The sequence below is a fragment of the Anopheles nili genome, chromosome 2 (assembly GCF_943737925.1).
Source record: "Anopheles nili chromosome 2, idAnoNiliSN_F5_01, whole genome shotgun sequence".
Taxonomy (NCBI): domain Eukaryota; kingdom Metazoa; phylum Arthropoda; class Insecta; order Diptera; family Culicidae; genus Anopheles; species Anopheles nili.
In genome coordinates, this window is record NC_071291.1 from 65664906 (window position 1) to 65732002 (window position 67097).

Below are 67097 nucleotides of genomic sequence, written 5' to 3' on the forward strand. Positions count from 1 at the left end.
AAATTTAAGGGGAAAATATCGTTTTGCAAAGTAGGCCAAAGGAGTCGTGATATTCGTGCTTTAAAAAATATTTTAAAAATAGAATAGAAAAATCTATGTTTTCGAGGTGACCGCCTGATTATCCTTAAATCGGTTGTTATCGTCATTTTCCCCGACCTACTTACGAGCATGGAAAACCCCACATCAACAAGCATTAGTTTCCTCGAACTGGAGCACCACCTCGATGGTCTGGCGCTAATTATCGTCCTTCCAACAAACCACCACACACCCCCTTCTATTCGCGCATTACCTGGCTGAAGTAATTAACAATTCTTTCTATTATTCTTTCAGAAGCGCGAATCGAACGGCCGGGTGGATAGCTTCAACCGATCGCCGTTCAGAAAAATCCCCTCAGTGAAGCACCAAAGATGACGTCATAGCGGATGGATGCAACCGTTTTTCGTGGGAGTGTACGCAATTAAAAATTAGGACACATTGGCGCACGTCATCGTGGGATCGGTGTTGCACCTGCGCCCAAAGCCCCCAACCATGCACCCGAAGCAGAGCATTCGCGCGCTCGCAGGACGCTGTGTGATGTGCGAAAACGCGTGAGAACAACGTCCCGGCAAAACAGAAGGAAGTCCTGATGATGCCTGACTGTGCCACCCCGATGATGACGCTTGTGATGTGGCTTCGATTGAAGTGATCGCGCAGGCAGGGCAGGCGGATTTTCCGCGAGTGATATGCGCGCGTTTTCCCCGTGTTTTTTTTTGTGACGGATCATGAGAGCATGTGCTGCGGCCTCGTGGACGCGGACACGCCGGTTTGCTTGGCGCGTTAAATCGTGAACCGAATCCGGTCGGTTCCACCCGATCGGTGGATCTGAGAGTCAAACCCGAAGGGCGCCACACAACCAAGAGAGTGAGAGAGAGAGAGAGAGAGAGAGAGAGAGTGATACGAGAAGCCGTTGGGGCCAGTGCACCGATTTCGGACGTCCGAGAGAGCCACGATTACACGACGGTTTTGCTCCCCCCCTTTAAGAAAAAGGGACGTTTGGGGGGAAAGGAGGACAGGGCAAATTATCATCCCCATGTGGCGAGGGTTTCTTTTCCCCCCTCCTCCTCCTCCTCCTCTTCATACATCAACACCCAACTCTGACACTTGTGTTCGCTTCTCGTTGTAGGGTGTGAATGAAATCGCGCGCGCGAAAAAAAAAGCAACCCCCCTTACTGAACTAAACGCTATCTATCAAACCACTTCTCACACACACACACATACGCACACACACACTCGTGAACTTCGAAGCGCGGAACGCGGAATAAAATTACCAACCACCGACCGGCACCGGTCCATTCGAATTCGGTCCCGCAAACGCGCGTGTTCACGATCCGGCCAGATTGAACTCTGCGAGACGTTTGCTCAGTCGTTTCCCAACACCGACACGAGACAGATCTCTCCCGGGAAACGGAACACAACCCCGTGGTTGCTGTGGAACACGCGTCACGATTAAAGGGTCGACCAACGTGCACCGGTCGCGCCAGTACTACTCGAGCTCGCGAAGCGATAGGGCGCGAAAAACGCACAGCAACAAAACCCCCGTTCCGGAATCCGGGACGGTTGCTTTATCGGGCAAATATTTGCGGCTTCATAGTTTGGTGCGGTCTGTTGGGGTGACTTTTCCACTCGCCTTCGGTGTGTGGTTGGAAAGATTGTTCGAGAACGACGGTGGTTTGGTGGCAGCTGATTCATTTGTAGTTTGGTAGCTGAAATATTCGCCCGGCCAGAAGCGATCTGCCAGGCGTTTAGTGGGGCGTTTGTGTTGTGCGTGAAATTAGAGTGCAAATTAGCAGAGTCGTGCCGCGTGTGGCACTAAGACGTTAGAGGTTGGATAGGCCGTGTTTCGAATCAGACGGGTTACTGGTTTTTTTGTGCGTTCGAACCACGCGGTTTGGATGCGTGCAGTGAGTGTACGCGTTCCTCATAAGTCGCACGAGTGCCGTCATAGTGAGATAAACGAACGACGAAGAGCGTTTAGCGTGAAGAAAACGTGTTCCCCGCGCTTTAGTTTCGTGCGTGCAGTGGAGCGGAAAAACCGAACAACAAACCCACAAAAATGAAGGATATCCACAGCAAGGGAAATCTACTGCACAAGGACACCATCTACAAGGATGTGGTCGTTATTGGTAAGTTTGGCGGTGGTCCGTTGCAGGGTGCCATTAAAGCTTTGTGGGGCTGAAATGATCGAAATTATCACGTCCACCGGCAGCGATCGTTGGTGATCTTTCGCGTCGAAGCTTAACTTGTTTAGTGCAGCCATCGTGACGAAGCACATCCGTTGGTGATGAAACCAAATCGCTATTTTGGTGCTTCCTTTTTTGCATGCGCTCCTTTGACGGAGAAGAGTTCGATCGGTTTATACTTTTTCTGTTAGTCATTGCAGTGACTGCGCGATTCGAGAACCGTTTATCGCGTTCTTTATGGATCAATATTTGCCTATTAATTATTTGTACGGTTGCGTTCGTAGTACTTAGCCAAGCGCCAGTTTAGTGTTAGGCGTCTCCACAACTCGTTTACGGTGTGAACGTGCTACGAAACGGAAAATGATAATTAATTTTTATAACATCAAATGAAGCTCCTTTCTCTGGCGGTTTGCTAGCGATCGAACTGCGTATAGTTTGCTTAGTGCACGCATATGTTCTATTATCTTATGGGGATGAAAGATTTAAGCAAAACATTTATTACGGCTCTGACTAGTAAGTTCTACGTTTTAAATCCATCGATCTTAAATACATAATCCTTCGATCAGTTGAACAAAAAAATCCATCGCGATAAGCTGATCGATCCAGATAAGCGCGAGATTATTTCTAGGAAAAATATCATCACAGAAAATTGGGCCCAAGGTCTTCTGCGGTACTTAGAATGTTTTCCGTAACAAACAACCAAAGGGCAACTAATACGATCGTCTTCATCTTGATCTTTTGTAGTCCATGAAAGTGGTACTGCTCTTTTTGTTTCACGGAAGCTTAGCTCTAATCTTCCTTGAGCGAGATTTTATTCCTTTATCAGATATTGTACTACAAAGTTTCGAGCGCAATTGCGCAATAAACTACTTTTCTGCTCCACCAAGCTGACGAGGTTCATTGGAACGACAGCCGCGAGGTGTCGGTATCAGCGCTTGATCAGCAATCAGATTCCAAATCGCTTGACCGCTTAATTTCCACTTTAGATCGGTTGAGCCGGACGAGCTAACTTGGCGCTTATCTGTTCGCTCATTGTGCTGCGCTAATAAGTGCAGGCTTAAGCATGTTATATTTTGTAAATTGAGCCGTTAATACAAGCATAATCCATTTGACGCGACTGTCCCGGACGGCTGGTTGAGCTGTAATTGTTGCGTTCGAACCGCAAGATGTTCTATTTTTGAAACACTCACGTGTTGAACAGCTAAATCAGCCGTGCAGCCGTTTTGAAGTTCAACGGTTTTGCCGCAAAGACAGCATGTTTACATCAACACCACCGAGCGTGGTCAATGAGCGTAACGTAAATTGTGCACCCGGTTCCGGAATCCGTGTCTCGTACGCGGCTCAGAATTTCCCGCGATCATCCCAGAAGGTGTGGTTCTTTTGCCAAGCTCGTTTCTAACGAGACCTGAATGCCTGCTAAGGAGACCTGAAAAATAAACACCCATTAAATGGGAACACAGTATCCGTTTGTTTCGTACCCTTGCGGCACCTTGACCCTCGTGCAGTTTGGCGGGTCTTTGGAACACATTTTTTACCATGATCAATCATCTTTGGTTTGGTTAACGATCGAGTGTCCGCTTGATAAGATTGTAAAACCGTGCCACACTGGTTGCGCGAAACCACTCGAGGAACTCGATTAGATCATCCATCAGGATATCGATGGGCTTGCAATTTGTAAGACACAATCTTCTAATCGGGTCGCGTTGTTCCTTTACAATTAGCCCTTATTTTTCGCTAACTCATCCTCTCGATGATAAGCGCCATCTATCTGGAAGGGAGTGGAGCGTTACGGCGATTGTAAATGAACAGCCGCTCCCAGGAAGGCTGTTATTGCGTTCCAAATGGTGATTTGACTAACAAAAAGAAAAAAAAGGACGGTGTGAAAATGTGAAACCGTATCTGATATATAAATCTTTTTCGCGTGTGTTTGAACACCGCAGCGCGTCGGCACGGCCTTGACCACGTGTTTCACTGAAATGATAGTACCCGCAGTGTATGCAAAGTGTTTATCACTGTCATGTGTGCTCCTCGTGAGCGGGCACGATTTAAACGCGTAAGAAGGAAAAAAACACGTTTCAAACAAACTCATTGTGAGAATCAGTCCTTTTCAAACGCCAGATGATCATAACGACATCCGCCAGAAGATCATAAAACAGCCAACGATCTGCTTCTTCTCCTTCATACCCAGCTCAAAATAAGGACACACAAATCGTTCTTCCCAAGTCTCGCGAGACAACAGACGATCCGGTGCGTACCGGTATGCGCAACTGATAAATAGCTCGCGTGCGCCTGTCAACCAAACGCGAGTTATCATCCATCGTCACGTACCCTGTATTTTTTACAATATCTACCATAATGGAAAGGCCTGAGACGAATAAGCAACCGCTTACCTGATCAGCGACATAAAAACTAATCACCTGTACCCTTGCACCTGAATGAACATATGCATCCGCCAACCCGTACTGGAATTCCCCTGGAATCCGAATAAACATATGCACCCGCCAAAACTTCAGGTATTCCAGACCACCATAAATCAACCAACAAAACAACATGTCCTCAGCCATCCATCCCGTTCCCACACATTGTAATATAGAAACATTTTAGCATATAAAAAGACAAAAATGTAAAAATAAAGACACTCTCAGTTTAGCTCATAACTACAACGTTACTCTGTCCGAGGAATCCGAACTCTCAAAAACCCTTACACCAAGTGGAAGTGTTAACTGGCGCCCGAATAGGGACCTGAAATCAAAGTGAGGTGATTTGAAAATATAAACCCTGCACAAACGACGAAGGACCATCACCTAACAAGATCACCGGATACTGCAATTCGCGAACATTTCTTCCGAAAGAAGCCGAGGACCCGTAGTAGGACCACCATCCAAAAAGGACCACCCGAAGCATCAAGCAGCCTCGAAGAACGACAGAGCATGAGCTTCATCAGTTTTACATTGATTTTACTGTGAGTCACCTTATTTTTTTTTAAGCTAGATTAGTGAACGATAAAAAAGTGAAGAAAACAATTCAAGAAATTTCCCAGGGATTTAAAAAAAATTAGAATCTTAAACCTGATAGTAATCACACGAATCAATTCAAAAAAGTGCATTCCAAGGTGTATGACTAAAAATTTTGATAGGAAAAAGTAAAGACAGGAAGCATATTTTAAAAACAGGATGGTCACAGAAAACACCATGTCTTATGAGGAGTATATCCAAGTGGGTAAAATCCCAGATTTTGTCAAAGAGTTACCAGTTTTTGATGGTAAAGCTAGTGAATTAATGAGATGGGTGATGGAAGTAGAACACATACTACAAATGTACGCTAAACTTCCGAGGGATTCCGCAGCCTACCACGTGATCGAAGGTACAATAAGGCGGAAAATTAAGGGCGAAGCAGCTGACGTATTAAACTCTAACTGTGTTACAAGTGGTTGGTCACTTATTAAATCAACCCTACTCCTCTACTATAAGGATAAAAGGGAATTGAAAACGCTGGATCACGAACTCAGCGCGATCAGCAAGAAACAGGGTGAAAGTCTGAGCAGTTATTTCAGTAGAGTAAACGATCTACAGAATGCTATAATCACTCAAGCTCAAACCGATCCGAAATACGCTGCTAATTTCGAAGCCTATTCAACATACTTCCGAGAGAAAGCTTTGGATTGCTTTATAAGAGGTTTGGATAATCCTCTCTGTTTTTTGCTAAAAAATAATAATCCGTCAAATTTAAACGCGGCTTATAATTATTGTTTAGAATACTGCAATATGAATTTGAGGTCAGCACCATTCAAATCTGAACCTCGTTTTAACCACATTCCCAAACCTCGAGACCTTTATACACCACCTTCTAGGAGGACTGGTTATTATAGCCAAAACTACCCAGAACCACCCTTGCCGCCTAGAAATTTTTCGAATCAAGGCCAAAATTTCCATCCAAGGAATAATTTTCCCCCTCAGTATAGTCACACTAGGAATCATACAAATCGAGAATATATTGGTCCAGCCAATCAATATGGCCAAAATATGAATATAGCAAATAATTATAACATTAGAAAAAATCCAGCTGAGCAAAATAATAACGGCTATCCAGTGCCTATGGAAGTAGATCCATCCATACGATCGAAATCCCTTAATTATGCAAATAGAAGTCAGGAACGTAAGGGAACAGGACAACAAAGGCAAACATATGCAGTAGATGCTCCGTTAGACTATGTTGCAGGAGCACCACCATTAAACGAAACAGAAATTAATGGAAATTTAAGACCAACTTATGAACCAACTAATAGCATGTACCAAGAAGAGAATCATTTTTTAGATTGGGCCGCAAAATGGTGAAGCCATTCCTCCCATACATCTTTTTGCGGACAACACAGGGAGAATTTCCATTTTTAATAGATAGTGGGTCTAATGTTAATCTAATATCGCCCAAACTCGCACATGCCTACATGCACTCAAAACCATACGAGCATTCTTCTTGTAGTATAAAAAGTGCCACAGGCAAATTTAACGCTACTTCGGCCATTGACATTGCATTTTTTTACCCTAGATCTAGCATAAAATTTCAATTTATTATGCACGATTTTCATTCATTCTTCTTTGGAATTCTTGGTACGTCAATTTTAAAAACGCTTGAAGCTCAATTATGCTTTAAAAATAATATCCTTACAATTATCACCGACAGTGGATTGCCATTTACCATCCCTTTACACTCCTATCAAGCTGTGAGAGAAAATCATCTTGTGGATTTTCGGGTAGATCATCTTGATTCACCACAACAGGATATGCTAAAAGAAGTATTGAGCAAAAATAATAATGTTTTCCACAAACCAGACTTGGCTTTGTCATGTACAACTAACGTAGAGTGTACAATAAATACTACTGACGATATTCCCGTACATCAGAAAGTGTACCCGTATCCCGCAGCGTATACAGCCGAAGTAAACGATCAAATAAAAAACCTCTTGGATTCAGGTATAATTAGACCATCCAGATCGGCTTGGACTTCTCCTGTCTGGATAGTACCAAAAAAGAATGATGCTTCAGGACAAAAAAAATTTAGAATGGTGATCGACTATAGGAAACTAAATGAGAAAACAATAAGTGATCGGTACCCAATGCCAGAAATATCCTATGTATTGGATCAATTGAAAGGGCAACAATTTTTCTCATCTTTGGATCTTGCATCAGGATTCCATCAAATTAAGATGAAACCTGCTGATATCGAAAAAACAGCGTTCTCGATAAATAATGGAAAATACGAGTTCATCCGTATGCCATTTGGACTAAAAAATGCTCCAGCAATTTTCCAACGAGCTTTAGACGATGTCCTTAGAGAATTTATAGGAAAAATTTGCTATATTTATATGGACGATGTTATTGTATTTGGGAAATCCGTGAAAGAGCATCTGCACAATTTAAGCATTATTCTCGATACGCTAAATAAAGCAAATCTGAAAGTCCAGTTAGATAAATCAGAATTTCTACATAAGGAAATTGAATTTCTTGGACATATAGTCTCGAGTGAGGGTATAAAACCGAACAACAACAAAATAGAATCGATAAGAACGTTTCCTGTTCCAAAAACAATAAAACAACTTCGATCGTTCTTAGGACTGATGGGGTACTATAGAAGATTCATTCGAGATTTTGCTAAAATAGCGAAACCATTAACCAGCTCTCTAAGAGGCGAAAAGAATTGCACCTCGAATAGAAAGATAACTTTATCATTGGCACAGGTTGAATGTTTTGAAAAAATGAAAACAATTTTATCATCGTCAGATATTTTAATCTACCCAGATTATAGTCAACCCTTCATTTTAACAACAGATGCTTCTGATTTTGCCATTGGAGCTGTTCTCTCGCAAGGAGAGTTAGGGAAGGACAAACCCATTCATTTCGGTTCGCGTTCACTTACTAAAACAGAAGAATCTTATTCAGTACCAGAGAAAGAAATGCTTGCAATAATTTGGGCATTAAAAATCTTCCGTAATTATCTATATGGTGCTAAATTCAAAATCCTAACAGACCATCAACCCCTCACGTTTACACTGTCTCAAAAAAATACTAACGCCAAATTAAAACGATGGAAAGCATATTTGGAAGAACACGACTACGAAATTATTTATAAGCCAGGGAAAACTAACGTAGTAGCAGATGCTTTGAGTCGCATGGTTTATTCTATGACCGCCACTCAGCACTCTGCAAACGAAAGCGATAATTTTTACATTCCATCAACCGAAGCCCCTTTAAATGCATTCAGACATCAAGTTATTTTAAACGAAGGATGCGATAAAATTTCTACTACTCAACCATTCCCAAACATCATTCGAAAGCATATCACGATCTCTAACACTAATGATCAAAGCTTACTGAATGTTTTGAAAACACATTTTGATTTTTCAAAATTGAATGGAATATCCACCAGTGAACATTTGATGGGAAAAATACAGGAGGTATATAAACAAAATTTTGGAAGACAAAATATGCTAAAAATTCGTTTTACACAAAAATTACTGCAAGATGTAGAAAACCAGAACGATCAGCAAGATATAATAAGTAAAGAACATAGTAGGGCACATAGAGGATACGAAGAAAACAGAACTCAAATCCTCAAGCAATATTATTTTCCAAGAATGTCAGCACAAATTAAATATTTCATACGCAATTGCCGCACATGCAACGAATGCAAGTATGACAGAAACCCAATAAACCCACCAATGCAAAAAACCCCTTTACCAAAAACACCTTTTGATATATTGCATATCGACATCCTTTTCTTGGAAAACCATTACTTTTTAACTTGTGTCGATAAATTTTCAAAATATGCACAAGCAGTAAAAATAGGCTCTAGAGCCATTGTTGATGTATTACCTGCTTTACAAGATGTAATACTAAAACATAGACCTCCAGACATTATTGTTATAGACGGAGAAAAATCATTTAATTCACGGGAAATCACAGATTTTTTTAATAGCTATGGAATTACTCCTTATTTGACAGCTACTGGAAGGAGTGAAATGAATGGTGTAGTTGAAAGGTTCCATTCAACTTTACTAGAAATATATCGTATAACAAAAACTGAACATCCTTACAAATCCGTTTTAGATTTGGTAACGACGGCAATTCATAAATACAACCATTCCATACATTCCTGTACTAACTTTAGTCCTATCGAAATCATAACACCTACCGAAAGCACTCCTAAAATCTTACAAAAAGTTCAAACTAAATTAAAAATAAAGCAGGACAAGGATATAAAGTACCACAACAAAACACGAAAACCCAAAACTATAACTGTAAATTCCCAGGCGTATATGAAAACAAAACGAAGGCTTAAGCAAGCCAAACCGTATAGGAAGGTAGAGATAGAGAAGGTTAATAGAACCACTGTTTTAACTAAAGAAGGAAAAAGGATCCACAAGAGTGATTTAAAAATAAAATCTTCATAAATTTATTCTCGCATACTAAGTAAAAGCGAAATAGATTTATTAATTAGTGATATAAGAAAACAAAATCTTCCTGTCGAAACAATTTCGGATGCGTTATCATACACGAGCACAAAAATAGCCACTAAAAAAGACGAAATGTTATTCATAATCTGCTGTCCAAAAACAACAAACGATGTATATAAGAAAATAGAATTGCACGGTATAACAAATAGGAATAAGAAAATTCATGTACCCAAACAATTTTACCTATCCCTAAACTCCCAACTCTTCATCATACCAAACGGCAACAAGTATATCTATGATTTAAAAGAATTGCAAGAAGATAACGGCGAATGTATCCCAGCCCTTCTACAAGGACAGCAAGCAGCATGTGATTTTGTAGCAACCCGAACAAGAAATCCAGACCGATACCATTAAACCGCCGACGATGATGGTAGTTTTTCGGACGGAGCCTTAAAATTTAAGGAGGGGCGAGTTATCATCCATCGTCACGTACCCTGTATTTTTTACAATATCTACCATAATGGAAAGGCCTGAGACGAATAAGCAACCGCTTACCTGATCAGCGACATAAAAACTAATCACCTGTACCCTTGCACCTGAATGAACATATGCATCCGCCAACCCGTACTGGAATTCCCCTGGAATCCGAATAAACATATGCACCCGCCAAAACTTCAGGTATTCCAGACCACCATAAATCAACCAACAAAACAACATGTCCTCAGCCATCCATCCCGTTCCCACACATTGTAATATAGAAACATTTTAGCATATAAAAAGACAAAAATGTAAAAATAAAGACACTCTCAGTTTAGCTCATAACTACAACGTTACTCTGTCCGAGGAATCCGAACTCTCAAAAACCCTTACACCAAGTGGAAGTGTTAACTCGCGCACGACAGAAAACGTGCGCGCGCGGGCGCGCACACACGCTCGAGACAAGCGCCAGGCAATAAACGATTCGCGTCCGTGCGTCCTTATCGCGTGACGTCCGATGCTATTTCCGTCAAACGATCAGCTGTTCACGGGGGGCTCGTTGTGTTAGAGCGCACACTTCACGCCAACGGACGATGACTAAACGCCGACGGACGCGGACGGTTGATAAGACGCGATTCGATCCCCGGCTATCTAGACGACCCCAGCAAAGCCAATGTGCCCGCGTGATAAGCTTAACGGGCGCGTTTCGCTTTCACACAGCACGGTGCGTGTGCGACTGTCCCATCCACGGTTTAATGGCTCAAGTGCTGATTTTTATTTTATTATTTATTCTTTGCTTCTCAAGGATCACCCCCATTGTGCTGGGGAGATGACCTCACGAGGCGGGATGATCGTGCATAATTTTCAATCTCGTTATTTTTGCATTCAAAAAAGTAAACCTCCCGCTGCTTGCATAATGGATGTTGCGAGATATCTGGAAAGTTCCGCAACCAAGCCTCGATAAGGAGGTGTACCGGCTGAAGGTGATTGTCCCACAACAGCCCAGTGGGTCTAGTTTGTTCTGGAACAATATTTAAATTCAACCCTCGCACGCCCATTGCCTTGGCAGTGATCTTCAAAGATGGGGTTTGGTGTGCGGTTGTGTGTCAAAAGAATAAATTACTGAGCGAACCCAGCGGTTAGGAAGGAGGGCCACGTCTTTGAACCATCGTGGCGCCTTCACTCGTCCATCGGTTGGGGTCTTTCGGACATATCGTAAAGGAGTCCACAATTAATATTAATCAAGCAAACGTTCGTGCCGGGCGCTATCGGAGAACGGTTCGCGGATTCGAAGTGCATTGTCTAACCTCCTGACCCGCTGGGTTGATTGTTATTTCACTGGAGCGCATCGTTGGACCGTGGTCCTGTTGCCAATGGGCAATAAACGAGCCGGGAATATTTAAATCGATGCACAAGTACTGCTGCCTTGCCCGTTTTGACTAACCCACTTTTGTCCTTTCATCCGTTCGCAGGTAATGGACCAAGCGGTATATCGCTATCGTACATGCTGGCGGGCCACTGGCCTTACTGGTCACCGGAACGGGCCCAGAAACATCCGGACGAGTTGTTGCGGGCACGGTTGAATTACTACGACTCCCAGAAGAGCCTAGTCGAGCATGATCTGTTCAGTCTGGCCGATGGACTGGAAGGCCGAAGCACAAATCCCGTTTCACTGCTGGTAAGTACTTGTTGGAGGCTCTTTTTCTTTCAGACCTTTTTTTGTAAAACAACTAAAATCTCATTCTCCTTTTCTAGCTGGATAGTCTGCAGCATCCGTGTGCGGATTTGGGAATGGATCTTCCATCGATGGTTGACTACCGATATCACCCAGAGAAAGAGGTAAGCAAGACGCCATCGTCCGTATCATCAACTACGTATCAGACTTGCTCCACAAGCTTGGATCCGCCGGAAAGCGGTAGCGAAGAAGTGCAGCTGAAATTGATTTCCAGTACATCCTGGAAACTCACGTCACAGCACACATGACTTACATGATGGTTGATTGTGTTGCGCTATCACAAATCGAAGCGTTTGTTTATCGCCGCGCAATGCGATCACGCGGATAAATATTTGCTCATCGTTTTTCGATGAATTGCGGAAAAATAAAAGCACCTTTTTGTATACCCCACGGCCGACTGGGGGGTGTAATTGAAATCGAAACCCCTCCCGGGTGTTGTGGGATTTTCCCCCAGGGGGAGCGAACTTGTCTGACGTCCAACTATCTGACATCGAACCCGTAATCATTATTCAAATATTAGTGCTCGGGTGGTAGATAAAACGGAGCTTCTATGCATCTGTCACTAGCGTTTGTCGTTCAAACGTGTTCAAACGAGCATGTGCAAGCGAGAGTGCGTCAGGGTTTAATTGCCGGCAAACAATTATATCTCTGTATAGAACTCTGAAGTAGCTAAGAAATATGGGTTTGTTGAAATGCACCGTCATGTTGCAGAAGCCGTTTTGTTCGGATCACGTCACATATAGAAAATGTTTCAAGTAACTTCCTACCGCTTTAATATATTTCACAACGTTACGATGCCTTATCATTTCGCTGAAAATTTTCTTTTTATCTTCACATGTCAGAAGAGATAGTATTTAATCCGCGTTAATTGATTCCCACTAAATGTGACGCATTTCTGTATCCACTAAGCGTCTCAAAGTGAATCCGAGGATTTGCAGGACATTTTAATTATTCACATGTTAAGCTCGCATCCTTGCTGTGTGTCCTGCTACTTTGTCGGTACCCTTATCACGGTGCACATGCTGATGAACAATTTTCACGCTCGATTAGCTATGCAAGCGCTTGTTCCGGCATGCGAATCGATATCGAAAATGAGGTTTACGAGCAGAGCGCGGGAATCTTGGCCGGGAAATTAATTGAACGTTTCCAATAATCCGCCACACTGGGTCGAGTGAACGCTAGCGCACACTTTCGCATGGAACCATTTTCAGTAAATTTGTTGCCATTTGTCACATGGCAAGTTTTTGTTAGGTTTTCTTTTATCCCCACTTCTTTCAGGTGCTGATGTTGGCACCATTTTTCCAACTGCCTCAAGCAACACGTGCCGGTCGGTACGTTTTGTAAACGATGCATAAAATTTATTTTCAAATATCCGTTAACATCGCCCCAGGGGCGTGTGTCTAGCTGCATGTAATTTGCTCTCCCCTGCGTCAGGCGAAATGTTTCTGCACTCAATTGACGAGCTAATCGATTCGTGTTAGTGATTTGTAGCTAACGTCTTGTTCTACGACACCTTCAACCAACTCCGGATGTCGATTAACGAAGAGGCAACCAAATAACGCTCCGTTGAATGTTTATCCTTTTTTTTTATTGCAGATCGACCATCTCGTTCTGGGACGCGGACCGCCCGGTGGTTCTTGGCACCGTATGGATCCAAACCTGCGCACCCTGTCACTCGCCGCCTGGATGTCCCTTCCCGGACTCCCGTACGCCGAATGGGAAGCACGCCACCCACCGGTGGAAGCCGATGTGGCCGTACAGTCGACTCAAACGACCACCGAGCTGCTGGCGCACGATTGTAGCAGGTGTAACGAGTTGATGAAACGCGCCAAGCGCACAGGACAGAAAGTGCCCTTAACCAGATGTGGCAAATGTAGCCGCAACGGAACACACCCTGATGGGAACAATAACAGTGCCGGAGTGGTCAACTTCGTGGACCACGAGCCGGCCAGTGGTGGCAATGTGGTGGCCGTTTTGGACGAACGCAGCGGGAAGGTGAACGTGAAACTTCTGTGTCCCCCACGGAGGAACCTTTCGCTAAAGCGGCAGGTTTCGAAGGAGGTTGAAACGCGTGCACTAATATCGCGGGTCGCGCAGTACTATGAGAATTACGTTACGGAGATGGGCCTGGAGCGGTACTTCATGAACGAGACGATCGTCACGACGGTTGCACCGCTGGAAGGGAAATGTGGAACGATGCTGTCGGAGCGTTTTCCAAACGGTCGCTGGATCGTAGCTGGGTAAGTGAATGACTTTTTAAATTATGTACGCTTCACATCAATGCAAATAATTATCAGCCGGAAATATATCGTCTAAAAGGTATGCTAACTTGTCTTCTTGGTTTATGTTATATATTTTCATTTTAGATTCAACCGAATGACGAACAAACGCTTCACGATCGTATGCCAAAATCTCGTGCTAGCAAACGGGGCTTCCGATTTGGCGAACCGGCTGGGCGTAAAGGGTGAAGGATTGCAGATGCCGTGGGTGAAGTACGAACTACCCCATCTGGAGCGAGCGTTGGAAAAATACGACGATCATGCCCGCACGCAAATGAAACCGGTGCTGATCGTTGGAGCTGGGTTAAGTGCGGCCGATGCCGTAACCATTTGTCGCTCATCCGGCATACCGGTGGTTCACGTGTACCGAAATCGGACGGCCGGTTTGGATAAGATGCTGCCCGGAAATGTCTATCCGGAGTACCATGAGGTGCACAAGATGATGAAGGACTCGAACCGAAAGCACGAGCTGTACACTCCTCTTCCCGAGCACACGATCGTTGATCTGTGCAGTGGACCTGATTCGCATCGTGTTACGGTGCAGCATCTTAAGACGGGCGAACGGCGTGAGCTGGATGTGTCCTACTGCGCAATTCTAATCGGATCCCGACCCGATCTTCGTTTCATCTCGTCAGTAACGAGTGCAAAGAGTTCGAATGTCATCAGCAGCATTGACACACCATCCGGACTGCCTGTCGTTCTATCGTGCGCCGAATCCGAGACTGAAGAAGAAGGGGTCCTGAATGGTTACTTCACTCGCCAACAGCCGCAACCATTGACCATGTGGATGTTCACCGAGCAGCTGCTCTCGTCGTGCCTCGGCCGGAAGATGTACTGGCTGAAGAACATGTGTGCCAAATGCAAACACATCAACCTCACCGATAAACCTCGCCACAAGCAACAACCGTACAACGCCCTCTGTGCCGCACTCGGTGGCCACTGTCAGCACCAGCAGGACGTCGAGAAAGCCGGACTAAATCTAAGCGCGGCGTCCGGTATGGGCCTTGGGGAGGATCCGACGAAACCGATCGACTGCAAGAACAATCCGATCGATGTGGATAAGTACACGAACGCGGTGCAGCGGACGTCGCATGCCGGTTTGTACGCGATGGGACCGCTGGTAGGGGACAATTTTGTGCGATTCATACCCGGCGGAGCCCTCAGTATTACGGCCGCTTTGCATAAGCGCACCGAAAACGATTGATTGCATCATTCGCGCCGGTAGCTGCGTGATTAGTCACTTGTTTAATCGACGTGGGTAATTAAATTCACTCGAAATTGTTAACGGGCCCACGTTGTTGGGTTTTTGGCTTGGTCTTTCTGTCTGATCCTGGTTTGGTTGTTATGCACTGGCGCTATCAAGGCGCTGCGCGTATCATATTTTGATGGGTCGACGAAAACAAAAGCTTTTATGTTTGCCATTCCGCCCACGTGTTGCATGAACCTGTTTCGGGAAGGTTTTGTTCGACGGGGCGAATGGTTGCGATAACGGGTCCTGTTTGTTTTTGAATGATCTACCCACTCCCCCGAGCAATTTGTTTTAATCGATAGTGGAAAAGCCATTCGAAATCAACGTAAACAGGTGTCCATTCTTTCACCATAAGCCTGCATTGAAAAGCTGTCGTATCAGCGCGTTTTTCAGTTTGTCAAGTGACGTAAATGCTTCAGCATTGTGATCGATTATGATTGAACGAAGCATGATTAGCAAATTTGTTTTTTTTTTTAATTTCTTTAGCTCTTTTGTATAAAACAAAAAAGAACATTGTTTACTTTAGCGGAGAAACAGAAAAACTGTTCCTTTTTGCAGAACTTACAAGTTCTGATTCGGGAAAGTCAAGCGACGAAGCTTTTTCCACGATATCCGGTCATTGTGTCAAATGTGAATATATGTTTGAATGGAAACTCTTGAACACGCCTGTTTCTTTACCCGGGAATAAACGATTCCCTTACATTCCCAGCAAAACCTACGTCCTACAATCATTACCTTACGATTGCACTTAGGTCCACTTCCATGAGCTCTAGTGAAGTTGTGCGGTAATTTATAGCCAAACAATAGCAGGAATACAGAGAAATGTGCTCACGGGGAAGACACGTTCGTTCGTTCGTTTGTCATGTGCTCTGCAAACCATAGTCTCTACATTCAACCCCGCTTTAATGGTGGCTTCGTTCGAAGCCGCACGTCCTTTAGTACACTGTCCGTCTGTGATTTAGTTTCGCTTTACTTAAATAGGGTATATGATTTAAATAATTTATTCTCCTACTCGTACACTGCGCACCCAAGCACTCGCCCAAACACGATAGTGGCTGCGGAAGTGATGCCTTCAGCTGGTCCTTCATTTAAAAATGATATTCTCTTTCATACCATACATAACATTGCAGCTTTCTAACCTCATCGATAGGGAATTGTGTGGTGATTTCGATTGATTTCAGCGTAGGGATGACGTTTTAGAAATGCTTGTAAAATTATCGATTTCATCCGTGTCGCGTCTACTGCCACAGTTTTTTTTTCTTTCTTTATTTTTTCACCAAAACACGGAACCCAAGCCTGCCTTAGTCCTCGTAGTGGAACTGATCGATAGGATCCATTTATCCATCCACTTAGCTAGATAGTATGTAAGAGAACCCTAGAAGGGACATTAGAGTACACGATGGCATCTCTTCGTTACGTACCTCACGTATGGATAGGGCAGAAGTAATACACACCATGTTTAATGCGTTTTAAAACATATAAACATCCTACGGTACGACGTGCAATGAGACGAAGATATTTTTATTAATACTTAGGCTGTAAGGAAAACATTGAAAATTGTCTCTCACCCTATTGGCGACCGCACGGCGCCGCGTAGATTGTAACGATAGCAGGATATTATTTTGTATGCAATAGGCACACACCCGGACATCACACAAGCCCACATGGACTTCGAATATCGTGACGAATGTTACTATTGTAATCGAATTCTAAAACCATTCGCATCCTAGATACACATTTAGGCGGTACACATTGCCTGTTTGGCGGTTGCATACACACCGGCAGGTGAATTATGAACAAACCTAGTAGCAAGAGGCAACAACCTAGAGACTGATCTTTGTACATGTTAGAACTAGTCTAGGAATCACGTTAGAGTTGCGCGCACAAGCGCGCCCCGCAAGGATGATCCTTTTGTAGATTTTCTTCTCCAGACGTTTGCTCCCTTCGGAGCTTTTTTTCTTCTTAGGTCTTCTATGATCGTTTAAAAAACATCTTTCTCTGCGTCAATATTATCGTCTTGTATGCGCATGTAGCGTACTATACAGGCGTATATGCTGCGATCCGAAGGGGACTTAATACGTAACGTCAATGAGTGTTTAACCATTATACACAGGGTAGACTTAAAGTCGAATGCATACGTTAAACTACAGCAACAAAACTTGTACTAATAATTACTATTATCTTATCGATACGCACCACTACTATTTACCTACCGTTTCGCAACCATCCCTGTACATAGACCGTTGCGTCCATCTATTGCAGTGTGGTTCAGGTTTCGAGGATGTTTAGTTTTTGCAAGACGTCCCGTTTGATCGTATAATAAATCTTGCATAGACAGGAGTAAAATGACTCAACAACACAAACCAATGTAAACCGAACGGAAACCGCAAATCAAATTGTAAATCAAAAACATTACGTCGTTACGTGAACTGTTACGTTTTACTCTTCTTTTATGGAAAGTTGAAAATATAATATAAAACACAAAGAGAAAAAAAAACACGTGTTTGTTGGCTCAGAATGTAGTCATGAATTACGATCCGAAATAGAATTACGCATTTATATTATCATCGTATCAGGGACTCTGTCCTCTTTTGGTCTTTTATCATCAAAGATTATCACTTGAAAACGTTTGTAATACATTGTTTTATAAGAATCAAACTAACGTTCTCCACTGGTAACTTTTAAATTGAAAAAATGAGAAGTCTAGCTCTCTCTTTCGATAAGTTTTTCTCTCTTACTATCATTTATAGCATATCTCTCACCTAGATGGCGCTGCATCGGGTTTTAGAGTGAGATAAGTATATTGCATATGTTTTGCTCTCTCTCTCACAGATCACTATGAGCGCTAAGCTTGAAACGGAATGGAATGAAATTTTCTTATATTTAAGTATTTTACAGTATTAATTAATTATTTAGGATCAGGATCAGGATTATTTTCAGCTATCATATGAATAAGTAAATTATATAAAAACATTTTCTTCTCTAAGACAGTTTCACACGCCATTTAATAAGGGGAATAAATGGTGCGATCATGTGCAGTTGCACCAGAATCAATGACGTTTAATTGCATATAATTCCTACTGTACAGCTCTATCTAACATGAGTGACGTCTGGTTGCGTTAGTAGAGAATTTATTGTTGGTCTATGCGAAACCACCTCCATAGAGATTCCTCAACCATTGGCGATGTCAATGGGTGTCATCCATTATAATTAAAGCCAGTTTCACAGCTCCATATCCGTGTAGCAATGAGCACGCTTCCACTAGCTATTCCATCAACAATTGTTACATTTAGCGGCAGCAATTGCATCACCAAGTCCTAAGCAGTTGCAGCTTGGTATTCCTCTGCCAATGCCTCATCCAGCGTGTGATCATCTTCTATTCCATTCCACCAACAGACCAACCTTCTTCTCAGATCGCACTCATTGCCAACGGCTAACCCACCAAAACCCTATTTTGGGGCACGAATGAAGCAACCATGATATCATTTCCATCGCCAAACTTGGCCCATCCAGTCCCGCCAGCTATTCCCGGGGGCGGAAGCGTTTGGACGTTCTCCCGGAACCGTTCTCCCGTGGTTCACGGTGCCGGATGGAAAGTGTCTACCTCAAGAACCCAACCGGGAAAGGGTGGCACTGGGAAGTTGGATCGTTTTTTGATTTTATAATAACCACCCAAGCTGGCGCGGGATGCCAAAAGAAGTCGAAACACCCACCCACGGGGTGAGCCGATTCCCGTCGGGCTAAACTTGGTCACAATTCCGCTCCAGCTCTCTGGCCATAAATGGGGGATTCCGCCAAGATGATATAATTGTGGGGCCGCTTGGGGTCGCTGCTGAGTTGATGCTGGCTTCTGAACGTTTGTCATATTTAGAAAACTCTATTTTGTTTCGAAAAAAGTCTCACTTTGAAAGCTGTTAGGTCTTCAAGATGTATTTGTAGTTGTCGGACAAAAATATGTAGAACTATCTGCAACAAAGACACCCTATCTAAGTTTATGTTCTACACGAATTCAAGGCTACATTTCACGTCCAATGCCATTTCTAAAGCTCTAAAACAATTTTATGAAATAATATCTTGGGTACAAACAATCACATCATCATAGATCGTAACTAGCTTACAAACCATTCTTTATTAAAATCCGAGAGACTACCTTCATTGAACTCCCCCCCCCCCCAGCAGATCCACTCCATAAAGCAGTCTCTCTGTGTACTCAGTTCCCCTCATGCTTCGAATGACACACCTGGTCGATGGCAGATTTCAACCTGTCGATCATAGACCAAGCCTGATCGACCGGCTCGATCGAACGAGCATTGGTTGTTGGTGAGTGGTCATAGAGACGGAACAAGCAAAAAAAAACATATACGTAGACAACCCGCCAATTCCCGCCAGCGGTTGCGTGCACCGACATGCATCGCCCACGCGTGCACTTAAACCGGCCTGCAAACGCCTTCGCTTTGAAATCGCTCGGTGGAGGAGGACAGCAGCGAAAAAAAAACAACCCCATCCTCCAGGTCCGGGGGCGTCAGGGTCATGCCACGGGCAGGCGACCGAATGGCGGCCACACGATCCAAACGGAACGATATCCGTTCTGGCTTTCTGGCACCAAAAGCCCGTTCCTGACTGCCTCGGTGTGAGCTTGTACTGTGCTTTTTTTTGTGGGTATTTCCTACCCCGTAAACTCCCCACACCACGTTAGCCGACGGGGTTGGCTTATGTAAGGAGTTTTTTTTTTGGTTGCGCTCTTTTCGGTACCTTTTTGGGGCTCATAAAACTGACAAAAAAACCCAGCCTCAAAGAGCCATACGTTGAAGGCCGGTGGAGGTTCTTCTTCGCCAAAACGAACGCTAGTTCACTATGGCGCCTTGCCAATCACTCTATGGCGGTGTTTTCCCACAATACCGGCGTTGCGAGTGCAACTGAGCGCTCTACGTGGCCAATTATTATGGACGATATGAACCCGATGGCGGCGTCCATCCGAGGATCAGATGATTGCACACACGTGTAATGGGGTCATCGATGTAGTGCGGGTGTGGCGTGGGATTTGCATGGATCGGATTTGCCTTTTTGCTGACATCGCAGGTCCTGGAACGTAGGATGGGCGTAGGGCAATAAATTACGGGCTCAGTGAGGGCCACAACCGATGCACCCGTGTGGTAGGGGTAGGACGTAAGAGAGTGGTGCTAAGCCTGCTTGTAATTAGCTTAATTAGAGGACGAAGCGTGTCGGTTACGCGAATCGTTCCAGTAAGAGATATGCAACTACGTGGATATGGTGACCAAAAGGTTTAGCAAAAAAGGCAAGCCAGAGCATCACTAGAGAGAATTATAGTCCGCATGAACTGGGTAGAGATTTACCATCAGCTGGCAAGATCATGTGATCCCTTAAATCTTTGCCTACTAGATTCATTTCCTCTACTAAAAATGCTCTCTCGAGGTTAAAAAGCTCCTTCATTAGTTCATCCTTCAAATCTTCGCAGATCAAATGATTTTTACGTAAGGTTAAAGTTGAATCGGTTGACTAGTTTAGTATTCACTTCCGAATAGCCTTCCAAATAGACCATTCGCTAGGTAGTTTAATAGCTTTTAAAGTTTATTGCTTTTTAAAAGCCTAGAAATGCCGTCACCCGTCATCCAATGGCGCCCTAAAGGAGTCGATTGTTGAAAGAGAATGTCAAATCAGCTTTATTTTTATTTCATGTCTTTATTTTAAGCAAATTTTAATCCAAATGTTTGTGCTGTTTCTGGTAACACAATGTTTTAAATAGTATTTTCATGTAGAAAGCTCAAAATATCTGAAGATCAATCTTGCACAATTATTTATCAAGCGTGAGACCATTAAATGATAACTAAAGCTATATTAATCTTAAAATCAAATTTTGACGCTAAACTATATGCTAAAACTATACAGCTCCTTCATTAATATCTCTTTAAAAAGCACCTAAAACTCCTTAAATGCTCGAATACGATCCGTGAACGAGCTGCTAACGTTTGCCAGCATTCGGAATAAACACGTCAACGATCGCGAGTAGTAGTCCGTTTTAGTTTGGTATTCAAATTTTACATCACAAGGCTTCCTCATCACCATCTCACCTTGGAACTGGGAATCCTCACAGTGTGTGTGTGTGTGTGCCTCGGTGAAACTCTCCGATGGGCTTCCCGGGCCTAGCGGGCGGAAACATCGATACCCACGGGGCCAATATTTGCGTTTCGCGAGTATGGAAAAGCAATTAGCAGAATCGTACGGCACTCCCTTCGAGCGTTGCACTTGCTCCCCCCCCCCCATGTTGGCAAGATGCGCCCTCCTCCACCCTCTTCTAGGGCACCTCTAGAGGATCCCGTGATTCGGGGTCGCGCCAGTAGTAGCGTTCCGTGTCGTACCGATAACTTCAACAATAAATTAGTCAACATTAACCGGTGCTTTCGGTGGGGAACCCACGCGATATCAAGACCACCACCGGAAAGGAGAAACTTGTCGTGTGAGCCTCTCCCCCTCCCCTTCCCCCCTCCCGCACCTCCCCACATCGAAAAGAAAGGTAAGAGCCCGTAAGAGCGAGAGAAAAGCACCATCGCGACGATAAGACCATCGCGACTTCAACATACCGGGCCAGGGAAGTGATTCCAGGTGAAGGTCTGTAAACGACCGGAGAGCGTCCGTTCTCCGGGCAAAAAAAAAGAAAAGAAAAGAAAAGAAAAACCCCGTACGTACGGCGACAGACCTGCCCGGGCAGGCGGTTTGCGCGAACATCGACACCGTGCCGGTTGACTGCCTCGCTATCTAGGTCCTCCACAAGTCGCAAAGAGGACGGCACCAACACCGAAACCCCAGCGAACGCGAGATGCCCAAAAATGCACCCACCAGTCGCGAGCTTCTGCCTTTGCTCGTATCACGAAAAGTACTCCGCCGAAAAAAAACTGCGGCCTGCGGAGAAACCCGTCGAACACCTTCAGTAAGGGTGCTTCCAACCCCCGAAAATCCTACCAAAAACTAAAAGCTCCCTCAATCTCTCTCACTATGTGTGTGTGTATCGGTGTTTTAGGTCGCGAAGGCTTCGCGTGGTGGGCTTGCGGCCGTGATTGATATGTGCATACATTTCGATTCAGTAACGCTGGACCGTACCCGGTGGGAAGATGTCTTCTTGGCGTGGCTCCGCGACCGTGTCGGTGTTGGTCGCACTCGTGGTACTGTTAGGAGGTCTCCAGCTGGTGGTGGCTCAACCTGGCGGGAAATTTGGACCTCGGTTGGGTGAGCGCTTGCGCGAACGGCGTCTGGAGAGGATCCGCTTGCGTCAACAGCGTGTTGCCGAGTCCATCGCCCACGATTACCCGGCGGTAGCGGACTATCAGGATGACGCAGGGGTGAGATCCTCACAGGAGAACGGCACGTCCAGCTCGGAGGACTACGATATGAACCTCACGGGCACGGTGGATGCGAACCGGAAACCACTACCGATCGCTTTCCGGCCGAGCCTACGCAGGACGAAGTTTGAGAAGAGCATCCTGTTCCGGTTCTACCACGAGTAAGTTACCGAAGATCGCGCGTGGGACACGTGTTCTCTGACAGATCGAAATATCTCTCTCCCTTACACCTGACAGCGGCAACCTGACGAAGCAGACGACAATGATCGAGGACGAACCGCTGCTAAACGGAACCGGGTGTGCCCCGGATGAGCGATTCGCGTTGATCGTGCACGGTTGGCATGAGAACTGCTACGAGGTACCGTGGGTGTTGGACTTGCGCGAAAACCTCCGCACGTACCGGGGTGGGTGCGTTGCCTGCATGGACTACTCGTCCTTCTCGAGCGGTGGTTACGGTGGGCTGGTGGGCGTATTTCGCGACATCCGTGACGTACTGCAGCAGTTCCTGCAGCAACTCCGCTTCGAGGGCATCCAGTATGAGCGATTGTTTCTGTTTGGGTTTAGTTTTGGGGCCCAGCTCGCGTTAGACGTGGGCACACGAATTGGCGGGCGTGAGATCGAAGCGATCGACACCTGCGATATGGCTGGACCTGGGTTCGACAACGATCGGTTGTTTAAGCAAGCGGACTTCCGGCAAGCGGCTAAAAACGTCCAGTGTATCCACACCAGCATCGACAAGGGTACGAAGTTCCCAAACAAGTGTCATCAGAACTGGCGGATGGGACAGTGTGGTTTGCGTCAGGCTGCAGCTGGACCACCACCGTTGGGATCACATGGACTCTGTCCGGTGTTCTACAATCTAGCCTTCAAGTACCAGTTCTTGGCGCAACCGAAGCCACTCGAATGCGTCTCGCTTGGTGACACGGCCGGGTATCCTCGGAACTACCGCATGGGCTACATGGAATCTCGCAAGAGGTTAGTTCTCCTTTCACCTGAGTAGGGGTGGATGTTTATACTTTTGTTCATACGCTCTTCTGTATCTCCTTCCACAGCGAGGTCCGAGGTGAGCTGTTCGCGCAGACCTCGGACGTGTACCCGTACACTGTGTTCACCAACCCGTACAACATCTTCGATTACGGCTTCTAGCGGATACGTGTCTGCCTGACAACCCAGAGCCCCAAAGAAACGACCCCCAGTGTGTGTGTGCCAATGCCCGCGAGGACCTACTGAGGCGAGGAAACCTTCCACCTGTGGAGACCTTCACATTGACGAAGGGTGGATTCGTAACGTCTAAAACGCGTGTTAGTTTTGTTTTTAATTTTCTTATGTTTACGATTTAAGTAGCGATTAAACTCGCGCACCCACACACCTTAGACGCACACAAACACACACCCAGTGGGAAATAAATATATTACCTCTATTTTAGTACGCTTTAGTACTGCTTCGACCAGGGCGTGTGTATTTCTTTCTGTTTCATTTCCACCGCCATCGCTTGCTGGGGAAGCGAAATGAAGCCCAATTGGGCTCGGTGGTGCGTTTCACGACCAAACAACGGTACGGTGGCAGCCATCCACGTTCGCTTGTTCGATAGCGGCAGATTGGCTAGTGATAGGTTTGGATGGTTTTTAACCATCGAAAGCCAACCCCCACGCATCGCTCAACTCCCACGGCTGTCGCGGCGTTTGTGGGCCCTTTTTTTTTTTGGCTCCCCTTCGAGGGAAAAATTTCATTGTTATGGCCACTTGCGGGCTGTTTTAGAAAGCCTTATTAATTTATATACCACCGTGCACCGTGGCTAGGCGAAAAGGAAAAGGGCGATGGCGAAATTAAGATAGGCCCCGTGAGCGGCGAACGCTGTCAGATGATAATCGAGAACAGCGAGGTGCCCGTGTAATTGGTGTGGATTTTGAAATTAAATTTAGTTACAACCCATCCGGGCGGGCGTGTTGTGTAGATCTGATTATATTATTGAATTGATAGCTTTCGCTGCTGAAATGTGATGCTTATTTGCGGAAGCTCTTGATTAAGGGAGAACTAAGGATTAATGTACAAATAACAGGCAGGATTAGGGGTTGAGGGTTGAGGTTTTTTATTTTATTAAAAATGTTCTGTTTATTCCAGTTTCAGTGTAAATAGAATAAAGCTAAGCTAAGTATAGAAGAACGTTGGACGTAGATGATAGATGTTGAGCTAAGGTTCAATAAATTGCAAACGTGTTTGATAACGATTAAAATATTTGTGAAAAATTAAATATTTGTAGCGAAAAAAATATATTAAATTTGAGTATAATTAACGTGTTAACGTTATTATCAAACACCACCCACTCGAGTTCGCTACTAATAAGAGAGCAGCCTTTCTCTCCCATCACATGTGTGGCTGCTGTAAAAGTAAGAGAAACGCCCCAAAAGAATGCGGCAAACTCACTGGCGCGCGTTCACGAAGCCGGAACCAGCAAAGCCCGAGAAATGGCAACCATGCGCCAACTGGCCATGCGTCGATTTAGGTGTTTTTCTTCGCGCGCCCTGTCGCAAACACTCGACATTTCTTCCAACCTTCACCAGACGATGAAATCCGCGCTCTGACCCGAGGTCCTGGGCGCCTCGAAAGCGAAAAGAGAGAGCCGGTTTGGGTCGGTTTGATCGATAAAATCGGTTCCCCAACAACGGTGGCAACAACACGAAAAAGAAGCTCACTCACACCACTGGGCTCCTTGCGCCCGGTGGTTTCCTTATCGTTCGGTGGCCCCGAAAGGCGAAAGGTGCAGACCCCCGAGTGGCACCAGAGCAAGGGTATCACGGAGCTTTACCGGCGTTACCGGTGGGTTTTTTTGCTGGGGAAGAATGATAATAAATATTTCAATCGAGATATAAAAGGAGAAAAAAAAACCAACCTCTGGCAGGAGTTTGGGACTGCCCAAAACAGACAAACGATTCGGCGTCGCGTGCCAAGACGTGGGGAGGAAAATGGGCTTTTCTTTTTGCCTTCTTTTTCCGGCCGGTCTTTTGTCGCCTTTTTCGATCGAGCATGTTTCGTTTCGTCACCCATGTGTGTGGGTTTTCATGAATTTTCTGCCTCCCTCTTTCACACACTCATATCGATCCTTCTCTCGTTTAGTAATGCTCGTTTTGTTTTCGTGGTCCAAAAATTTCGCAACCGATACGCAATTTTAGGCCCCGGTCCCGGCTTTTACTCACCAATGGGTCCTTTCCACCGGTCCTTCGTGAATCCGCGTGCCGTTTTGTGTGACGCCAGCAAAAGCTCCACCAACCGGCAAAAGTTCTCTGCCACCGAAAGGGAAAGAGAAAGTTCCTCGGCACGTGCGTGCGGTGCATGTTCTAGCGTAATGGACGAACCCGGCGTGGAACATGCAATGGACCTAATTCATCCGTTTTTTAACGTGTAACGGCATCCGGCCCGGCCCGTGGCAGCTTCTTTCGGTTTTGGGCTTGGGGCCTTTTTTTTTGGGGGGGGGGGGTGACTGGGGAGAGCCGTTTTTGCGCAAGGTTTTTTTATTGATTTATGCTCACGCGAATCGGGCTGGGTTTTTTTATTGCGCGCTTCATATGGCGTGGATGCGAAAACGAAAAGCGTACCAAACGAACCACTTCGTTAACTTGCAATCCATTCATGATATATGTACACCATCCCATTGTGCATGGGTGGACGCGTGAATGTGTGTGGTTGTGTGTGCGCAAAAAAGGGAGAGTCCTTATTACGTTTTATTTACGCCAAAAAGGGATGGTACTGCGCAAAAGAGGCTTATCACTTGGAAGGTTTGAACTGTCAAATCGCATGCAATGCACGGCTCGATTGGGACATCGTGCCGGTGAATAATCACGCCAAAGCAAATAAGCGTTATGTATCGCTAACCGGTTTTGACTAGCCCTGACAGCAAAGCCCACCCAATAGAGCCCTAACATCTGCGACTAGAGACCGCTGGAAACCGTTCGATCGTTTGTGTTTTGTCTCCGCCAACGCCATCTGACTCGGCTCGCGGCGTTGTTCTGTGCTTTGGTGAAAGAGCCAGCAAAAAAAAAGCCACTTCTGATGGAAGCTGTCGCGTGTCAGCGGTATATCGGTTGGAGAAAGCTCGCACCGTCACGGGCTGCAGATAAGTCAACGGAACGATCCTACCAGAACCTGTCGTTCGCGCAGGTCCGCACCTTTGTGGGCCGAGAAGCGTTAACGATGCGCAGCCGAAAGCAGAGAACCCCAAACCGGCCGGGATCACGAGACCCATCAATCCCGAGGATCGGTTTACGCATATGCCCCTGGGGTCTAGCTGGGTGCTTCCAAAGCTCCCAAGCCACCCCGAGATCGGGAGGGTTGGGTTTTATTTGTTTCTCTTCTGATTCCAGAGCCCTGACAGCCGGAAACTAATGGTCGCCACTTGCCGGTTCTTCGGTTATCGGTGTTTGGTTCGGGGGTTTAAGAATTTGGGTCAACTTAAAGTGTATAAAGCGCTGGTCCGTGGTCCGGCAGCGGCTTAGTTTCCTGGGAAACTCTGAAATCGGTGCCAGTGACGAGTGTGCGATGTCTGTCCGGCGAGAGTGCGTGAAATTAGCGTTGCCTGTAGCGGTGGCTGTGGCATTGGTTTTGTTGGGATGTCCTGCGGAAGCCGATCGCTTCCAGGATAACATCTTTTTCAACTACTATAACTCGTCCGGGGAGTTGGTGCACATCTACAACCTGGCGGAGAATAACACGTACGAGTATGATAAGGATTGCCACCCGGGAACGAAGTACGCCGTGGTCGTGTTCGGGTGGAAGATCGACTGTGACAAGTACTTCGTGCAGGATCTCATTCGAAGTAAGTGGCAATAGCTCCCGGGTGGATTAAGGATCATCCCGAAAATCCCAAAAAACTGCACATATACCCACACGTGTGTGGGATTAACTGCTGGTCTTTCTAGATCTAACCAAATACCGTGGCGGATGTGTCATGTGCATGAACTACGATCGATTCGCTCAGCTTCCGACTTACGCTCGGCTGCGTCGTAACTTCAAGGACATCCACAGTGTGCTGCGGCAGAAGCTCGAGTTCCTGGAGAAGGAAGGCTTTAGCCCGGATGATGGTTATCTGTACGGTTTTAGCTTCGGTGCTCAGGTGGCATTGGCTGCCGCCAAGGAGTACGGAACGCGCAAGATCGGTCTACTGGATGGTAAGATCACAGGCTCATAGTAGACATCCTGATCTTCAGGTTGTAGCTTTCAAATGACTGACTTGGTGTTGGGTTTTTGCTTGCAGCTTGCGACATCGTAGGCAGTGGCTTCGACGTCTCGGATACGAATGCTCCAAACCACCGGACAGCGGCCAAAAACGTGCAATGCATCCACACCAGCCGGAATTACGGCACTCGGCACCGAACCAGCTGCCATCAGGACTGGATCATGGGCGATTGTGGCAGCTACCAGCTTGCAGCACCCTTATCACCCTGGGGATCACACGGAGTCTGCACGCTGCTCTACAACAGTGCATTCGAGCACGACTTCCTGGCGGGTCCAAAACCCTCCAACTGCACCGGTGAGTCTGAGGTGCGCTCGTGGCCTGAAGGCTTCAAGATGGGCTATAACGAGATGCGTAGAACGACCGTCCGTGGCCAACTATTCGCGCCCACCTTCGAAACATACCCGTTCAACGTGAATGTGACGGCCACCAGCAACTCAACGACACCATCCACCAGTGGTAACGACATCGAGCAGCTTCCTGGGTTCGAGTTCCGGGCGGCATCGAAGCAGGAGTGGCTGCTCGACCCCGAGGAAGCTCTCGAGCAGCTCGAAGCTGACTCGGATGGGGCCGAACAACCGAACTAAACCACCCAAATTGGGGAGACTTCCCCAAAAATGCGTTAAACGAACCGAAAAACTAATGCATTCCACGATTTGTCGCAAGTACCGCAAGCACCGGAAAAGCGGGTGGAATTGGCATCATGGGGTGGGTTCAACGAAGAGAGAGGGGGGAGGTGTGCCTGCAGTGGAGCGCATAGAGCGAAAACGGTAATGGATAATTTGGCCTTTTTCCGAAAGAAGGTGGCCGCCCCAAAGGTGATGGTGGCTGACTCGTTCATTGATTGATTTCGCTCGTCGCACTGATCCACGTTTAAGAGACAGTGAAGTAGTTTCATAAGCGAATTTCCAGGTTCATATAGGTTTAGAGCATTTAGATATTTTATTGTAATATACCTGCGGATGTCCTCTGTATTACGATATATGACAGCTATGCAATCCTTATAAAATAATAAATTTTATTGAAAAGGAAAACAGTGTATACTTTCAATATCTCGAAAAGCTTCACGCAGTATATAATCATACGCTACACATCCTGAAGGGAATTCGTGTCCTGTTTCTTGATAATCATCGCCAAATGCTTCAAAATATATTTATCTATTGTCAGTTATTTTGGGGCTCTTATTTACTTTCATATCGATTATCCAAAGCCCTCCACCATCGTACCTCCACCCAGCAAATGTGAAACGCAAGCTATCAGCAAAGATAATGCCCTTTTTATCCATCCCAATCCGTGGCCACAAAATCCCCCAAAGGTAGCGCGCTCGGTTCACACCATATGGTCCACGGATGCAACCCGCTGCAAGTGGCGCAAAGCGAATTTATGCCTCATATTTCAGCCGCGATTACGCGACCGGACCCTCGGCTGGCCAGTGGGAGTGGATGGCTGGAAATGGTTGGAAAAATAACAGACCAAATAAATCGATTCGCGAAGCCCCGGTAAGAGGGCGCTCGCATTTGGATGGCCCGTGCCGAGACGCATGACTCACGGCGATGATGTCGTCGTCATCGTCATCGTCATCGTGGACCGTGGGCTGGACGGGTGCGTTTCCGATTTGCCGTTTTCGTCGCATTAGGTTCATTTATGTTATTTTTTCGCTCGTACACCAAACAAGGTGCATATATAATGCGGCCCACGCACACTCGCGAGCCCGAAGAAAATCACGCTCTCCGTGCGGGTCACGCGCACTGTGGGGGGATGCTGTATGAAAGCTTCCTGTATGCACTTATGCAGAAAAAGCTCTCAGCTGTCAAATAATGTCAAAACAAAACACCACCCACGTGGGAAAGGGAAAAGGGCTTGCTGTTTTGGATCAAATTTAACACACATTTGCGTCTAAGGGTTGGAAAAGTTGCGAAATTTTGCACACACTACTAGCACCAGCCCATAGTGATCCCCAAAACCGGTCCCGCTCACGGACTTGCTCACGTTCCGGGGGCGAACCCGGCGAACGGAAACACTGACTAGGGCCTTTTCGGTTTCGCAGCATACACCTAGCGTTGTCTCGTTCGTTTGCACCGGTCACGCCGGGCTTTGAACACCCCCATGGGGGGGAATCAAACTCCCACCTACTACTGCTATTGCCCGGTGAGCGCGAGAGCAAGCAGTCCAGACTCCGCAACTCTCGGTGCGCGGCTATATGACCTCATGGACGACGCCGTCGGGCGCATGAATATCCTGCAATCCTTTGACCTGGTTTCCATAAAAGGCAAATATCTGCTCGCTGCTGCCATTGCTGGCTCTGGTGGGTGGATGGCTCCGGTGTTGTTTTCTCTTCGTTTTTTTTTTCACCGTCCGATGCGGTGCCCTCTCACGAATCTCCTAAATCTCCTAAATCATCTCCACGATGTCTTTGCGGAGGTCGTTGATGTTGTTGATGTTGCGGCACGCACGGGGTCACGCCAGATCCGATGATATGTTGGGGTGCGTAACGGTGAAAATGTTACGAATGTATGTGCACCCAGCCCGTGTTCGATGAATCCTTATCCGTTGGAGCACGAATCGGTTGGAGGATTATTTTCCCATTCGCAGTTAACCTTGTTTTAATGACCAGATGGTGCTGATGGTTGCTCAGTTGATACCGTCATTAGTTCGATTCGTTTACACAAAAAAGCAGACTTTTTTCCCCGTGACAAAAAACGAAACCCTACTGCTGGAAGTGGAAAATTGCACCTAGGTGCAACGACAATCAAATGCTATTTATATTCGTTCTAAGACATACCAATTTAATGTAGAGGTGGACTTGTTGAAACGTTTGTTTTGTTATTCAATACAAGATCAAAACTTTCGAAAAATATAAAATACTAATGAGAAGATAAATTGTTTTCATATTCTTAATGTTTTCTAAATCATATGTATTAGCTAAATTATGCATATGTGTAGATATGTATTATGCATAAAGCATGTGTAGTTTATCTTTTTGCTAGATGGAATAGTCAATCATTTCATTACGCGAAAATAACAGACAATAACAGCAGCACAATATATCTTCATAGAGCACATTCAACGATCAATAGAATGGAACAGATACCAAACATACACGAAACATGCAATGTTCTGTATTAGCTTTGTATATTTTATATGGAATGAATGAATAATCCTTGTATGAATGAATATCCCTTGTATATCTTTATTTTGTGTTAAACTATCACGCCGTATCGTATTTGAAATGTTGTTTTCTTCCCCAAATGCACGTGGTGTTTTGGATAGCAAGAAAAGCCATGAAAAGCGAAAATGGATCCAAAAAAGCGAAGCGAAAGCCTGCACCTAGCAATGTACGAGCTACGAAGACTTTAGTTGTAGAAAATATACTTGTATTTAAAAGAAACAAGTTGTTTTCTAAGTGGTTTTGTAAGTAAGGTTTGTTTAGCTTCATACTATTTGTTTACAGGGTACATGAGCGTGCACCCTTGGTTTAGCTTAGACGTTTGATTGTAGATTTCTCCCTTTAACACATTGCATGGTACGCCCCTTGATAGGCTCTTGTGACGTCAGACGTATGAAAAGTTGTGCCGCGTGTCGTATGGTGGCGCTGCGCGTGGCCCGAGCAAAACGTATATAAGCTTGTGAGCGAAGGCGAAATCTCTCAAAAATTTTTTGTCTTTTGTCGAAGTAGCCTACACGTACGTGCTTAGTGCTCTCTGCCTCGGCGGTGTACTAGGAGATTGTTGAAAGGTCAAAAAAGAACCGGCCAAGTGCTCGTGTGGTTTGTCCCCTCCCTTCGCGTTCTAGTGTTCCCCGCATTCAGGAGAACGCTTCCTCGACACTGCGAAAGCAAGTGTAGTTTCGTGCGAAAGAAGTTCTAAACACTTTACCGTCAAAATGAGAGAAATCGTTCACATTCAGGCCGGCCAGTGCGGAAACCAGATTGGAGCTAAGGTAAGTTCGCTTGAATCGAAAAAGCCGCGCCCAACCCGTTGTTCCCGGTTTGAGTACAATGATGGCGGCGAAAGAGCAGTTAGAGCAACTTCTAGAATATGTGGCGATATGATGGCCCACGTGGAAAAGGACGAAAAGTAGAAGCCCGTGCGTTGAAAAGCAGCAGTTTTTGTGATGTGCAAATTTGAAGTGGCGCGTGTGAGGACTTGCAGGCGACACCGCCCTGTCTTTGGTGGGCTTTTTATGCTTTAGCAGCGCTTCTCGGTTGAATTCCGATGGTGTCCGCAGTTCATAAGGGCCAACTGTGACCTGGCGCGAGTGTAGGCGGCGGTTGCGGCATTTTTCGACGCATCCGACTACGTGAGCTGGAGCGAGAGAATGGTGGCGAAATGGCCCGGTCAAACGAGAAAGACAGAGAGAGCAGAGTGTGCCAAATCGCTCTTTTTTCTGTGCCCGTGTCGGTCCGCCGCGGCCTCAGCGCTGCTGTACGGCGTGTTCTTTTTTTTTTCTCAATCAAATGCTTCCGGTTCGTTTTGTATTATTTTTCGTTGCGCCCGGTTGTGTTGCCGGGCGAAAAAGCAACCGGAACGCGAATAGTTGCTGGCTGCGCAAAGACGCACAATAGCAAGGCGTCGGATAGAAGCAGCCAGAAGAGAAAATCGACGCCCCGGCTCAGGCTGAAGCTGTTGGATGATGGGGGAAGCCGTGTAATTTTCGTGCCCGGCCGGGCGATGATGATGGCGTGTTTCTTCCTTCCGGGGAGCATTTTACCTGCCCGGGGCGGCCATTTTGATCGGAAGATTCCGACCGCGAACACATGCTGCGTTTGAGAGCATCTGGTTTACTCACACCGTCGCTGCAGAGGCGGTATAAGAAAAGGAAGAACAAGGAACTTGCCGAGGACGCAGAATGGAATGGCCCAACGGTGGTGAAATAACGTGCCTGGCCGTCGATTTTCCCTGGTACGCGCAGGCGTCGTACAGTTTTTCATCAAACCCGCTGGACTAGCCACAAAAAAGAACGCTACTTTCAAAAGAAAACGAACGGAAAGCACACATCAGAGCAGCCGGCGAAATTCGGGCGAAAATTCCGAAGCCATGTTAAACGGACAGCCGCGCGGCCTCTCTTGGATTGCACAAACACAGGGAAACGTAGGGCATTCAGTTCTGTCGGGAGAGCAGCGGCGGAGTGCGTTCGTGTGCTGCGAAAGAGGAGAAAAGGGATAGGACAAAAACCGTTCCCCCGGCTTTTGAATAAGCGGCGAAAATTAACCGCCGCTGGCCCTAGACAGCGGCGGTTAGTTTTGAAAATTCCCATTTGAAGAGAGCATTAGCGGCTTGTGTACACTCACACAAGCACATTCTCGCCCCGTGCCTACGCCCTTTTTAGAAGTGCGAAGGGAAGCTTAACGACGAATGATCGACAAAAAACCGTTAGCAATTAAATTAACGTATAAGGGAAATTGCATTACCAGGCTGTCCAGGCCTGGTAGAGGAAATCGAAATACGTAGTAAAATGTAGCTCAGCAGCGTTAATTATACGAAATTTGATTGAAAAATGTAGGTCTTAGTACCTTAAACCCACGAAAATGTGTTATAATGTAGTCTAATATACGAAAAACTAAAATCTAAATCATTCTAAACACGAGATCTCTGCCAACAACCCAATTCGAGTTATTTGCATATTGTTTTCGCGCACCAATGAATGGCTCCCGGAGCAAGATGGAGCCGGAAAAACCGGTATGTTTTATCGCTTTCAGGCAGCTTCTTTAATGGAAACTGGCATGGCCTAGTCATTATAAAATGGCAACACGTATTGCTGTGTCCAGTTCAAGATTCCAAGCGAGTGGGACTTGAATTAGTAATGTTCTTTCGCTTCACCCGGCTGGAGGCTTGTAATCATACGATATTGCGGCGGATGTGCGCATTCCACTGGATGGGGCTGTAATTTTTGCGTTTTATATACCACCATGATGGTGTTGGTTATTCACTCAAAGCCAACGGTCGTTTAAAGATTATTTCGCGGCATCGTTATCGACTTTGTAATAATTTTGACGCATTTTAGACGCGCCGATAACGCGTCCTTAGCTACAACATACGCCTCAGAGCAGCTTGTGGCTGTGTGTGCGTGAATGGGCTATGTGGCGCTTCAGTCCAAGACCAGCTGGACAATTTCCGTTGAGTTCAAAAAACAAACGTCAAATCCACCATTCGGCAGATGGTTTCGAGTTCAAATGACGCCGGTTAAATTCGCCCTACACTCTTGACCCGACGCCTATCTGCTTCAAAGGTGGCCTCGGTGTCACCGGAAGAGTGCTGACGTGCACACGTTATTTATTGGCCATTTAAGCAGACTGGTACTGAAATTCGAAACGCGTGCTTTAAACGGCAAAAATCGGTACCCGTAAACTGCAGTTTTAGGGCGTCTAGAATTCGTCTGCACGTACTTGTCGGTTTCATAAAAAGCGCATCGCGACCCGGAAAGGTATCAATGCTAGATATATTTGGAATCCCCACACCACGATTTGTCTTCGTCTCCATTCTCGCACCACCCTACCCGCGATCTCGCGATGAGCGACGAAGTCCTGGTGCGCGCTTTTCCTGGTTCACGGCGAGTGCGCATCTATTTGGATCCCGTGTCTTGTTTTTCTTTTCACGCCATCCAACAATTAGCGCCTCATTGGTCGGGAAAGGCACGAAGCGCTTAGCTCTCCCTTTTACCCATTTCTCCGGCCAATCCCCCTCTCTCCTTGGCACACACACACACGGCGATCCCCGTTACGTTTTATAGCCAAAGACAGATATTTTTAATTCGACGAAACTGAGCGACAACGGAGGAGCAATTAAACATTTTCCATTCGAAAATCGATTGCTTTCCGAACTATATTTAGCGGGTTTCTTCGAGTGCCTCGTAGGCGAACCGTCGGCAAGGGAGAAATGGGAAATGAGAATGGAGGGTGTGTTCTATCTCTAGCGAAGGGTGCAGAGCCTGTCTGTGCATGAGGTTGTGTTCTCCAAATGCTGTCAATTTATCAAGTATCACTGGCCATGACATATGCTGTGCGCGCATGTTTCCTGTCGTAGAGAGAACCAGACACTGGAAATCTTCCTTTCGATCATTCTCTCCAAATGCTTGTACACGTAGCCCAACAAATGGATGTGTGCTGCATGTGGTTGTGAGGAAAATTTCCTTCTTTGATGGATTTCTCACTCCTAAAATGGATGCATAAACGAACATGGTCTTCAACGATGTTACGGGATTTTCCGAAACGAAAAATTATCACGCCTTCGAAGGAAATCGAAAAGAAAATCAGCCCCAACCTAACGCTTGCTCGAATAAAGACCCTTTTCTTGTTGCGCGTCGTGGTGGTGCATGTGCGTCACGTGGCGTTTCCGACAGAGCCCCATTTTTCCTCTCTGTGTGAGAACACAGGAGAAGGAGGGATTCTAATTCCAACCCGGCGAGCGCTTACCCCCCGTTTGTTCCTCTTTCGGGCCATGTTTTGCCTCCCTCCCTGCGTGATGGGGATAATTTTAGAAAGAAAACTAATCCGTAATCCGTTTGTGCGTTTTTCGCCTAAGCTTAAGCCCAAGCGTGGCTGGTTTCGAGAAAAACACGCACGCTGCTCCGTCTCTTGGGTTGGCGTGTTGGGTTGGTCGTACAAGTGTTGGTTTTAAGAGCCCGCGTTCCACATATAGCCTTCTCCCCGTGGCAGTTGTGCTCCATTTCGCTAAATAAGCTCTAACTCTGTGTCTCTCCACACACCACCTTTCGTTCAAACGGTGTTGGCAGTTTTTGAGACGTTCAGCCAGCTGAACGATGCGAATTTCCCGGTGCCAGTACGAAAAACCCTTTGCCACGTTTTCATTGGCAGCCCGAGAGTCGGCAATGCGTTTCGAATTTACACGGTTTTGTGCGGGGCGAAGATTGAAATTGCAGACGAAAATCGCAATTTGATTAGGAAACCAGCATCAACAGTAGCTTGTTTACTGCGCGCACGAAAAATGCCCGAAAAGAGAACGAATGTTGCTTTAAAATAGGAAAAATACGAATAAAGAAAACGGGGGAGAAATCTCACTGAGGAAGACGCTTTCCAAAATAACACTTGAAACTGAAACGATGCGCGGTTTGTCCCACGTAGCCATTCATTCGCGGTCCAACATTTTGCGGGCTTTTCCGGGTGTGCGATTAAGCCGAAAGAAGAGCGCCTCCATCGTACGGGTTAAAATGGATAGATGATGATACGGGCCAGCTATAGAAAGCCTAACGAGCGAAGCGACATTTAGGTGGGCTGCAAATAAAATTTACAAATAAAGCGATCAAAAATAGTTGCAGAGAAAAGGGCGCTGTGGTCGCGTTTTTCTTTTTTGCTAGTGGAAAAAGAAACATTTCTGAGGCATCCCTAGGAAGTGCTTCAGCATGTGGCAGGCCTCTTGAAAAAAAGAAAAGCTTAAAAAGAGGTGGAAAAAGGAGGGAGAGCTATTGGCCTTAACATCTTGAAACGACGATCGCAACCAGCAGCAGGAACAGCAGCAAAAGCAAGCACCGTCGTTTGGCTGTGGAATGCGCTGCCACTCGCACTCTCTTAATGCCTTTCTTAGACCTTGTGCGGGTCTTTTCCTCCTGCAAGTGGGTGCCGCTTTTTGGCACACACCACCACCATCACCCACCTCCCCTTTGGAATGTCGTTTCGGAGGGTCGATTCTCTCGCCCCCCTAGCTAGCTTGCAACTAGGGCGGTGGTGGGAGTGAATCCCGTTTTCCCGTCGTTCTGCTACAATAGACGAACTCTGCGCAGAGTGGAAATCAGGCGTGGCACACGGTGAAGAGACGTGGCCATTTCCCGTAAGCTCAGCAGCAGCAGCAGCAGCAGCAGAAACAGCAGCTAACTCTAGCGGTGGAGAGAAGCCGGCGGCCCCAGTGAAGCGTGTAGCGAAAAGAGGACCCCGGGGGTTGAAATCCGCCATGCAAGAAGAATCCAAGCCACGTCGTCTTCGCACCCCGCATTCCTCCCCCCGGAGTTCTTCCCCTTTTCGATGTCTGAGACGAAATTTATATGCTACTCTCTTTCCTTCCCTGGTCTGGTTGGCCACGTTTCATTGGAGAAAGAGCGCTCTCAGGTGAGTGTGCGTGTTTTTCGTGGAAAAGAAACGCATACGAATGAGGCGCGCCCACGAGGGGATTGGGGGGTGGGGGCATAACAGTACTTTCTCTCCCCCTCAACCTACCTAACCTGCTCAAAAGCCTCTCCGTCATGTTGGGCTGGATTCGCTTGCATTCGATCCCCTTCGAAACATCATGCTATCCTGCCCCCGGTGTATGACGTTCTTTGGAGCATCTTCCGGATAAGAGGGGGTTGAAAAAGCAATGGGGATGATAAGTGTTCACGGGGGTGACGATATCTGACTCTGTCGTGATGAATTCCAAGCCACGACGTCCGTTGAGTTCTGTTTTTTTTTGGGGTGGAAATAGAATTCCATCATCTAACTGAGCATGAGAAGCAGGAAAGATCCATCCCATCTGGACGTCGTTCTATTATATGCCGACGAAGGCGAGATTACATTGAGCAACGTTTTCATCTCATGTCAGGGCGGCGCAGCACAAAAAAAAAAACGCTTACCCTAGGGTTGTAATCTTCCTTCCCGTCGTCAACGCTAAAAAAAGAGGTGTTCTGCTTGGGAAATTCCACCGGGTTTCTCTCCCCAATAGCCCCCCATTGCATGATGGCGATGGAGAAGAGGTGCACGTCATCTGAGCGCGCACCACACAGACAACTCCAATCAACTGGTTTTATCTGTGAGTTGGCGGCTTCTATCGTCGCTGACCTTTTTCCCGACAGACCCAAGCACCTTGAGGAGAGACATGATGGTCGTTTCGTATTGCGCTCTTTCAGCCTGGCCTGAGAAAAGGTGTCCGTGTGGGCAGCAGCAGCAGCAGTTGCGTCCTAGACTGTTTGACCGTGGTGCAGCAGCAGTCCACTTTATCATGAACCTGAAGCCCCTTCAGAGGGAACCCTTCGAGCGAAGGAAGGGCGGGCGACACCGTTGAAAAGTGTCGGGCTCAGCGTATCTCTCGTTCTTCTCTACTCCCCAAGACCGTGGGATCGACAAAATGCGGAAGAACTGCCCGTTTCCTTTCGAAGCGATCTCTCTGTGCCTGGACATGAGCGGGTTGTGCCCTGCGAAACGAGACATGCCTTCATCTTCTATGGGTTTTTTTTCTTCTGTGGCCATTCAGCCCAGAAATCAGCCCTTACAACAGGGCCACAGGGTGAAACGATGGTCCCACATCAAGCTGTTGTATTATGCTGGTCTTCTTTCCATTGTGGATTCCGGAGCTTGAGGGGACACTAAGTCCCTCGAAAGCAGGCCGGCCGGTGTGTGTCCATCCGATTCCCATCAACGATGTTAAGCACGCAGCCTACGCAAATGTCGCGCGTCTCGTCTTCCTTGTCAGGGGGGAATAATTGAATTGGAAATTTGCTCCGAGCATCATGATCATGTTTTATAGTTTTTTTTCGCCTTCCCTGTGCCATATACAGCCACCACCTAGAGATCAAGATCTAGCGGTTGATGGGCGGCATTTTTCTTAGGCCACGAAACACCGAGGGAAACGCAACGGAATTTCTAGCCTGTGTGTTTGATTTGGATGCTGGCTGGCTGCCCGTGAAACTGAAGGCGGATATATTCTCTCTTCCATGAATCTCGTGGGAATGGGAGCATTGGTTTTGGTTCGCTCTGCTTTACTTTTAGCGCATTTTTGTTGGGCTAATGTCCGAAAAAGCGATCGAGAAATGGGCATTCGTGTACACATTTTCCCTTTGGAGCAAATTGAAAATTCCACGAAAGTGTGAAGCAGCAGCAGCAGCTATTTTTTTCCCTGTTACTGGGAACTTCCGTTTCCTTGCCTGCCATTCACGACGACGACGTTCGTGTGTTGCAAAAACGATTTTTCTCATTTTAGTTGCTGCGATAAATAAAACATTCCGTGCTTTCAAAAAAAGCAGTCAAAAAGGAGCAAAAAACTCGAAATACTACCGCCATCAGAGTGTCAAGCTTGACCTAATATCTTTTCAAAGATGATGATGGTACGTCAGTACGTGGCAAGCGCTCGTTTTAGCAGTTTAACCAACACCCGGTAGACATTATATCGAAAAATTCCACCCTACGGTACATCACCACCGGGAAACTGCGGTTCTACGAAGAACACTCCTCTGCCACGTTGCTCTTTCAGCTCGTGCACACTGACGCATTTCAACACGCGAGCCGGTTCTCTTCTTCACGGATTTTCTTTTCAAAAAACCTCGTGGCGGATGTGCTGTCTGGTGGGCTGATATACAGCTAACGTGCGCGCATGTTTTACCGGCTTTTTAACCGGCGTAAGATGAGAAGGAGGATGCGCGCGCGCATGTGCGGCTCTTCTTTTGCTTTTTCCGTACGTCGGTGCAGTTTTTCCGGCCGCCATCACGTCACATTCATGCTCTCGACGATGCAGAGAAGAGAAAGGGTTTGATTCACTCGCCATGATAGATGAGTTTTCCTGTCGGTCCGCGCGTGTTCCGGTAAATATGATCCAAAGCTAGCTCTTTTTTTACTTATGGTTCGGCGTTGCGTTGATGCATCACACTATAACCGGGCATGCTGTTGCCTGATCGCAAAATATACACGCCGGTTGAACAATCAGAGAAGCAAAAATGAAGCGAGAAAAAAACCGCAACGGAAGCACACCGGGGGGGAGATGAATATTGCTTTTTAAATAAATCGATTATCTCACTCAACGGACCGTGGCGAATTCCTTTCGTGGAGATGGTACAATAATGCTCTGGCCTATAGTTGTGTCTGGCTTATGAAAATGGGCAGATTCTGATGCCTTGTTATAATAAACCCCGCAACAGAGAGAGGAAGCTGATGCGGGGAGATACATTGAACCCGAGAAAAATGTTTCAGAATGAAAACTAGCTCAGGTAGAAAAATGCCTGGTGTTTATCTAGAGGGGCAGTAGCATAAATATAAAAATAAATCAATATTATTTCCAGTAGTGCCGTAGTGTATATTAAATGCGTGCTTCTGCTCTTCACTTCATTTTCTTCATCTTGGAGTGCTTTTTCGAGTGTGTGCCCATAAATTTTTCGTCGAAGAAATCGCGTCGTGCTCGAGCGATCTTCGGGTGAAAGTAATACACCGGATCGAGCTACCAACACACGCACACACACTGATTGGCTGCGGGGCCCTTAAGCAGGGCGGGTCGCGAAAATAGGCGAGAAAAGGGAAGCAATCATCGATTTCTCGTTGTTGGTAGGGTTTCGTCTCACAGATGGGGGGTGGTTTTGGGGTACGCGTCGCGTCATTCAGTGGTCCATGCAATTTTTTTGCTTCTCTCTCGAAACCATCTGGCTGGAAAAGGGCTTTGACAACGCCCAATTCGCCTGTTGGAGACGAAAATATGGAGCATTGCGAACTCTCTCGAATGGAAGGAGGCGATTTTAAAATGATATTGAAGGGTAAGGCGCGGATGTGGACGACGGAATTGAGAAAGCTGCCAACTTGACCGGCTTGTAATGTAATTTTTTAATCATTCGATGCCCGAAGGAGAAACGGCCATCTTGGCCATATTTGTGCACGGCTCCATTCGGTTTATCTAGGCTAAAACATAACGAAATATGTCATGTAGCGGATATAACGTTTATGGATCGGTGAAATTGAGCCGATATGTTTTTAAAACAAGCGAAATCTGACATCGGCAGAGATGGCTTTGGGGCGTGGCATGTTGAATTTTCGATTATTTCGATGTTTGGTAGACGGAGGGTAGAGCATAGAGCAATTTGTGGACATATTTGGATGTCATGTTGGTTTGATTCATCTATACAATATTGATTTCAAAGCTTACAGAAATATCAACACAGTCAATGAGGCATGACTTTTTATGTGTTTTTCAAATCGAATATGGTTTGGTGCTCAACCATGAGGTTTTTCCACGTTTAGAACTCTTCTTCTCTTCATAGAAGAAGGAGGAGAAATCATCATGCTTTAGATACGTTACCAAGCACTATTCGGTTATCATCCCGAGATCAACGAACCATTGATCACCGTTTTAGTAATGCCGGGGTGTGAGAAGTACGTGCTTGAATTTTTGCTTTCGGGGCCGTCGTTTCTCGCATGGATCGATTTTCCAGTGTCACTTGGGGTAACTCCCTCCTGCCACCATCCAAATAAGGCAAGGCTTCTATCTCCACCGAACCGTATCCACAGCTAACCATAAATGGGGGGAGGTGGTTCTTGTGGCTTCCCTATCTCTCTTCCAGCTCACGAAAAAGCTAGATAATCCAACGAGTTTCCGGTGTTTGGTCCCCCGCGTATCGTCAGCTGGAAACAAAATCAATTTTTATTCTTGAACCTCCTCTTTGCGTTCCCTTCATTTCACGTTATTCCTGGTGATGAAAACTCGTTGAAGCGTGGCGTGTAGAACATTTATTCCACCTCGCGAGAGAGCTCCGAAGGAAGGTCTGTTGGGTGGGGTTGGAGAGCATTCGGCGCAACATAACTATTACGCCCCATTTATTAATCTCGACTTCACTCATCAGCGTGGGTGGGTGGGAGCGCTCGACGTTACTGGATGGAGTTTTTGAGCTGAAATCGAACAACCACGATCACGCCTTAGAACACACATTCCTTAGAGTTCGGTTCACAGACCGTATCGATGCGCTATTACGGTTTTCCTTCGAAGACACACGGACCCAAGATATGTATTACGAGACACCCACCTCGTGGAGGACACGTTATCTTGCGGGGTCTGTTTGTGTTCCGTTTCGTTTTTATATTCCACCCGGTGCGATATAAAACGCTTAACTGCGCGCAAACGGAGAGCAAGAGCAAGCGAGAGTTACACAAGCGTGATTTATGGATCGCGATCATTAAAGTGAACAAATCTAATAATCAAGATTTCGTTTGTCGCTGTTCGTATACCTCCTTCTCTCACACTTTTCCGAAAGTATTTTGTTTCCACTCTTGAAAGCGCTTTGACCGGAAAGGAAATGTGCAGCGGGAAAAAGGTGTTGGAAATCAACACACACACACACCCCTTTTCCCGGTGCAACACTTTGCTCCACTCTTTCCAACGGCCAACACCCTTAATTAGATCAGCTTCCGCTCCATCGAGCTTTGGGAGGGCATTGCTACCACAATTTCGTTTCCCAGCTCGAATGGGGGTGGAAAGAAGGAACACAGAGGCTGCCCAATTAAAGTTTTTCATCCACAACACGAGTAAGCAATTAGAAGAATGTTTTACCGGGCCTCTCTCTTTCTTCCACTATCTCTTACATGTGGCCTTCTTATTGCAGCAACTCTTTGTGTTTCTTTAGCGAGGGTGTGGCACGTGCAACGTCTAAAAGCCTGCTTTAGAATTAGCCATTTCTTCTACGCATTGACCAAAGAAGAGATATAGAAATGATACTCCAGCACCCACTCTGTGAGGTCAGTGACGGCGGAAAGTAAATAAAATTAAGATCTTATTGACCAAAACGACCGCTGCTCTCGAGGGGCGCAAGTGAGAAATTGGAAAGTTTTTCGTAGATACAAAAAGAAGGCAGCAGGCGATTATTAGCTGATTGCTTTGATTGCTGCCTCGTGCATCGGCAGAAACGCGCGCGCTTGAAATTCCACTTTTGGACGATAGGCTCTCGTCTCTCCTTGCGAGATTTAATAAGCTGGTGTGTGACGTGTACTACTACCCTTCTGCGTACTTTGCTGCTCATCAATCGCAGGTTTCCAAATAAGCGAGAGAGAGCCTCTGTTGGCGTGAAGAGATGTGGTCGGTCCCGCCGGTCTGGTGCATTTGTGATAGGAAGGATGCAATCAAATGGAAGGAAAATTATTAATGTTTAACCCTTAATTGATTCCGAAAGCCGAACACACGGAGAACGCGGAACGAGGCTCTCTCTCTCTACTCACTATCTTTCCCCACAACCGTTCGGCGAGAGTTCTCCTTGGCTAAGTTTCCATAATGATGCTTGTTATAAACCATTTTCGAAAATGCAACCTCTAAAAGAGAGGAAGCGCGCGCGGAATGCAATATTGGAGATTGTTTGCTGGGAGTAGAGGAGTGGAGGCCAAGCTTTACTTTGTGGCGACCGAACGCGACGAAAGTGGGAACTTTCACCGGTTGATAAACATATAGGCCCGCCCGGAGATAATTGACGCGATGGGAAAGGAAACCACCGTCGGGAAGACCGATTTTGAAGAGAGCCCGAATGGCCGGAGGCCGCTTTTTCTCGTGGCATTTTGTTTTACGGCGTGTGGGAAATGGTAATGAATTTTTATAGATTGCATCGCAAATGGGCACTGGGGGGGGGGGGGGGGGGGTTGGAGAAAAATGCAAGAGGGAAGAAGAGGGGACACATTTTTTTGGGGGCTAAATTTGATTGGAAAGGAAAGAGCTCTCACAAAAAGAAAAACCCGCGTCGTGGCTCGGTGATTCCCAAGTGACAGGTGCATTTTCGTGTATCCGTCATCTCGAGCGCATGTACCGTGTCTTTGGGTGTGTCTTGGTGGGTGACGTATGGAACTCTAAATAAATAAGGGGATGGCATTTTTCATGAGTCACATCCGTCTCACTTTTTAGAGATCATCGATCTTCCGGTGTCTGGGACTGTAAAGCAACCGTAGATGAAGGCGATATAATTGAACAAACGAGGATTGCACTGCGTTCCAAAAACCCCTTAAAAAGTTACAAAAAGGAAAGGCATGACCGCGAGTTTATCTGCTTTACAACGCATCAATCATGAAACGGGGTGCATCGTCGTTCATTAAATAATCAATTTAGTTAGAGTTAAGATTTATAGTCGACCGATTTCACCATCGCACGGTCTTTCTTAAATAGAACACAGGGAAAAGGAAATGTGAATGTGAGGGCTCGTCTATCAACTCGAAATGGATCGAAATCAGAAACCGACGATTTTATCAGACAATTAATGCCATCGTGGCAGTCTGTTCCCTTAGTAGTGGGTCTGCTTTTATTGGAATCAATCAACGTTTTTAGTCGCGCAAAGTGTTATCAACAAAATTTGATAAGAAACGATTGTAAAGTCACACATTCCATAGTTTAATCGGGGTTTTTTTAAACTCAACCACATAGAGTGACAAAAGTGACAATATATATTTAGGAATGCTTGATATTACTTCTGACAAATTAGATAATTTTTTTCAAACGAATAACACGAAACAATTTTACAGGGGATTCCACGACCAGTACGTTGCAATAACAGCTTTTCTGTTGCGAAGTGAAACCTCGCCTCGTCGCTGTGTGATGATTTATGTGATTTATGGAGAAAGATTTGTTCCAGTAGAAGAAGGCACTTTGGCATTGTAACATCGTGCAACAAAATGGCAACGGCTTATCATGCACTTGCCGTTTGTTTGCTATTTTCGTATATATGCGATACGGAGCGTCAAATATTGCGGCAGAGTGGGATGGTTTATTTATTCGTGGCTTAAAGCACACAGCCACGTCAACAAAAATTGGGGGTGTAATGCGTTAATTAACGCGGTTTATTTTAATTTGGCTAAAGGTCTAAATGAAGCCCTAAAATCTCTCATCCCTGCGCTTCGCTCGCGCACTATATTGCATAATAGTTCCCGTGCTTTTTTTTCCCTCAAGGGAAAGCAAATTCCACGCCAGAGAGATGACATCAGCCTGTTATTCTTGATAGCAGCGTGAATGCATGCGTACACTTAGTGGCAATACCAATTTCTCTATCTGTGTGTTGTGCGCTGCTACGATCACGGGTCGCGGGAGTCCTCATGATCATGTGGCATTATCTACTCACCGGATGGTATGTCCGGTTGTCACATTTAAGCTGAGTACCATGTGTCATATACGTGATTTTTGCCTACCAACCAAGGAAACTAGGCTTCATTTCCGATTTATACAACATTTATGTGTTTACGCCACTTCTCAAAAAGTATGTTTTAAAATGAACTTTTTTATCAGAGATTGAAACGGAAAATTACATGATAACGATCACCAACAAAGTAGCGTTATAAGCCATAGAGCTCCCACCCTGTAGTGTGTGTGTGATTGTACCGAGCATATGCACATATAACGTTTACGCTCGACGCACAAATTGAGTTGACAAGTATAGTACGCTCTCGTGCCTGTGTGTAAGAGGCATTGAGATTGGTCGCGGGACTGGTGGGGAGGGAGCTAAATTATCGCGGTTCGTGATGACATCATCGGCCAACTCACTCCACGCTGGCTGCAAAGAGACACACAGGAAAAAGAGCACAGCCAAGTTCCTTGTGTAGTCATCATTATAATAAAACTTCCCAACCCCGGCAGTTGACCGCGAGAGTCGGGGAAGAGAGGCTCATCATCGTGTGTTGGTAGAAGAAAGGTAGTAGAGGCCCCCAGGGGTTGAAAAATAGACCTTAGCGATCCCCTCTTTCCTCTATCTGCATGGTTGGTTACCTTCAAAACGTGCCATTATGCAGTATATGGCCATCTTGAAGCCTCCAAAAAATCAAGCGGCGCCAGTAAGAACACATTTTTAAGCCTCGCACACTAACCAAACCACCGCGGTTTAAATTTGCTTGCGTAAATGCAAATTTTTTGGTGGGGCCTGCGTTAGTTTGTGTTATGCGTCAGTGTTACTTTTACTGCGGTGGGAATACTGTGCCTTTTTCTCCATTTATGGTCACCCGACGACCACAACAACACCCTCCCGAGGCGCTTGGGAGAAACTTTTGAAGCAGCAGTACGAAATAGCAAATGAAAATATGTTAAATTTTGTAAACTTGCGCGGTCATGAATTGTCCTAATTTATTTTTATACGCTTTTTGCGGGATCGCGCGTTTGCTTTGAAACTATAAATGTTTGAGAAAAGTTTTCTAACTTTTGGGTGGTGTGTAGAGCGGAAGAAGCGAAACGCCGCCTTCCTGTTGAGGAGGTTTATTTTACAACACATTGTGAATGAAGGGTGGTGCATCTGTCGCTTTTCCCAGGGCTGCGAAAAACAAGCGAGGAAAAAAGTTTTCCATAACGATTTTTCTTCAATTTTGCTGCCACGGTGAACGATTGGTTCACCACAAACAAACGGGGGTAGTGAGACCTCCTTCGTTGAGAGTTAAGGGTGTTATTTCTCGATAGTTATCAGACAAGCCCATGAAAGCGGCGATACTTTTGTTCGATAAATTAGCGCTCAATACTGTATTAAGGCTATCGGTGTGGTGTAATGGCAGGTTTAGGGCGGTCACATATATATATCACCCTCCTAAACCGATTGTAGTTACCTTAGGGGTGGTGGTGGTTTGTATTTGTTTGGAAACATTCGTCATGTGGCGTCGATGAGGAGGTGGTGTGGGTTGTTGGCACCACAGATGTTCCACATTTTGAGTTGATATTGTGCAGGGCAAAGCTCTGCAAAGGTGTATAGATACCCCATGGGCGCATAGTTGATAGCAAAAGGACGAATTCTTTGTTCTTTTTAACCTCAATTAGCTTCGTAATCAAAAAATACCAAGAGAACAAAGAACGAAATCGTGAAGAAAAGGAATCCTTGCCGTAACGAAGCAACGGACGAAGGCAAAAGCCCTTGGTGGTTATTGTAATCGGATTCTCGGTTTCTAAATTTCTCTACTTACCTCCCCCCACCTAAGAAAAGCCTTGCGACAGAATGGCGTCATTGAGGAGGTCCTCACGAGACGCGATTGATGACTCACGCGAATTACCGTGGCAACATAAGCCGCCGCCGCCGACGGGTGGGGTCCTAATCGAGGGAAAACACGCATACACAACCATCGTGCACCACAGGGACGACGGTATCGAGGAAGTTCATCGTCCTGAATTTCTCCCCACGGCCATGCTTTTGGAGTGTGTGTGGTCCTTCATGGTCTTTTACTGAGCATGCGCGCACCATTGTAGTCTCTCTCTCTCTTTGGTCCTAAAAAATATCCCCTCGCAATCCGAGCTCTGTTTGAACCTCAAATCTCGGCAAAAGAGGCCTTTTGAACAGGAGAGATGTGGCAATGGACGAAATCGTGGTGGTCGAATATCGATCCAGCCCTGCAGACAGTCCGCTCACTTGCAAAGGCGACCGATTGCTCCTTGTTCGCCTCGTGCTGTAGGCTTTTAATGTCCTACTTTTGGGTGGATTTTTGATTACTGGACGATCGGCCGGTGGTAGGCTTTTATGTATGTGAGGCACCAAGTCGTTTGTACAGAGGGCTCTCTTTCCCTCCCTCGTACAAGCAACAGTCGCGCCATCGGATGATGAAATATTCACCAGACGGCGAACCGGAGAACCGGGCATCCCAAGGTGTATTAGGTTTCAACGAATTATAACACGTTGCCCTCAATTCAAATCCCCCCCCGATGGGAACAAAGAGAACCCCTCGTTTTCGTCGGAGTATATGGAAATACGGCACCGGAAGTGAGACGGTCGCGTCTGTGTGTGTTGTGTTCCCCAATGGGGACTGGAAGGAAAACGAAAATCAATTACGGGACGTGCACACACAGCAAACAACAGGAGAACGGATGTTTCTCCCCTCTTCAACAACGGGCGTGTTTGCACGTTGCTTGGGACTTATGTATGAATCATCCCTCGCGTCGTTTGTCGTCCTGAATTTGAAAGTATCGTAAAATTGCTTGATGAGTCATCAAACAGGACAAATTGACAAATGAGGCTCGGCTGCTCCTTCGTTCCATCGTTGCTATGTCATGTCACTTTTGGCGAATGTTCGCCTATATGCAACCCCTAAAAGAGCGTGTTAATAAATGTCAATTTTCTTCTTCTTTCATTCACAGTTCTGGGAAATCATCTCCGATGAGCACGGTATTGACGCGACCGGTGGATACCATGGCGATTCAGATCTGCAGCTGGAGCGCATCAACGTATACTACAATGAGGCGTCCGGAGGCAAGTACGTGCCGCGTGCCGTGCTGGTCGATCTGGAACCGGGCACCATGGACTCAGTCCGCTCGGGACCTTTCGGACAGATCTTCCGCCCGGACAACTTTGTCTTCGGACAGTCCGGTGCTGGTAACAACTGGGCCAAGGGCCACTACACCGAGGGCGCTGAGCTGGTCGACTCCGTCCTGGATGTCGTCCGCAAGGAGGCCGAATCGTGCGACTGCCTGCAGGGATTCCAGCTGACGCACTCGCTCGGAGGCGGTACTGGTTCCGGTATGGGCACGCTGCTGATCTCGAAGATCCGTGAAGAGTACCCGGACCGCATCATGAACACATACTCCGTCGTCCCATCGCCAAAGGTATCAGATACCGTCGTCGAGCCGTACAACGCCACCCTCTCCGTGCACCAGCTGGTCGAAAACACTGACGAGACGTACTGCATCGATAACGAAGCTCTCTATGACATCTGCTTCCGCACGCTGAAGCTGACGACACCGACGTACGGTGACCTGAACCATCTCGTCTCGCTGACCATGTCGGGCGTGACCACCTGCCTGCGATTCCCGGGTCAGCTGAACGCTGATCTGCGTAAGCTGGCCGTCAACATGGTGCCGTTCCCGCGTCTGCACTTCTTCATGCCCGGCTTCGCCCCGCTGACGTCCCGTGGCTCGCAACAGTACCGCGCACTGACCGTGCCGGAGCTGACACAACAGATGTTCGACGCCAAGAACATGATGGCTGCCTGCGACCCGCGACATGGACGTTATCTGACAGTTGCCGCCGTCTTCCGCGGTCGTATGTCCATGAAGGAGGTCGACGAACAGATGCTGAACATCCAGAACAAGAACAGCAGCTACTTCGTCGAGTGGATCCCGAACAACGTCAAGACCGCCGTCTGTGATATCCCGCCGCGAGGACTGAAGATGTCGGCCACCTTCATCGGTAACTCGACCGCCATCCAGGAGCTGTTCAAGCGTATCTCGGAGCAGTTCACTGCTATGTTCCGTCGTAAGGCTTTCTTGCATTGGTACACGGGCGAGGGCATGGACGAGATGGAGTTCACCGAGGCCGAGAGCAACATGAACGATCTCGTGTCGGAGTACCAGCAGTACCAGGAGGCCACTGCCGACGAAGACGCCGAGTTCGACGAAGAGCAGGAGGCTGAGGTCGATGAGAACTAAGCTGGTTCTCGCTTTCGTCCTGTAAGCTTCTTCTCTCCTTTCATCAACAAACATTCGCAACCTTCCTATCTTTCCCCCCTGTCGTCATTATTCTCCTCCCCCTCTCCCTTCCATTCCTGGCGCCTGCAGCAAAGCCCAACAACAAGTGAGCAGCGTATTTAGCTTTCGTCGGCAGCGGCAGGAGGAGCAGAACAGAAAATTGCATTTTCAAACGCGCACACACACCCTTCACGAACACGCAACAACACACAAGAGGTGGTCCCGTCGTTGTCGTATGTGTACCCAAGCGTTCTTCGTTGTGTTGTAACGATGGTAATGCTCCTCGCTATGTATTCCTTCTTCGAGCTTTACTCACATCAAGCTCTCACACACGCACACGTACATACACACACACACACACACATTATACACCAACACGCGGCAGGTTCCCACAAGTACACACATGAACAACACACAACATCAGACACTGACGCCTTGTCGCGTAGTACTAGACGCGGGTACAGAGAAGGATTTAATAGGAGTTGAACACAGGAACCTTAGTCAGCGCAGGATCGGCAAGTTTAAGGTCAGGGCTTGCAATCCATAACAACACCACCATCTCATCTTAATGCAAACAACACCTTTTGCGCATATAGTGAGGGAGATCAAGTGTGTGTCACGTTCCACAACTACAGCATGCAACCGCGCGTGAAAGTCCAGATTGATTCAGAAGAGACGAATGCAACAACAACCACTCACGTTAACGGAAAAGGAATCGTGCGCGCGGGTGTGGAAATGTGTGGAGAGAGCGCGCTATATTTGTATTTATTAAGATCGGTTGCTTTCATTATCCCTGTTCGGTGGAGTGCACTCTTCCTTCCAGGAAAAAGCCCTATGTTATAGTCGAGGACGTTTAACCGAGCGGGAATGACTGTTCCGATTCGATCAGTTCAGGGAGGGAGGAAGATGGTGCATCGTCCTTTCTTCCCCTGTTACTTTCGCACTGCCACCACACTCGTAACACCTTCCTTTGAAGCTCCAGTATTCTCATGCCAACAAGTGTGTGTGTGGTCGTCCTTCTGACGAGATCCCCGTGTCACACGAACCTCTAGTACACGTGTGTTCTCTCGCGAATATTTAAACAAACAGCTAGAGAGAAAGAGGAGAGGGTAGGAGAGAGAAAGAACGCGCTAAACATGTGTGTGAGTGCGTGCGTGTGTGTGGTACACGTTTTGAATTATTCTCCCCAAAACACACAATCTCATGATCAATCATCATCACCAATTTAGCCATCAGCGGCGAATAAAAAGTCGAATACGCAAGTGAGAGCGATTGCAAGTAAAAAGGCGCACGTACGTGAACAACACTGCCGCGCGTGTCAGTACGTCACACGGTTTAAAAAATGTTACTGTTCATTCCAGAATCGTATTTTTATCCTTCCGTTTAAAATGAGTGTGTTTTTTACATGTACCAGTAATGTTTTATTGCTCTGTGTTCTTTACCGTCCGTGCGCGGGGAAATAATGTCACAACGTATTGTAGAACAGCAAGAAGCAAGTGGGAAAAATAATACCTCTCCTCTATTACCATTCACACGAACAAGAAAAAAGAGAAAAAAGAAACAAAAACCATCCTTGTGTTCCGTTATTTCTCTCCTCCTTCAAGGGAGTGCCTCAATCCGAAGTCGCGTTGTCTGGTGGGAAGTTGTTGTGTTGTGCGTTTTGGCGTGTGCGTGCACATGGTGGAAATCCTGGAAAAGCCAGTTTCATCCATTCAGAACAAAAAGCTCGCATCGATACGGTGTGTGGTGCTGCTATTTTTCTATATACACTGCTTTAGATGATGCTTAAGGCAGGAAGAGACGAGCCTTCGCGAGCAATCAAGGAGGAGGACGAATTATATGGCTTTGCTTGTTTCTATTGAACTTCCATCCGCACGTCGGATGTCTTGGATCAGAGAAGCTTAGTGCGCTCCTCTAAGTAGCGAATAGATGATAAACTTAAACGTAAGGCGAACCTGAATAATCGAACAATGTTAAGCTACATACGCGAGCGAATGCAACAAAAGGAAAATGAAGAACGCTATTATTTAACTATTACTAAAATGATTCTGTTTGTCTTGTTCATGAAACGAAAGAAAACGTTCTGCGTCTGTAGCCGTTTGCTCTTGTGAAGAACCACCCATAAAGATGTGAGGGCCGGTACGAAGGCGATAGTGCGTGCCAATCACCACCAGATGCTGTTAAAGGTGGACCATATATCAACAAAAACAAAGGAAAAAACACTGCCAGCATAGCGAGAAAGAGATTAAGCTAATTATGAACGAAATGCAAGATCGAAATGAGCATAACCTAGTTGTTGGATCAATGCTTAGCACACGGACAGCATGGAACGGCTTTAAACTATAAGACCGAAGCAGAGAATTTTCAAAATGGACAGATAATGAGCATGCCGTTGCTCTTAGAAAATGCTTTTTTACACACGCTTCAATTGATTTGAAAATATAGGAAAAAGGAGATCGAGTGAAGGTAGAAAATGAAAAGAAGAAAAACCAAGGCAGACCATCGAATAGATGTTTTTGCTTGCTTTTTTGTTATCTTCTTTCTCTGGTTTTCTATTGATTGTTTTATTGGTTCTCTCTCTTTCGCATTAATTCATGCTCTGTTTGATTTTGGTGTTTCTATCAACGTTTTTCATGTTCTTGTCTCATTTTCCATATGTTTTATTTCTTTTTCCATTCTAAGTTGCATCACCCATCGATTCTCCCCGTGAGTCTGATGAAAACAGCTGCCAGACTTGCTGAGCTGTGGCGCTGCCTGTTATTTTGCCTTAAACTCCCGCTTCTGTTTCTATGTACCACCCACTGAAAGTGAGACGATGGTTAGGCCATGAAAGTTATTTTTTCCGTGCCCCGGAAAAGATCACGCCGATAAACATTCCCTCTCCACTGTGCGCCGGCCCTTTCCTGGCTAGAATCACGCGATAATGAAACTGGAATTAATGTAGCCTGCTCAAGGCGTAGCTGAATTTGAAACTTACTGGTAATAAACATTGACAATGTGGCATAAACGAAAGCGTCTGAACGGTTTACTCGTGACGTTGGGTTACCTCGATGACAACATAAAATACGACGTCAGGACCTTGCAACGGCGGCTCGCCTCCGCCATTTCCTACCCGACCGGACACTGGTTTTAAATTTAAATCAATGCTTAAACTTGAGGTTCGTTTTGGTTTTATTTAAATTTATCACATCCCTCGTGAAGCAGGGACTCCGTTGCAGGGAGAAATGCCAAGGTTTTGCCGAGGTGCGTACCATTTTACGACTCCACAAAACCAATCATCTGCCACTGCATCAACGAGGGCGCGCGCTCTGATGCAACCACGCACGGACCATGGGTACTTGAAATTGAATGCTATGGATGGATGGTCAAGGAAAACCTGTTCGTCAACGGAAACAGTTGGACAGTTGCAGAATCGCCACTGCGTTGTGCTTGTTTAGCATACCGCCAGCAAGTATTTGCGTTGTTCAACGTTAGATGCACTTATGGCGCTCTATATAACCCTAATGCAATGCGTCAAGATTATATCCAATTGAAAAACCGTAGCACATCACCTTCCATAAACATCTTCAACCTGAAAATCATACAATACACGGGAAATAATGGCCGCTTTAACCGCATCCGTAAATCAAGCAAGCCTCCGTAAATGGTGTGAATATTGCGTACACTTGATAGTTTCCATCGTGTTCCTCTCTCATTATATTACCACGTTACTCTGCACGATCCTGGCAGCTCGTGGATAAGAAGTGAAGCACGCCAAGATTGGATCACGTTTGTGATCGTGATCGCATAATTCCACCTTTGACACCTTTAGGTCGTGGGGTAGATGTACGGACTGTCTTGATCTTCATTCTGGTGGTTACGGTTAGAGCAGAATACCTCCCAGATGGTTCCGAGTGAATCAGCTCAGGACCACACAGTGTTTTAGTATTGTTTCACGTTTTTTCCGATGGTGTCAAAATTGAATTATTTTGAAGATCGTGCATTTCTAATAGATAAATGTTTTTTAGCTTCGAAAGAACGCGTGGATTTCGTCCTTCGAATGTCCTTCTAATACTTTCCGACGCAGAAAAGAACACATGATCGTATACGATCGCTGGTGTCTGTTGCATATGCGTTTTCTCGTTTGCAGACACGGCGCTAGAAGCCCACTCGGTGTGTTCTTGCAGTACACCGTGTCACCGCGCAAAACCCTCGCAAACAAGCTACTGAATATAGGCACGCGGAATGATTTAACGATCTATTTGCTAGCCAGCAGGTTCTAGCCAGATCGAGGCACCCTCCCAGACGGCACACGCTAGCCCATCGAAAGGTGCGCGTTCGATTGCGTGGATTTCGAGAAACCGGCTCATAACGACCAAAAGGGACACCAGCCTGGCGCCCGCACCGTGGCACCGTGGGTTGGCAAAAGAAAAGGTGGGCTTTGCGGCCTCCGAGACACTCCGCGGGCGGACGGCTTGGAATTGATTGAGTCAACAGCCTGCACCGGCATCGACACCGGCGCTTGGGCTCGCGCGAGAATTGCTTACCTTCCAATCAAACCCACGGACGGGATGAAGCCAGTTTTGGCTGTTTATGGAAAAGTTGTTACATGATTTACCGCCGCACCAGGCCCATATGGAGAGGCGTCGTCGAGAGGCGGCTTGCGTAGATGAAAGTGAAAATCCCATCGCGCGTGGATTAGTTCACCGCAAATCCCTTATTGGAAGGATCCGTGTGCTGCGTGAGTGGTACGTACGAGCCGGTTTTCCCCCACGGGCCGGTCTAGAGATGCTCATAAATCATAACGTACTTTATTCGCACTTCGCAGGACGCTCGCAACCGTTTTTTTTGTGCGTCCGATTTCCTGTACAGTGTTTGTCCACCGCCCGAGAAGCTGGATGAAAATTCGATTACGAAACTCCCCGACGAGAATGGGGAGAGCGTTTTTTGTTGTTTATGCGTCCTGGTTTACGGGAAAATTTTGGACCCAGGGGGTACTTCTCGGAATGAAAGCGAGCGTCTGGTTGAGCTGAGATTCTCCTCACGGCTGGCGATAAATCTATTAAAATTTCATTACGTTATGGAACATTTAAGTGAGCTAGCCGCAAACAAGAGATAGGGAGTGTTTTTGTACAGTGACTCATGCTGGGTATTGTGACGATCCAATAGCTCATGTGAACAGAGCCAGACGATATGCAAATGAAACATTTTAATTAATTCCCATTCGGATCGCGTTCTACCATCGTATGTTTCTTTCAATGGCCTCGCATTCAACAATGATTTTAATCGCAGGTTTGTGCTATCCGATGACAATTTTAGCTATGCTGCGCCTTCCACACCACGCCATCATGCACCGTAACGTTTTGTAACCTTTCGGGAAGCTAACTGTTACTGCCTTGCCAACCGTTGGGGGCTCGTGTACTTCTTCACAAAACGGCATAAAATAAAACTCCCTCACCCCGCGAACAATGTAGCCTTGAGGAATGGTCCAACTTTTGCTCGGAGACAAAAGCGACGAAGTAATGGCCAACATTTCCTACCTATCCGAGGCTTTATGGGTGAACCGGCACGTGCAGGCAGAGCGAGAAAGCAGACAAACAAAGTATGTTTATAAATTTCCTTCACCACCGTTACCATCGATCCGGGGGTTGCATGATTAGGCTCAATGTTACCGGAGGACCCCCAAAAACGTAAACGCACCCCTTCAGAGGGTCGTGGATGTTTTGTCGCATTTGGCCACGCGCAAAGACCCTACGTCGAAGGGTCGATCCGGTGGTTCCTGGTGCGATTCTTGCTTGCCAATTTGATTGATGGCTGTTTCCCGTGAATGGCCCGGGACGAGGGTTTATCGTGCGCCGATATATGGCGTTCCAGCGTTGTCAGCGCGTTATTTGATCGATGAACGCGTAAGGAAGCCCTACTATGGGAGTGAGGATAGAAAATCAGAAGGTATCACCAACGGCACATCCCACGCCGAACTGGAGGTACTTCATTAAAAGGCGGATTGTTTCTTTTTTTCGTTTCCACAACACACCGATGAAGGTGAGTTGATATATTCAGGCAAATGCACGGGAATCGCAGACGTTTATGATATGTTTTTTGTTCTCTGCGATATAAAAGAGCTATATTTATCTAGCATGACATTTGACCTTTGAGAGGTCGCACAAACTCTTCAGAGTTTGGTGTTTTTTGCCTCATCTGAACCACGACTTTCAGCCTTTCGAAAGCGAGTTTGTTTTGTCGGTGAGTCAAACGAATTTTGTCAAGCAGCTTCGATTGTTTTGGTCACCTTCCGGATGGAAAAGGTTAACAAAAAACACAAACCGGTGCCTTTTTGGGTGCCGAAACGCCTCCACCTGGACCAGTGGTGATTAGTTGCTGCGTAAAGTTGAGGGGTTTTCGTAGGATCCCTGCGCTGGGTAGGACACCTCGAAGCCGCACTGTGATCGTGGAACACTTGAAGATCACGGGTGTTGCCTGTGGTGGTCGGAAATTTGTCATCTCCGAGCGGTTGGAATCGAACCGCGTGTGCGGAGGTGTTAACCGACGTTCGACCTACGCAACGCAAACGGTTCGGTTATGGTACTTGACTTGCCGGCGGGTTCGCCTGAAGCGGCCATGTACAAATTGGGTTATATTTCAGAGAAGCAAAAAATAACGCTCACGGGGTCTCGAAGATGGTGCACTGTTGTTTGCTCAACACTGCAAGATCGCATCTCTGTTCCCAGAAGAACAGTAGATCGTAGAACGCGGGTGTTGTCGTGCGTCGCGCGGCAAGGCACGGCCAAGAAAATTGTTTTTCCCGAAAAAGGGCAAATTCCGGCAAAGGAGGGCACACCGCTTCTTCAATTTACCCAAGGTTATTGATGATTGCGCTCCATAATCGCACCCTTAGCTGCGTCGGTGTCACGACGGCGCTAGGCGAGTTGACGGATCCGACAAATCGTTCAACACAAAAACGCAGATAAACGTGGGGGCCACGGCTCGGAATGGTATCGAATTATCTACCGCCGATGTGCGGGGCATTATTTTGGGTCATAAATTTGGGAATCTCACCGATGGAACGCCTAATAAGATCGCTTACCACCGGAACGCTTGCCGGTTGGCGCTTTTGTTGGCCGCGTGAAGCGAACCGTGAACGGGCGTCGATGGTTATCCCCGGGGCTAAAATGTTCGAAATTCCACCGTTAGGCTGGCATCTGATACGTTTCACTGCTAAAGGGCGGTAAACGGTTTAGGGTGGCCTGGGTTTGTGTAGGAACGTGTGCCAACGCCTACACCCAGCCAGAGATCTCCCGTTTCTGCCTCGCAAAGGCCATTCGAGGTTGGTAGTCAAATGAAGCTATGATTGATTTCGCCCTGGAACTTGGAGCTTTGGACTTGCGGGTCGCTATTAGGCCTCACATAATCCTACATCTTGCATCTATGCACGCTTCAATCCCACCAGCTGCTTTCGTCCCACGCCTGGTGCATTCCTGTTAAAGGTGCTAGGGAAAGCTTTGCACTCTCCTGAAGCAATGTGTGGGCCCCAAGCCGAGGGCTTTGGGTCGTTCCGAGTCCCACCCGTTGCGGAAATTACCCTGACGGGGCCGGATCGAAGGGATTAATGTCTTGATTACGATTAATCTCCCGTCGGAGGCCGAGCCATTGGTGCGAGTTAACACGGGCTGCTTGTTTGAGCACTTTTGCGGACGTAAAGGGCGGCGCGAATGCGCGAAGGTCCTGCCCCCAAAACGGCACCAAATGGCATGGGTAATGGACAGGAAATTGTCGACTTACGTCTGCAGGAGATGCCAGCAGGCAGATTGGTACGGCTGTTCATGGTCGACGATGGCTACCGCAGCCGTACGAAAATGGACCCAAATGAGGTCCCTTAATGGTGCCGGGGAGTTTCAGAGCACCCGTGTGTGTGCACGGAAGCCACAAACATCGAACCTGACGGGCGAGGTTGGTGTCCTACTCGATAATCACGTGCTTTTTCGGGTGGGAACGTTATGGCGCTGCTCAAAAGGACTCAAAAGATGTCAGGGACGGGTCGGGTTTCAGGGTGTTAGAAGGACAAAAATAGGACATTTTAAAATGGCTCCCTGGTGCTTTGGGCGGGGGGGTAATTGATAAGCCTTATCGTGATGTCCTTCGGACTGTATGGACTCCATTGGCACTTTATAATCCCAGATAATGGGTCGGGCACCGTCTGTCGGTAGCAAACACGCCCAGAAAGTTAGCATATCGAAGTGTTAACTGCTTAAAGCTTAAACAGGTTCATTATGACATTCTGCCTTTTCATGCCAAATGCGTACATTGGAAGAACATCCTTTTTTTTCAACAATGTGTAACGAAATAATTCACCACATTTTTCATACAAAAAACTTAACCAAAGGAGAACAAGAGTTATATAAAACAAACACAATATTTCACATGTGTGATATTTATGGAATTTGATCTCTTTGGAAGTTTTTGTTTCCCGGCATTTTGGGTCGTCCTTTTTGCATAATATTTACTGCTTCCGGTGTCACATGGATTATGTTGCTTACAAATAAACCATAAGCATAGATTATGTATCCCATCAATGTTGCGTTCACTCCTCCGCAGGGACATAAATATAAAATTATGTAATACACGACGATCCGCCCTTGTGGTTCGCGTTAGGATTGGAAACGCTTAAGAAGGGTAGCAGCAGCAACAAAAAAACATGCGGCGACCCAAATGTGGCATAAAAGCAAATAGCCCCGGCATAAAACGATTTGCGTTCCAGCTGCACCGGAAGGCAGACCATCGGCGGTACGTAAATTGATACGACATCGGACAATTCAGAGAGCATCCAAGCGGTTTTGGGGATGAGTTTTTCCCTCGCCGAGAGAGAGAGAAAAGTGAACGTGCGCGACTTACCCGGGCAGCTTGGATTTTACACGGTCATCAGATGGCCAACGGTGCCTTCCGGTGGTGTCCTTTTTTTATGTCGTTTTCTTTTCCCTTCACACCAGCAATTTTCCACATCTTTTTTCTGACCCTCGTGTGTCTGCCAGCGTGACGAAACCGAGAACGCCGCATCCGACGGAGATAAAGCTCCATTACGTACGTCGGGAGCCTTCTCAGCCGATCGATACCGGGGTTTTTCCGGTGCCGGATCGTCTCGCTAGAGCTCGCACACACGAGAGCCCGGGCGAGATAACGCGAATTCCGACCCAGATCGGACACTGTTGCGCTTTTGCCGCTATGCCGCGCTTCGAAAGGGCCATGCGCGTGAACATATTATGACACCGGCATTCGGCTGGAGGGCCACCACTGCAGGAGGTGTTTGCTGGAAGGCGTAGCGTGGTGCAATGGTTGGGGCAGGACCAGTAGAGAATACCCACACCTTCCGTCTGGCTGTTGTTTCGAGCCCACAGTGCTGGCTTCGGCAGGGAATTGCTCACCCTTGTAAAAGCTCTCAGCCGTTGTCAGTTGGGATGGGCAGAGACGTCGGAAATAGCAATCCCTTTTTCCATCCCACCAGGCATTCCTTCTCAGCACTTGCTCCGTGGGGCGTTTGACCTCACGTTACTTCACACGGGGTTGGCCGTTTTTCCATCCCCGGAAGGCATCGATCCGGTCCGGCTTCGGCTGGAAACGTGATTAGAATTTTAACGACACGACATGACGTAGTCTCGCGGCCATTCCGAGATATACTCACCGTCTTCCGTGGAAAGGCGCACTGGGTTTCAGCACCGGAGGTACTTCGCGCGGTGGCCGTTATGCAAAACTAATCGCCAGCGCCTACTGCGGTTAAGGGCAGGGTCCGATAGCAAAGGGTAGCGAAACTCTCTGCCAAGAAGAGTGGACGTCCGAAACGGCGACTTCTTCCAGGCACTTGCCCTGGCAAAGCCTACTTGATGCGGTCGATTTGATAGCCGCGTTCGCAAGGGATTGCTCAGTTTGTTTTGTTAAACTGAGCAAGAACAAAAACAAAATCGAAGTACACGGGCCTACTGTGGGCGATAAAAAGGAACGATTTTGGCACCGAGGAGCTGGGGGTATCCTGATAAAATATTAATATTTAATACGGACCCTGGAACCGAGGCGAGGAAAGTGAGCAGAAAACGAAACTCATCAAACATTGGTTACATGCAATCTTGGCTATCTATCTCGTGATTTGAATGTTTGATGGCGCTTGGTTGCTTTTTCTTTTGAGAGCTGCTCTTTTTCGCTACGTTGAGCAATGAAGGAGCAAAAGAAAAAAAACGAATTTCAATAAATCAGATCCGATTCTCGTTGCGTATTCAGTTGCGAAACTTTTTTCCTTTTATATCTCTAAAGTATAACATGTTTTATTTGGTGTTTATTTTAATTTGCAGTTAAATAACAACCCCAATGATGAAAAAGCTCCCTCTTTTTTATTTTTAGCATTATATTCATGATTATTTCATCGTACTCTTGCAGAAAATGTTATTTTCTCCCCTGCAGTGAGAAAACAATCAATAATGGTTCCTTCCAGCCCGGAGAACGGAGACCCACTGCCGTGTGGGTAGATAAGAGCAGACCGAACGTCACGTCAAGGGGTTGTGCTATGTTTTACGAGCACCGTAGGGACTAACCGTGTCCGGAGTGGAATGGAAAACCCTTCCAACCGGTGCTCGGTGCTTTGTCGGTCGTCCTTACGTCCCCAGGATCACGGCTCATGCACTTTTCAGAAGTGCTAAATGCGATAATACGGCATGAGGGAGTAGCTCGGTTTCATCTTAAGGACGCATTGTTGTGCTACTCGTTCACTCGTTATCCTTTCGGAGCCCCTGCTCGTTGAGAAAAACCCAGCTCGATTTTCGTTCCACATTTTCCTCGGTGTTGCACTTGGCTTCCAAAAACTGCAGCTCGTTTTCAACCGCACGCAATCAAAGTGCTCTCCTTTTTGGTACGCTAAAAAACCGAAACCAAAGGGGGTTGGAAAAATAAGGGCTCTAGTGCCGGGTGGAAAATTATGCAACGCGTCTCGGGCCGTTCGTGCAGTTCAGCCACGTGCCATTATCGCGCGCTCGGGTATAGGTCGGTGTAACGAGGGCGCATTTATTTTTCGCTGTAAAAACTACTTACAATGCAAATACTGCACCAAACCCCCGTCAAACAGGACTCTGGGAGGCGTGAGTATGTTGCGTCTCGGGAAGGAAACGATTTTTATTTTCCCCGCCACAAACTGCAGCTCAAACTGGGCATGGGCAGGTGTGACCGTTTTGTCCTGGTTTTCCTACGCTTGGATGGTTGTGTGAGTGTTTGTGTAATTGTGTCGCTTCTAGGGCCGGTGCGCAAGGACCTCCATTACGCGGTGCACGGGTCGCTGGACTCTCCGGTGGCGCCGGTGCAAGGATATTTTTTTTCCATCATTTTCCCGTCGATCCAATCCATCGTAGGCCACGGCGTCATGTGCCGTGAGGAAAATTATTTTCGTCTGGGCGTCGGCCCAGTGCGATATGCTGCACGATGTACCGAATGGGAGAAAAAGAGACCGTGCCGTGGGTTTGGGGCGTGCCAGGCGCGAATACCGCTCCGCTTTGGGAGAGTGCAGCGCGAATTTTCCACCGCCACCCGGCCACCCAGGGGGTGAGATGGCAGATCCTGCGACATACCGATGAGTCATCCGATTGCGATGCTGATGTGGCATGCGCGTAGCGACCGACCGGTAGGGACGATTTCACAATCCTCCTGCGTCAGCTCGCCGTCTCCGGCGGCCTCGAGGGCTCGTCCTCGTGTGGAGGGTTTTTTTTGCCTTGCTTCCGCTTCACGGACTGAAATCAGGTACTACGTGCTATCATTGTGATCCTTTACGACGCTTAATTACTGGAAATTGCCCGAGAACACGGTGCTTGGCTATTTGGGAAAGGGATCCGCCTAATGCACGGCACGGAGAAAGAAGAAAGGAAAGAGGACGCCCGGAAAGGGAAAACGTGGATAAATAAACCATAAGGACGTTGGTCACGGTAGGTTACGTGTTTGCTTGCATAAAATTGAAGATAGGGATATCCTTTTTCGCTCTTTCTCTCTCTCGGTGTACCTTTGTGCCCTGATAGTAAAGCATTATTTTAATGTGGGAGCGGCGCATAACTCATATCCTGTTATGCTTTTGCGGTGATTGGAATGAAATGCAAATGTGAGAGCTTGTTACAGATTTTAATAAACTACAAAGAATGTATGCCTGTTTTTGATACAGGACCTGGATTTAGAAGGATCCTGATTATGTTGTCATGCCTTTAGACGACAATTTAAAGAGGTTTTGAACAGACATAGGCTTCATATGCATTGGAAGAGAAACAGGGCATTTTTAATTCCACATATTATCCGACATAAGAAAGCGATAATAGCTTCTGACGAAGAATTAAGCCGAATTTCGATTAAACTGGTGGTAAATACTGGTACAAACCAATTTTAAACGCGCTTGTAAGACACTCATTTCGCTGCAAATGATCTCGACTTTAGCATTGAGCACGCTCCTTACATCAGGCAATTAATAAGCATGAATGAAAGGTACTTCTTAACGAGCGGACAAACTTATTGCAACGCAATCAAGCGAAACTGCGGAATGCGCTGCGAAACTGCAGCATTCCAGGATGGCGTCATCAGGCAGCGTGCACCTCGCGAGCACCATGTACGGTGCTAGAAAAAGAAAAGCAAATAAAGGGCTACATTCATTCGTATTTAAATTGAATCCGCGTGTGGCGCACACCAGGTCCACGGGAGGAGATGGCCAATTCCGGCCATACCTTACGGGCGCCTAAATTGTCGCATTTAATCCGCCGGTGTGCGAGCGAGAGCGGTAACATCCGTCGACAGAAATAAATCGCCCCAAGCTGCCCGGGTTGGGTCTCGGACGTGGAAATTCATTCCAATCTCGGTTTGCTACCCCCGGACAGGCTCCTTGCCACGGGGGGGTCAGGTGAATCTGGGCGTCTGACCTGCGTCTGAATTTCGCGACTTCGACAGCGCCTGCGAAAGGGAAAGTTTTTTGAGGCCAAGCTTCCGTAAAAGGAGCTTTCGGCCAAGGTTCGGGTACCGAGTGTTGGTCGCTGGTTTTGTAGCGCAATCGGGTCCGTTTGGGAGTTTGATGGGGAATTTTTTTGTTTGCTCGTTCGAGGGAAAGGTTTTTTTTTGTTTTCGACACCATTTTGCGGGCTCGTCCTGTGGAGAAGCGATCGATTTGGTCGCCTTCGAGTGGTGGCTGGTGACTCGAGCTTCGCTAGTTTATGAAGGCGTATTTATGGAAGCTTACTCCTACGAGATGGGTTGGATGGAGAGAGAGAAAAAGTAAAGGTTCGGTAACTGGCCTAAAGAGGATAAAAAGAAATGGCATTTGTTTTAAGACTGTCAAGGATAAGCATTGCATAAAACGAAAGATCTCATCAATAACGAATCAACTCAAGAGGTACACACCACTTGCACGAGCTACATCCTTCTAAGGCCTTCCGTCGAGGTCTTTTAGTACAAACATATTGCACCAGCCGGGCGCTAGTCGCTCTGATTGAAACGATGCTCAATCTCGGTCAACAAAAAAAAACCCCACTCACGTCACCTTAAGTGCTCCACAACACCAGTGACCAGGCACTTCTTGAGCGGTAGTCATAAATTTATGCGCCCCATTGTCGTGCAGGCTCGATTTTGCACCGTCCATCCCGTGCGGTCTCCCGCCGCGTGAGGTCGTAAAAATCAATTAAGATTTTTACCAATTTCGTCCGACACTTTGGACGTCGGCAGTCCGCTGGCCATCGCCCGCATTCCCGCTCGCTCGCTCGGGATAAGTGACTTAATTCGGTCCCAAAACGCACAGCTGACACCGTGCTGCATTTGCGGGTATTTCCCGTTGCATTCGAGACGTGCAACCCGGCGGGACCCAAAAATAAATTGCGATTTACGAGTGACAGACAATCTCTTTCACTCGAGCACCGTTCCGAGCTCACACCCCGTTACGTTAGGTGATGGTGGTGTTTTGAAAATAACTCCAACCATGGTTCGGTGTCTTTAGGGGCTTGAAAAAACAAGCTGTCGTTGTTTGCTGCTACTGCAACTGGAGGCGATTCACAGTAGCTCCAACGAATGGATGTGTAGTTCGCGCCAACATGTGCCACTTGTGCTCGAAGGTTGTTCTACTCCAACACCGGCATAGTCCGGGCGCAAACTCGCTGCGGTTAGCGGACTTTCCAGCGCACCGAAATGCCTCTGTCAACGCGGTTCCAACGGTGTCTATGCGCTACAATCGCGATGCTTCCTCGCGCAATATTTCCATGTATGGTATGCCGGCGAGATTCCGCGATCTACGAAATCATAACCACGGTGTGGCAGATCCGCTTCACCGCTCGATAGAGGGCAGAGAAAGACGTGTCCTCCCGTTCGCCATTCGGACCAGCAGCCGCTCCGAGACAGCGGCACTGATGAACTTTTTAAGACCTTCTCCGAGGGAGGGATTTTTTTTTACAATGCGATGAGTTATGCATCTGGTGTGGTTGGCCTTTCTTTGGGCGGTGCAAGAAACATGTGCAATTTTTTGTTGTTGCGCCTTCATATTTTATCGCCACCGATGGGTGGCATGGAAACGCCTTCCCGTGGCGGGAATGCAAGAAGCGCTAGGCTACCGAATGATTTATGACGTAAGACGCCACAGAAATGACTTCTCCCAGAGATGTTGGGCACGTCTGTCGGGTTGAGTTTGAACGCCTGTCAAACGTGTCTGGACGGAAAGAATGACTTCGACGTGGTCGTGCTGGATGCAGTCGGCGCTAAGCTAGGAGATGCATGATTTGTAGATTTTGCAGTAAACAAGTGACTTTGGGAAGTCGATATTTCAGGAACATCGTTCTACGGCGCACACATAAAGAAACATTGAGCTACATAGAACTGATGAACCAGGAGTATGAGACATTCAAATACTGGGAAAAGTTGGTAAGGATATTTTTGATTCGAAGAACATTGATTTATTGAACATAAGGTACTGATGGTGCTACCCGACTGAATTATTCAACGTCCACAGATAGCGAAAGACGAACATCTGTGCCATTTCTCTTAAGATCGACTCCACCAAAGATCTTCTCAGTACACTCCCGCTAAGAGCGACTGTTGCGTTGAAATAAAACACCCATAACTCATGACCAATCTTCTCCCTCGAAGCGGGTCAATAAAGCAAATGGCTTTGGATCGCAAAATGTAGGTTAGCACCCATTTCAATACCTCTCAATGCATTGCCCTCAAGATAGCAACAGCACCCGCCAAGAATCCATTACCGTCGTACATCGCTTCTGCGAGACAGTGAAGGTCTCGCTCCTGTGACGCACCCAGCCCATCAAAATGGAGCTCTGTCTTCGCTTTCCGCCCCGATCGATGCTGATATCCGCATCCCCGTTTGGGAGGGTGAAAAATCACATTTACCAGACATTGATGATCTTGCTCACCGAAGGGCGAATGCGAGCAAGAGAGACGCCACCGAGACGACAGACATCTGCCAACCGGCGGGACTTGGGATGGAAGAGATCGCCACGATCGGTTTCCCAGCTGGTGATCGTTTTGCGTCCGCTTCGAGCCGGCTACTTAGTTGCGCCAAGTACTCGGAGCGTTTGCCGACGCCGCCTCTCAGCGGTTGCTGCTCAAACGGAACCTCGAACGGAAGTTGCTCCATGCCGGTACTTCTGAAGATGTTCGCGTTTACTGACGACCGGGGGTGGTCCACGGAGATCACGCATAAATCAAAGCTTCTGAGTGGCGAATCGCGAATCCAAGTGCGAGGGAAGACTTTTTCACTCGCTTATACTGGGAGTCTTCGGTTCTACTTGACGAAACTGGTGACGTGCGATGCTGCGGCCTCTGCGATCCAATCGTGTGTAATGCACCGTGACACGTTGGGTTTTTTTTTGAGATCGGCCCAGAAATGGGAGGGAGGTTTGTGCACGTTGCTCACCAAACCAGCACCGACACAGGGACCGGTGGAGCCGCATTTTGTCCAAATAAAGCGAAAAGCGCCGAATTTGGACAACGGCAAATCAACCCCCCGGGCTGCACGATGGAGCTGATATTTGTTTATTCGCAGGCACAATCACGATCGCGGTCCGTTCGCTAGCTAGGGGTTTGTGGAAATTTCCCACCCCAAAGACACCGGGTTGGCCTTCAGTGGGCGCCTACGGATGCGAGTCGTCAGTCAAGTCTCCCACCTCTCGGAGGACCTCTAGAATGGCGGCAGTTTATACTTTATTTCTATTAACCCCGCACCACGACGAGTTCGTTTCTCGTGGCCTGGCGTGGTTGCTCAGAAAATTATGCACTGACGAATGTCACCTCGAATTACGTCAGACACGCGCTGAGTCCATCATAGGCGGGCACGTTCTTGCTGGACGAGCGACGGCACACCCTGGGTAATAGCAAGTGGACACAACGCGCACGGTTGATTGGAGATTTCGGTAGTTGTTATTTGTTGAAGAGCCATGTTTCGGTAACAAATTAACCATGAAATGGGTGAAGGATTTCGGTGCCTTATGGGGAGAAGATGAAAGAGAAGTTTTAAGCTCAGCATGCCATGAATCATTAGTGCTTTCGAAGGGTTTCAATAAATGTGCTCAGAAATTGCGTTGCCTAACCTCAAAATAAAGTAATCATAAGCATAATAAAAACCACAGGCTAAACGTTCGAGCAATGCCAGATGAAGTGATTTGCCGGCCGCATGTTTACCTCAGCTTCTCAGCCAAAACCATGATGCTCCTTTTAGGGAAATGGCACGAAACCGGAGAAAAACGTCCGATCACGAAACCCAACCCGTGATGTCATTCACTGTTATGCCAATACAGGTTATTCTGGTTTTGGGAATGACCGCTTCCGATCCTCCGCACGGATTGCTGTTTTTTTTTTGGTTTTCGGTGTGTTTGTTGCCGATCTTCCTAACGCTAGAGGTTCAAAAATGCCCTGCAGGTGTTTGAGAATGTCGGGCGATTTTTCAAACATTCAATTCGAGTTGGTATCGATTTTTCTAAAAAAAAAACTCTTCGTAATAATATAATTACGTCCCCGGTACGAGTGCGTGCGTCAGCTTGTGTAAGCGACTCGAAATGTGTCCGAAAATTGACCACCGTCCTTTGCACAATGAACCCTTTGGACAGCACGGAGGTTATAGGCCCTTTGTGACCTACAAAACGGTTCAACCGTTCGTTGACAGCCCGTTTCGTTGACCTTAATAAGCAAACCCAACCACCTGGGTCCGGTCGGAGACGTTCTAGGCCGGCCAACGAGGAGAAGTTCCCGGGCGAAATGGCTGGACAATTTTGTGCCCAATTAATGTTATCATTTATGTATTCCATGATTTGTACGGTAAGGTGCGTAGGTGCGACCGGTGCGGTCACACGTAAGGGAATTCTGTTCGATCTCTTCTAGCCCACCGACGGGGCTTGATGAAAAAAAAACAACAAAAACTGGCACCGAAAGGTCCCAACTACTATTGTTCACTCCGCCTCCGGTTTTGGGGTGATCTCATTCCAGCACTGCCAACAACCTATACGCACTAAAAGCATTTCCGCCACCGCGAGGCTGACGGCAGTAGGCTGAAACCGGCCGTTTAGCGTGTGTTGTGGGGGCGAATTTTGTCGCGAATTGATCGTGAGCTCATTTGCACGTCTATGAATGGGTGGTTCTTTAATGCAAATGTGGGCATTGCCGTGGTGCGGCGAAATGGCTTTCGGTGTCGGTTGTCTTTTTAATATCTGTCTTTTTTTTTTAATTAACCATAAGGTCGTTCAATAAGAGATAAAATTTGGCTTAAAAGGCACGTGTTTTAAAATATAATACCGATTGAACATTGAAGCTTTTCGCTATGATTTTTAGTAATTTTATATTGCACTTATAAAACATGATAATGCAATTCTTTTACCAAACGATGTTCCCGAATAACATTTAGAACATAAGTTCAGGTTCACCTATTATTACTATTATTAAATTATTAAATTTATAATGTACTGTTTTGTACACCGTTTGAACTGTAATATTGATATAGTATAGAAGCAATTGGGTGTCATAAAACATATGTTATGCTCGTTTAATTTGTATTTCAATGAGTGTAGCTGCAGCTTCATTTTATG

General features: G+C 46.8%; 4 protein-coding genes across 4 annotated transcripts; all 4 read left to right on the forward strand.

The window, feature by feature from the left end:
• The first annotated feature begins 2092 nt into the window (after nucleotides 1-2092).
• Nucleotides 2093-15364, forward strand: LOC128720713 (oxidative stress-induced growth inhibitor 2-like). The gene is made up of 5 exons (XM_053814406.1): nucleotides 2093-2162; nucleotides 11619-11824; nucleotides 11902-11985; nucleotides 13478-14121; nucleotides 14248-15364. The coding sequence occupies exons 1-5, from the start codon at nucleotides 2093-2095 to the stop codon at nucleotides 15362-15364; spliced, it is 2121 nt and encodes a 706-aa protein (XP_053670381.1).
• A 7167-nt stretch (nucleotides 15365-22531) lies between these two features.
• On the forward strand, nucleotides 22532-24177 carry LOC128732102 (uncharacterized). The gene is made up of 3 exons (XM_053825264.1): nucleotides 22532-22925; nucleotides 23002-23739; nucleotides 23817-24177. Exons 1-3 carry the CDS (start codon nucleotides 22537-22539, stop codon nucleotides 23908-23910), a joined length of 1221 nt encoding a protein of 406 aa, XP_053681239.1. The 5' UTR covers nucleotides 22532-22536; the 3' UTR covers nucleotides 23911-24177.
• A 3120-nt stretch (nucleotides 24178-27297) lies between these two features.
• LOC128728471 (uncharacterized) lies at nucleotides 27298-28578 on the forward strand. The gene is made up of 3 exons (XM_053822100.1): nucleotides 27298-27574; nucleotides 27678-27926; nucleotides 28013-28578. Exons 1-3 carry the CDS (start codon nucleotides 27298-27300, stop codon nucleotides 28576-28578), a joined length of 1092 nt encoding a protein of 363 aa, XP_053678075.1.
• Nucleotides 28579-31666: 3088 nt separating this feature from the next.
• Nucleotides 31667-52047, forward strand: LOC128721637 (tubulin beta-1 chain). The gene is made up of 2 exons (XM_053815410.1): nucleotides 31667-31930; nucleotides 47725-52047. Exons 1-2 carry the CDS (start codon nucleotides 31874-31876, stop codon nucleotides 49009-49011), a joined length of 1344 nt encoding a protein of 447 aa, XP_053671385.1. The 5' UTR covers nucleotides 31667-31873; the 3' UTR covers nucleotides 49012-52047.
• Nucleotides 52048-67097: the final 15050 nt, after the last annotated feature.

Excerpts from the sequence above, each read along its gene's own strand:
- LOC128728471 (XM_053822100.1), top strand. The coding sequence starts at position 27,298 with ATGTCTGTCCGGCGAGAGTGCGTGAAATTAGCGTTGCCTGTAGCGGTG. Across the intron at positions 27,575-27,677 it reads CGTGCAGGATCTCATTCGAA|ATCTAACCAAATACCGTGGC; the intron begins GTAAGTGGCAAT and ends TGGTCTTTCTAG. Across the intron at positions 27,927-28,012 it reads CAAGATCGGTCTACTGGATG|CTTGCGACATCGTAGGCAGT; the intron begins GTAAGATCACAG and ends TTTTGCTTGCAG.
- LOC128732102 (XM_053825264.1), top strand. The coding sequence starts at position 22,537 with ATGTCTTCTTGGCGTGGCTCCGCGACCGTGTCGGTGTTGGTCGCACTC. Across the intron at positions 22,926-23,001 it reads CTGTTCCGGTTCTACCACGA|CGGCAACCTGACGAAGCAGA; the intron begins GTAAGTTACCGA and ends TACACCTGACAG. Across the intron at positions 23,740-23,816 it reads TACATGGAATCTCGCAAGAG|CGAGGTCCGAGGTGAGCTGT; the intron begins GTTAGTTCTCCT and ends CTCCTTCCACAG.
- LOC128720713 (XM_053814406.1), top strand. The coding sequence starts at position 2,093 with ATGAAGGATATCCACAGCAAGGGAAATCTACTGCACAAGGACACCATC. Across the intron at positions 11,825-11,901 it reads CAAATCCCGTTTCACTGCTG|CTGGATAGTCTGCAGCATCC; the intron begins GTAAGTACTTGT and ends CTCCTTTTCTAG. Across the intron at positions 11,986-13,477 it reads GATATCACCCAGAGAAAGAG|ATCGACCATCTCGTTCTGGG; the intron begins GTAAGCAAGACG and ends TTTTTATTGCAG.
- LOC128721637 (XM_053815410.1), top strand. The coding sequence starts at position 31,874 with ATGAGAGAAATCGTTCACATTCAGGCCGGCCAGTGCGGAAACCAGATT. Across the intron at positions 31,931-47,724 it reads GAAACCAGATTGGAGCTAAG|TTCTGGGAAATCATCTCCGA; the intron begins GTAAGTTCGCTT and ends TTTCATTCACAG.